Source organism: Perognathus longimembris, chromosome 6 (genome assembly GCF_023159225.1).
Source record: "Perognathus longimembris pacificus isolate PPM17 chromosome 6, ASM2315922v1, whole genome shotgun sequence".
Taxonomy (NCBI): Eukaryota; Metazoa; Chordata; class Mammalia; order Rodentia; family Heteromyidae; genus Perognathus; species Perognathus longimembris.
Window position 1 is genome coordinate 28876181 of NC_063166.1, and position 51483 is coordinate 28927663.

At 42.2% G+C, this 51483-nt stretch overlaps 1 protein-coding gene across 5 annotated transcripts; it reads left to right on the forward strand.

The window, feature by feature from the left end:
• Positions 1-788: 788 nt before the first annotated feature.
• Positions 789-40441, forward strand: Mak (male germ cell associated kinase). Of its 5 annotated transcripts, none has more exons than XM_048347379.1 (14): positions 789-889; positions 4511-4565; positions 5718-5839; positions 6618-6697; positions 10136-10268; positions 11289-11460; positions 20780-20947; positions 22964-23275; positions 25353-25525; positions 27522-27670; positions 30403-30534; positions 32130-32204; positions 35015-35134; positions 40287-40441. In XM_048347379.1, the coding sequence occupies exons 1-14, from the start codon at positions 789-791 to the stop codon at positions 40439-40441; spliced, it is 1947 nt and encodes a 648-aa protein (XP_048203336.1). The 5 variants fall into 5 exon arrangements, with proteins under 5 accessions (XP_048203336.1, XP_048203338.1, XP_048203337.1 ...); XM_048347381.1 differs by lacking the exon at positions 32130-32204 and adding an exon at positions 32645-32647; XM_048347380.1 differs by lacking the exon at positions 32130-32204.
• The last annotated feature ends 11042 nt before the right edge of the window (positions 40442-51483 follow it).

Consider the following 51483-nt stretch of genomic DNA (forward strand, 5'->3'; position numbering starts at 1 on the left):
CTATACATCTATAATCTACATCTATACTACCAAATATGTATGTGTATATATACCTACATATGTATGTGTGCATATATATATGTATGTATGCAAACAGACATTTCTCATTTTTAGTGTGGATAGATAAGGTATGACACTAATTCTTAGGTTTTTCTGTGTTTAATGCAAAATAAATAGAATATGAAGTTCTTTTATAATGCTATTGTCTCCATGTAAAACAAGTTTACTTTACCTAATTAGGGTTTCTGTATCCTATTAGGAATGCTTCTTTTACAAAGAATATAATTTTAAATTTATTATGCTAATTTAAATATGATCTAACATCTTATTTGGAATAATATAGATTACAACCAATAAAAAAATCATACCAATCACTAAACCAGTAGTAAAGAATCACAGGATAATAGCAGGAAACAACATAAGTAATGAATTCCACAAGTGACACTGGGTCCGTCTTGTGTGAACTCCTTGCCACAGGCACGTGTAACTGTCTGATGCCTAGCGTTTCATTATCCATGACTCTGTACTGTAGGTTGTTGGGATGAAAACTCACCTTGCTTTTGTCTTTTTTGCAGGGTGTTCATAAGAATGGAAGCAATGTTTCCTTGGTGGACTCCTTTTACTGTGGCTGATGAACCTGCATAACCTTAAAGGAGACCCTGGATTTAATGATGACAAACCTCTCACCAGTGTAGCAACAGGGGCGAGGGCAAAACCCCACAAAAACAAAGAAGTGTTTGCATTTAGATTCAACAAGGGAGTCATTTCAATCAAGCACTTTGGCCAGAATGAATCGATATACTACCATGAGACAACTGGGGGATGGCACCTATGGGAGCGTGCTAATGGGCAAAAGCAACGAATCTGGGGAGCTGGTGGCTATCAAGAGGTATGTGGAGGGTGAAGGAGGGGAGGGAGGGAGATGGATGTGGCTTCCACGAGTAGAGTAACTCGAGTAACTGAGGTCTTCCTGTAGCTCTGTGCAGACCTCGTGCTAGTTTGACAAAGTAACATGCTAGTCTGAAAAAAAGGGGGAGGGGGAATTACCGAAAAGCAACATCTGATGATCTTTGTTTATATTATTTTAATTTTCCATTTTGTCCAGATACAAATGATAAACAAAAAAATTTTTAAGTACTTTGCCTTTTATGCATAAAACTTTTGGACTGAAACTGAAAGTAATGAAATTCATTTTTCAAAGTTAACATTGAGTCCAAAGTAGAGCCTGTTTTACGACAGTAGGCCTCACACCAAAAAAAACAAAAGAAAAAAAGAAAATGATAAAGTCAAATTGAATGCTGGGTTGCATATAGTATTTTCCTAAGCATATCAATGAAATAAAGTTTATTATTATTTCTTTTTTTATCTACTACATTTATTACTATACAACAAAGCACCCCAAAGCTTAAGACAGATATTTATTCATAGTTTTTGTTGGTCAGGAATGTAGAAGTGACTTAAGTGGGTTGTCCTGGCTTAGGGGGCTCATGAGATGGCTCTTAGATGTCAGCTAGAGTTTCAGAAGTTGAAGGCTTGAGTGGAGCCTGACGGTCTGTGGCCCATTGTTGTAGTTTTCTTAGGGCAGTCCACACATGGAGTACTTTAAACAACAAATGGATTTTCTCACAAGTCCAGAGGCTGTAAGTCTTCCTGAGGCCTCACTTGGTCGATTGTCAGTAGCCATCTTCTGTAGATCTTCAAATGCTCTGTGGGTGTCATAAGCTCCTCTGATAAGGACACCAGTCATTTCAGCTGAGGGCCTTGTGAAGGTGTCATGGAATTTTAATCTCCCCTTAAAATCTCCATCTTCAAACACAGTCATACTTTTGCAAGGCCTGGGGCTTATGACTTTAACATGAGAACTGCAAGGTGGGAGGCAGCACAATTCAGCCCATAATGGGCCTCTACAAACAGAACAGACCGGGTGGCCTAAATAATGATTATGTTTACTTCTTATTCTGGAGCCTCAAGGCCTAAAATCAAGGTGTTGGCAAGGGTGTCTCCTTCAGAAGGCTGGGAGAAAAATGATTCCAAGCTTCTCTTCCTGGCTCTCTTCTCTTTATTTCTTTACATCATCCTCTATAGCCATTTCTGTGTCTCTTTTTGTAAGGACAATAGATTGGATTAGTGACCATCCTAATGACCTTGTTCTATCTTTATTTACTTTGTAAAGACCCCAACCCCCCAAATAGCCACACTGACTTCAACACACCATGTTTGAGGGACATAATTTACTCACTCCCATGGGTGGCAAAGCTGTACTGTTGTTGGCAGCAGGTCTCATTTCCTCTTCACCTGGGCCTCTCCAGAGGTTTGCTCAAGCATCCTCAGGACATGGAAGCTAGCTTTCACCTGGCTGCACTTCAGATCCTGGTTACCATGACTACCAAAGTATGGCAACGTAAAATTTAAATGCTTCAAGTATTGCGAAAGGTAATGGTCTAAAGCATTATATTTATAGGGAGCTAAGTGTAGTGGTGCATACTTGTAATCCAAGCTATTTGGGAGATCAAGATAGGAGGATGACAGTCCAACTAAGGTAGGTAGGTAGGTAGGTAGGTAGGTAGATAGATAGATAGATAGATAGATAGATAGATAGATAGATAGATAGATACAAAATTTTTTAAAATGCTTTTTTGTGTGCCACTCCTAGGATTTGAACTTGGGGCTTAAGGCTCTGCCCCTGAGCCTTTTCCCTCAACTTTAGCATTCTACCACTTGAGCCACAGCTCCACTTCTGACTTTTTGGTGGTTAGTTGAGGATAAAAATCTCAAAGACTTTTCTGCCCAGGCTGGCTTCGAACCATGATCCTCAAGTCTCAGCCTCCTGAATAGCAAGGATTACCAGCAGGAGTGAGCCACCAGCATCTGGCTTTAATTATATATTTTCAATTGTGTCTCAAACTGGTGTATTTTTTAAGTCTTGGCAATAGGCAGTCGGGGATAGTGCCGTCTCATTTCAGCACTGAAAAGTCTCTTTGAGTAAGCCATGAGCCGCAATTTAATCAAACTGCCTCCTGAATTTATAGCACCTGAATGAAATTCTGATGCACTGAGGATCTTTTAGCAGTTTTGTGATTGATGACATGTAACAGGTAAAAGGAAGAGTATTTTGTGTTTCCTGAGTACTGCAGAGAGCATGTTGCAGTAAGCTTCTCCCTGAAGCAATATACTTTATGATCAAAAACTTCGAGGCCCAGAGAAGCTGCCTGGTGACTCTTCTGAGGGTTCACGGCCAGGGAGTGACTGTTGAGTGCCGGACGTGCAGCAGCAGCTGCCAGTTCCCGGTCTCCTTCCTGACCTGGATTCACAGCCTTGGAGGCATCAGATGAGAGTCATTATTGCAATTAATACAGTAATTCTAAGCTTCCTCAGAATTTTTTTAGAATAGCTCACCAGGAGTTATAATAGGAAATGAAAGACTAGTCATATTTGTTTTGTTTTGTTTTTTTACTTTTCACAGCCTTTGAATTCCCATACCTGAAAAAAAAAAACCAGTTTTAAAACACAAGCCTTGTCTTTTTCTCAACTCCTATCATGTGTGGTGACTAAAAATCCATTCATATATAAAACAGAACCTCTATTGAGTATATTCTTTTACTCTCAACTTAAAACACTGGGACAGAAGAAGAAAGTAAAGAACAGAATCCAAGAAAGGCCCAGTCCCCAGATTAAAGAAGTAAGAGAGAGAGGTAGAAGGAGGGAGAGGAGGAAATGGAAGGAGGAATAGGAAGAAGAGGAGAGGGAGAAGAGGAAGAAGAGAAGAGGAAAGGAGCAAAAAGGAGAAACAGAAGAAGGAAGAGGAAAAGAGAAGGAAGAATAGGAGAGGAAGGAGAAAGAAGAGGAAGAGGAAAAAGGAAGAAGAGGAGGAGACAGGACAGGAAGGAAGATGAGGAGAGGGAGGAGAAAGAATAAGAAAAGGAGGATAACAGGAAGAGAGAGATAGAGGGAGAGGAAGAAGGGAGGGATGGAGGTAGAAGAGAGAAGAAGGAGAGGAAGAGGAAGGTGGCAATAGTCATTTCTGGTCACTTCTGAGTTTTTGCTGACTTCAGTCACTTTGCTTTATGAGTTACTTGTCTAAAGCTGAGGTTACGATATAGACATCCTCAGGTCAAGTTGACTAAATCTGCTACTAAAATTCATGATTCTTCCCCAGCCCTTTTCAAAAGTACATATTTCCTATTTTACCTCTTAAGTTCCAGAAAGAGAAGACATGTGAAAAGGACCCCTTGTAGGAAAGCACAGTTGTACTAATTAACCAATGCTAAGCCCTCACTCCGAAGGGAAGCGCAACCGCAGACTGTGAGAGGTTGTAAGGTCAGACATGACCCAGGCACAGCCCTCTTACCAGCAGCTTAAGACGAGGGAGATAATGTGTTCCTAAGACAGAAGAAGTAAGCACTGTCACTTCCCCAAGGTGAACCCCAGTAATAAAGGAAAACAGCCATGATGTCATTTGTATTTTGTAATCCTCAACTCTGGGCACTGAATATTTCCCTGTTTATTTCAGGATGAAGAGAAAGTTCTATTCTTGGGATGAATGTATGAACCTGAGAGAAGTTAAGGTAAAGTTTGGGAAACAAACAGAACTGAAGGCCTAACTCCACCTCGTGCCAGAGACAGTAGCCAAAACATTATTCCCTGGGAATCAGTGGGAAGCATTCCAAAGATAATGGTGTTTACATTTTCCTTCATCTTCCAAAAGTAACTTCTCACCTCTTTCTGCTCTGATGTTAGTGTACAATAGAAAATACAGCCTCCTTTTTGAAAGTTCTCTCTCACCTCTAAATCTTTGAGGACAGCATTTTAAATTCAGACTAGCAAAAGAAAGACAACTTTTTAAATTGCTATATACCACTTCCTGTATTTTATGTCGTATAACTTTAATAGATTTTGGAGATATTTTAATGGCTAAGTCAAAAATAAGATTGCCCTAATTCCTTTCTTCCTTCCCTCCACACACACAAAAAAAAGACAGATTGAACTGATTGGTAGCTATTGTTGGCTACTTGCTTTAGGTATTCTAAATTGTTTAAAATTTTTGTTTTGTTTTGTTTTTTGCCAGTCCTGGGGCTTGAACTCAGGGCCTGCGCACTGTCCCTGGCTTCTTTTTGCTCAAGGCTAGCACTCTACCACTTGAGCCACAGCACCACTTCCAACTTTTTCTATATATGTGGTGCTGAGGAATCGAACCCAGGGCTTCATGTATACAAGGTGAGCACTTTACCACTAGGCCATATTCCCAGCCCCGTTTAAAATTTTTGTAGCTATTAAAATGTAACTCATCAATGAATCTAGAAGCAACAGAAAATTATTTAAGGTCATCACCATAACTACCATTAAATGAGATTTTTGCCAACTTCTGAAAATTTGTTTTAAGAATTTAATGCTTTAGCCAGATGTGATATCTCTGTAATTCCAGGTGATAAGAGGGATTGAAGTTCAAGGCCAACCAGGGCTAAAAGCTATGGTGATCATCTCAACAAATAAGCCAGGGATGGTGTAGGAGGATTGCAGTCCAAACCATCCTGGTGCGAAAGGCAAAACAAAAATGCAAGACCTTATCTGAAAAATAACTTGAGGCAACTGGGACTGGAGGCATGGCTCAAGTGGTAGAGCACCTTCCTAGCAAGTGCGGGGCTCTGAATTCAAACCCCTGTACTAACCAAAAAGAAAAAAGAAGAAGAGGGAGAATTTAATGCTTTGCTATTTTGCAGTCTCTGAAGAAACTTAATCATGCCAATGTGATTAAATTGAAAGAAGTTATCAGAGAAAATGACCATCTTTATTTTATATTTGAATATATGAAAGAAAACCTCTATCAATTAATGAAAGACAGGTAGGTATATGTTTTATGAGAACTGTATTTGTCCTGTTACTTTGTCCACAAACTCCTGGGATCATTTGAATATATCACACTTTATGATCGATAAATATATCATCTCAAGAAGTGGATTTAAATTAGCCTGTTATTGTTGTTGGATGGCAGCATTTAACTCTAGAAAAAGAAGCCACCACTTTTCTGTGATAATTCTTTAAAAGGCAGATAGTTGTTTGAGATAAACACGTCTAACATTTATACTTTAAAAGGTGAAAATCTAGGATGTAGCTCAAGAGGTAGAGAGCTTGCTTAGCAAGCCCAGGCCTTATGTTCATATCCCACTACTCTAAACAAGCTGTAATAAAGCTGGTTTTAGGCAAAACTGAAGACATTTATCCTTGTTGTCAAGCAGCTTAGGAAAAGTTAGTAGAAGAATGGAGAAAGGAGCTCTGTGTTGGTGGCTCACACCTATAATCTAGTTCCTCAGGAGGCTGAGATCTGAAGATCTCAGTTTGAAGCCACAGAGAGAGAGAGGGAGAGAGAGAGGCAGGCAGACAGACAGGCAGACAGACAGACACTCAGCTGCTGAGTATTCGTTCAATACAATCACTTATAGCTGAGCTTTTATAACAAACCAAAACAGACATTTCTGTTTCCGTCCTTTGAATGCACGTACTTTCACACTGTAAGCCTAGAAATAATATCATAGACCATATCCTAAGGCTAACAGAGGCAGGGGAAAATCTTCAGTGTCTGGTTAACAGAATGTCATGACTGTTTAACCCATTTCTTTCAGAAACAAATTATTCCCTGAGTCAGTCATCAGGAACATTATGTATCAAATATTGCAAGGACTAGCGTTTATCCATAAACATGGTAGGTGTCTCCTTGTTTACCTCTATAGTGTCAAGTTCCCACACAGGGAATGTATGCTAGCTGTTAAATAATGTTAGATTGAATACCTGCAAATTTGGAGTATGTTCTTATATACATGCACTTTATTGTTTTTCTAGGCCTGTGTTAAGCAAGATGTCTGTAATCTAGAGCCATCTTTCTCTACAGAAGAGGTTTTTAACAGTTAAGTCTTCAGTTTATTGCCTGGGTCATCATACACTCATTGAAACCTTCTTCTCATAACTATCACAGAAATGTCAAACAGGACAAATCCTTCTCCTTGTAGAGCCTGGAGTTCTTTGATCCACCAAGCCCAGGCCCAAGCATTTGAATAATTAATAGCCCAGTGCTGTGCTGTGGTGTTTTATCATTAACTTTATCATTTGCATTTAGTTGTTCCTGTTCTCTGAAGGAAATTAGAGCAAGTGTTTATTCTTTTCTGTGAATTTATTATTTCTTTAATTGATTAATTTTTTGTGTAGTGTCAAACCCAAAAAGAATTGTTAGTCAAAAAATAGAATGGTTGTGTTTAATGAGTCACTAATGTCAGACATTAGTTAGAAGTGTCATATCGTTGTGTGTTTTGTTTTATTTATTTATTTATTTACTTTATTATTTTTTTTGCCAGTCCTGGGGCTTGGACTCAGGGCCTGAGCACTGTCCCTGGCTTCTTTTTGCTCAAGGCTAGCACTCTGCCACTTGAGCCACAGTGCCACATCTGGCCATTTTCTATATATGTGGTGCTGGGGAATCGAACCCAGGGCTTCATGTATACGAGGTGAGCACTCTACCACTAGGCCATATTCCCAATCCTCATTGTGTGTTTTAACCATGGGCATGAGGCCACCATGCTTCCTTCCTGCCTCTTTCCATGTCACATCCTCTTCTCTCTTTCTCCTGGCTCCTCTAGCTGCTCCAAGAAACAATATGTCTCCAAAAGATGCTGTTTACAATATTCCTAAGTCGCTACTCCTTTTTTTTCCTCATCCTGAGGTTTGAACTCAGCACTCCATGCTTTTCACATAGCTTGCTTGCTCATAGGTGATGCTCTATCACTTGAATCATGCCTCCAATCCAGATTTTTTTCTGGTTAACTGAAGATGGAACCTCAAGGACTTTTCTGCTTAGCCTGGCCATAACCCTTGATTTTCCAGGTTTCAACTTCCTGAGTTGCTAAGATTGCAGGCATGAACCACTTGTCCCCTAACTAACTAGACTTTCCAATTTTTTTAATTTGAGATAAAAGTTATTGGAGGGATAGCAATGTGGATTAATGGTAGAGTGCTTGCTTAGCATGCATGAAGCCCTGGGTTCGATTCCTCAGAACCACATAAACAGAAAAAGCCAGAAGTAGCATTGTGGCTCAAGTGGTAGAGTGCTAGCCTGGAGCAAATGAAGCTCAGGGACAGTGCCCAGACCCTGAGTTGAAGCCCCAGGCCTACCAAAAAAAATTATTGGAGATAAATTACTGGTGTCTTTTTAAGTCAAAAGTCATTTATAATAGGCTAGAAATAATTGGTAAAGGCCAGGAATATATAAAAGTAGGGACCATTGCTCCTCAGTGTATTTTCAACTGCTGGGCACAATGACTTGGCATTTGTCTGGGTTTACTTAATGCTGTAATCATCTTCTAACTGCCATGGCTAAAGGAGGAAATAGGACTTCAAAACTGTGGCTAAAAGTTAACTACATGTGAATAGTAGTGAACAGTGATGATCACTCTTAGGAGAAGCCCCACTTCAGGTCTAAATGTCAGAGGGTGTGCAGGTTTGCCGCCTCTTCTTTCCTCTGGGTTTGCTGCCTCATTTTCTGTGGGTTACCCATTAGCCTTGGTAGCTAACCATCTGGTCTATATATTGAATTGGTAATATAAGCATCATAATGATCAGATTGTTCAATAAAGTAGCCGCTGGTGGGAACTGAAGTGTTTTTTAAAGTAACATATCTGATTTATTTTAAATGTATAATGTACTCAGATATTTGAAGGTTTGCCCTTCTTGTTTTACTCACATCTTACCCAGCCACTATAAAACAGGCCCCAGAGCTGAACTATTAACATAAAGTAAATTCAAATGAAGAAATTAGTTAATCCCAGCTACTTGGGAGAAGGAGATGGGGAGGATTGAAGTTTGAAGCCAGCCAGGACAAATTAGCAATCGATAAGCAAGGCATGGTGGTACAGTGGTACACACCTGTTGTCACAGCTACATGGGAGGCCTTATGTAAGAGCCTCAAGAGCTGAGGCCAGCAACAACAAAGAGACACTACTGAAAATAATAAAAGGGGGAAAAAGATGTGTTGGTAATGGATAGGGTATAGTTCAAATAGTACAACACCTGCCTGGCAAGCATGAGACCATGAGGGTAAATTCCAGTTATTCTAATTTAAAAAAATATATATATATATACATATATATGTGTATGTATGTATGCATATATATATATATATATCAGGCTGGGAATGTGGCTTAGTGGTAGAGTGCTTGTGTAGCGTGCATGAAGCACTGGGTTCGATTCCTCAGCACCACATAAACAGAAAAAGCCAGAAGTGGCTCTGTGGCTCAAGTGGTAGAGTTCTAGCCTTGAGCAAAAGAAGCCAGGGACAGTGTCCAGGACCTGAGTTCAAGGCCCAGGACTGGCAAAAGAGAAAAAAGAAAAAAATATATATGTACTATATATATAGGACCCTACACACTCCATGTTCAATTCTACACTATAGTATATAAAGAGTATGGTGCCTATACTATATACATATATACTATATAAACACATATAGTATACACTATATAATATACTATAGTATATATACTGTATGTTCTATATATACTATATTCATATATAGCATACAACATATGGTATACGTGCTGTATACATATATAATATATACATCTATATAAATGTAATATACATATATGCACGTATAGTACATATACTATATATGTATACTCTGAATAAGTAGAGTGTAGAGTTTTGTCCAATGTCCTTTACAAATAAAGGATTCTGCTCCAGGAATCTTGCATTAAGTTGCAGTATGGCAGAACAGTAGGCTCATCACACTGATGTTAAGCTGATTTGCAAGTGCTCCTTGGCAAAGCCCCTTTTCTCTGGGCCTCAACGCCTGGTCTCCTACATAGTAGTGGTTGTAGGGATTGTGGAGATAGTCATGGTATGCCAGGTTCTGTCCCTGTGATAAACCTGCCTGAGTCACAGTGAAAATGCTCTTGCATGGTATGTGAACTTGCTTGCCAGATCACTGTGAAAGCAGCCCTCTGTCCCATCACTGTCTAGACAATACATGTGCTTTGCTTCTCATAACACTGAGTTTCTATCATAATAGGGAGACTCAGTTATTTTTTGCTTATTAACCAAATAAAACTGTTTGAGCAACATGACTGATTCTGATTGTCACCTGTCTTGCCAGGTTTTTTTCACAGGGACATGAAACCAGAAAACTTGCTCTGCATGGGTCCAGAGCTTGTGAAAATCGCTGATTTTGGACTTGCAAGAGAATTAAGATCACAGCCACCATATACTGATTACGTATCTACCAGATGGTAACGTATGAGCTCCTCTGAGAATTGTGCCTGTGTTGGCGTTTTCCTCCAATGAATTTGTCTTTCTATAGGTTCCATAGTGGACACTTAAAGCAAAATAGAGAAATGAGTTTTGATATTCTTTAGCAAGGAGGGAAGATCTGGTCAGTAACTATTCTGATCAGTAAACTAAGAGACGTAGAAAAGATTTCATCCATGCATACAACTGATATGATTCAATATACTACTATGTGCCATAGATGATTGTAGGCACTGAGTACACAGCTGTAGACAGAAAAGAAAATTTTCTGATTCCTGCTGCTTACCTGACAGCAAACTCACAAATGAACAAGCTAAAAAACTGCCAGTGCCAGTGGCTCATACTTGTAATCTTAGTTACTCAGGAGACTGAAATCTGAGGATAAAGGTTCAAAGCCAGCCAAGGCAGGATGGTCTGTGATACTTATCTCCAATTAATCACCAAAAAAAAAAAAAAAAACCCAAACCTAAAAAGCCAGAAGTGGAACTGTGGTTCAAGTGATAGAGTGCCAAACTTGTATAAAAGAAACTCAGGGACAGCACCCAGGCCCTGAGTTCAAGCCCTCCTAGGACTGGTGCGTGCGTGCACACGCACGCGCGCACGCACATACACACACACACACACACAGAGCCATTATTGTCCACAGAGAGGAGTGGATTAATGGTGTGAACACTTTCAAACTGATAAAAAGGGAAAGCATCCACTACCCTGGGATATTGTGTGTTTGATGTTTGGTACCCATTTTCTTCCTTAATAATCTGAGAATATTTATTTCCCTATCATTCATTTGAACTCCTGTCTCAGGCAGCCTGGACGTCCCATCCACATTTGTAATCTGTTGGTGGTCAGGTGCAGCCTGTTATACAAATGCCTGGTTTACAGAAGGCACTTACTACTATCTGTGCCTTGAGTAAGACCCATGACCAAAGAGGGTAGAGTCCTCGACCCACCCTCCTGAGAAGCACACTCAGAGCAGCTTTTGTTTGGTCTCTGTTCCCCAGGTACCGTGCTCCTGAAGTCTTGCTACGGTCTTCAGTGTACAGCTCCCCCATCGACGTGTGGGCCGTGGGAAGCATAATGGCCGAACTGTATACATTACGACCTCTGTTCCCAGGGACAAGTGAGGTTGATGAAATCTTTAAAATTTGCCAAGTTTTAGGGACTCCTAAGAAAGTAAGTTCTCATGTGCCCCAGTTGCTATCACTTTTATTTCTAAGTTGCCTCTTGGCTTTGTATTTAGGAGCTTTGATGATTTATGACTAATATCTGATATTTGAATTTTCAAATTGCTTTATATTTTAATGGTTTTTATCTTTATTTGGCTATTGAGGAAGGAAAAGGATTTTTTTTTTTGCCAGTCCTGGGGCTTGAACTTTGTGCCTGGGCTCCTTTTGCTCAAGGCTAGTATTCTACCACTTGAGCCACAGAACCAGTTCCAGCTTTTTATGTGATTAATTTATGTGATTAGCCCAGGTTGGCTTCAAACCACGATCCTCGGATCTCAGCCTCTTGAGAAGATAGGATTACAGGCCTGAGCCACCAGCGAAGGAAAAGGTCAAATTGTACCAGACTAAAGAAAAAAGGACCCACCTTTCTTAAGAACTCAAGGGAGCTGGATACTGGTGGCCTATAATTCTAGCTATTCAAGAAGCTGAGATCTGAGGATCATGTTTCAAAGCCAGCGTAGTTAGGTAGAGTAACCCCTTTGTACATCACTTTGACAATTAAAAAAAAAATTAAAAAGAAATGTCCACAAGACTCTTATCTCTAAATAACCAGCAAAAGGGGCTGGGGATATAGCCTAGTGGCAAGAGTGCCTGCCTCGGATACACGAGGCCCTAGGTTCGATTCCCCAGCACCACATATACAGAAAACGGCCAGAAGCAGCGCTGTGGCTCAAGTGGCAGAATGCTAGCCTTGAGCGGGAAGAAGCCAGGGACAGTGCTCAGGCCCTGAGTCCAAGGCCCAGGACTGGCCAAAATAAATAAATAAATAAATAACCAGCAAAAAGCAGGAAGTGGAGCTGCAGCTCAAGTAGACTCCCAGCCTTAAGTGAGCATGAAGCTCTGTGGTTAAGCCCCACTACTGGCACACAATGAAAACAATAAAAAGAATCCACTGAGAATGTCACTTTGCAGTAATGGCCAGCACTGACCACATAGCTCAAAGGCTGCTTATTCTACATATGTCCATTGGCATCAATTCATTAACCTCAGGGGCCTGGACTTTATTACCTCTTGACCCTATGTATGTCCTGCATGGATATTTGGGTTTCTTGTGGTACTAGGAAGGCTATGTACCACTTAAGCCACATGCCCAGCCAATTTTGTTTTAGTTATTTTAGTTTTTTTTTTAGTTATTGTGGTTTTGTCTGGGGCCAGCCTAAGACAGTGTTTTGCCTGTAACATAGATCACAGGTGTGTACCACCACAACTGGTTTACTTGTTGAGTCTCACCAGCTTTTTCCATTGTCAATCCTCCCAATATCCATCTCCTGAGTAAATGATATTATAGTCATGAGCTACCACACCCAGCCAGAAACTTGGTTCCTTGAATTGTGTATTTTTTAATTAATATTAACTTTCAAGCAGATCTTACTTTCTGAAATATGCTTAGTAAGGAGCTTCAACTGTGTATAATTATGTCCTAATTAAAAAGTACGTACCGAGAGACGGAAGACGGCGGAGGAGCGGCTGTGCCCTGCAGAGCTCCCTCCGATACCGTAGTTTTCTCACCTCATAGAAACTGTTTCTCCGAGATAGACAGCCAAAGTAAGTTCTAACAGTACAGGGATTCTCTACAGGAAGGAAAAATCGACTTTGCTGGTCTGAAAACACAGTTTTGAGCTCTGGGCGGCGTCCCGCCGCCGCGCCAGAGCCGGCTCCGGCACAGTGCCGGGCACAGCCCCCAGCACTCCGCGCAGCTAAAGCGAGAAATACTCCAGCCGGCAGCCGAGCACGGAGGACCTGACATCGCAGAGACAGCGGTCAGACCAGACTGGAACTGAAGCGGGCCTGGGGAAAGTGAAGTCAAAAAAGCCATCTTTGAAAAGGGCAGGAAGGGCGGAATCAGTGAGAACCAGCTCCGCCCAGAAGAACACCCCCTGCCCTGGTGGGAGGCGAGTCCGGGGCCTAGCCAGAGAAGCCCCGCCCTGCCCGCCGGAACTTCTAAACTTAAAGCAAAAGCTGCGAGCAGCTACCAGGGGCGCGGAAACAACAGACGGAGGAACAAACAGTTCCGGGGACAGCTAAACGGTCCCGTCACAGAGGAAACTAATTCCCAGCCCAAAACGGAGCTGCATTCCATAGCTACCTATGCCAAGGAGGCCGCCTCCCTCAGGCAAGCAACTCTTAGTGGAGCAAAACAGGCTAGAGGCGCCACACTCTGCTGAGTTCACAGTCTAGTCAAGTCCAGGCATCAAAGGCAGCGGCCCCACAGCAGACAGAGGAGCCACAGTTCCTGTGACTGCCCACGTCCCCATCGACAGAGGACGCCCAAGGCCTGCCTGCAAGCTGTGCGAACCTCAGAGACCCACGATTGCACCAACAGGGGAGAAAGTCAGAACAGAACCACCCCTTGCCAACTGAAATCAAGTCAAACCAGCCAATCAGGAAAATAGACTGCAGTCCATTGCAGGGAAACGAGTGACTGGTTTCTTTTTCTTTTCAAACATTTTTTTTTTTAACTTTTCTTTTAAATTTTCTTTTTAATTTTTTCACACCTGAAACATCATTGGCTGTTTTTTTTTTGTTTTTTTGTTTGTTTGTTTGTTTGTTTTCCATTTTTACTGGTTTGTTTTATCAAGTTTTTTTTGTGTTTGTTTAATTGCTAGGTTTGTTCCTTTTCTGTTATTTTCCTTTTTATTTACTTATACTTCCGTGTTAAATAATTTTTCTCTGTTTTGTGTATCTGTCTTCCAGTTTTTTTACTTCATTTCTCTCGTTGCGTCCTCTTCCTATAAAAATTACTTTCCTATAAATAACACCTACACCCTTTTCTGCTAACTCTCCAGTGTCTGTCATTTTATGAATGTTCTTTCTACTGATTCTACTCTTCTCCACATTTCCACGTCACTGAAACTAAACCAAAATCACCACCCCCCCCCCCCAATACACTTTACTCTATTCTCTTTACTACCTCCAACTTACCCTCCGGACTTACTGCCTGGACCTCCAGGTTCCATTGACTCCTGGTTATTGGATAGAGGATATCCCAGCTTAATACGAGTGAATCAAAGGGGGTTCATAGAGAAAGCCAGTCCTAATAGAACTTAATATAAAAATAAGAATTGCGTATAAGGTTGTAACAGTAAATAAGTAACTACGGAATACAGGGCCCAGGATCAGATGTTATATTGAAATTGTATTCTTTAGGAACACCAAATCTAACTTTATAGACAGGTATACAAGTTATCTGTTTATAATTGTGAAATTGTAAGATTTACACAACAGTGCTTGGTAAGGGCTGCTTTGGGTCTTAAACAGTGCTCACAGGTGCTGGTAGACTGGCATTCCCAATTCAAATGGGCAGAAGAAACACACGAAAGATGGCAAATAATGAAGTCTTATCCCCCACCCAAAACAAGCAGGAAGCAGAGCAGTCAATCAAAAACATAGAAGAAAACTCCCAAAATGCTCTACAAAGTTTACTGATAAACATGATAAATGAAAAGTTTGAATCTCTTCAGTCAATTATGTTAGAGCGTGAGGAGGCAAAGCAAAAATTAATGGAGAATTTCATGGCATCCACAAATAGAAAGATAAGTGAGCTTCAAGAGTCAAATGAAAAGATAGCTACCCAACTTAAAGATTTGAGAGACAACACCCAAAACCAAAGTAATGAAGTTAATGAAGTAAAGAAGTCCATACAGGACCTAAGAAATGACATGGAAAACATCAGGAAAGACCAGTCAGAAGGAAAAGAGATTCGAAATCAAGTAGTTAGCCTACAGTCACGACTAACTGAAGCAGAGGATCGAATCTCAGGAGCTGAAGATTCCTTAGATTCTATGGAGAAAGATCAAAAATCAATACAAATCCAGTCCAAGCAACAAAACAGATCGCTACAGGAGATTCAAGACACAATCAGGAAGCCCAATTTAAGGATAATAGGTATTGAGGAAAACTTGGAGAAAGAGGTTAATGGGATAGGCAACCTATTTAACAGAATATTAGCTGAGAACTTCCCAAATATCCAGAAGGAAAGGCCTATACAGATACAAGAAGCATTTAGAACCCCAAATCGACCAGACCAGAATAGGACTTCCCACCGACACATTGTGATCAAAACAGCTTCAGCAGAGTGCAAGGAAAAAATACTCAAAGCTGTTAGGGCAAAGAAAACAATCACATATAAAGGAAAAGCAATCAGAATTACCCCAGACTTCTCAGCAGAGACCATGAAAGCAAGGAGAGCCTGGAATGAAGTATACCAAACTCTAAATAAAAATAACTACCAACCAAGAATTCTGTACCCCGCCAAACTCTCCTTCATAGCCGAAGGTCAAATAAAAGTCTTCCACAATAAGGAAAAACTGAAACAATATATCTCCACCAAACCAGCTTTACACAAAATCCTTAAAGATGTACTATACAGGGAAAATAATCAGGATCCCAACACAGACAGAGAAATGAACCCTAATTAGTAAACACTAGATCAAGAAATGGGAAGACACAGCTTTAAACAAGACAGTGATAATGAAAGGAACAAACGATCACCTCTCAATCCTAACTGTCAACATTAATGGACTTAATTCTCCAATCAAACGACATAGGCTCATAAGTTGGATCAAAAATCAAGATCCATCTTTCTGCTGCCTCCAAGAGACACATCTATCCAGCAAAAGTAAACATCTTCTAAAAGTGAAAGGCTGGAAACAAATCTATCAAGCAAATGGCCCCCATAAGCAGGCTGGAGTTGCAATCCTAGTATCAGACAAAATTGACTTCAAATTAAAAAAGGTAAGAAGAGACAAAGAAGGTTACTACATACTAGTAAAAGGATCTCTCCAACAGGAAGAAATAACCATCCTAAATATCTACACGCCAAATGCAGGAGCACCCAACTTCATCAAACAAACACTACTGGCTCTAAAAACATTCATAGACCCAAACACAATGATAGTGGGGGACTTTAACACTCCACTATCACCTCTGGACAGATCAACACGCCAAAAACTGAACAAAGAAACCACAGAACTAAACAATTGCATAGACCAACTAGACTTAATCGACATCTACAGAATATTCCACCCAGCAAGGACAGAATACACATTCTTTTCGGCAGCACACGGAACATTCTCCAAAATAGATCACATCTTAGGGCACAAAGAAAAGCTGTACAAATTCAGAAGTATCAAAATCATTCCCTGCATTCTTTCAGACCACAATGGAATAAAATTAGAGCTCAACTCATTCAGCCACCACAGAAAATCCCACAATTCATGGAGACTAAAGAACACACTGCTGAACCATCAGTGGATCATTGAAGAAATTAAAACAGAAATTCAAATGTTTATGGACTTCAACCAAGTTGAGGGCACAAAGTACCAGCTCATTTGGGACACAGCAAAGGCAGTACTCAGAGGAAAATTTATATCTCTGAGTGCATACATCAACAAACTGGAGAAACAGCAACTCAGTAATTTAAGGAAGCACCTTAATTTTCTGGAGAGAGAACAGCAAGCCAAACCCCAAGTCAATAGACGGAAGCAAATAATTAAAATCAAATCAGAATTAAATCAATTAGAGACGAAAAAAACCATCGAAAGAATCAACAAAACAAAGAGTTGGTTCTTTGAAAAACTCAATAAGATAGACAGACCCCTGGCAAACCTGACCAAAGAACGAAGGCAGCACACTCAAATAAACAAGATAAGAGATGAAACAGGTAGCATCACCACAGAAATAACCGAAATTCAGAAAATAATAAGGGACTATTTTGCAAACCTTTATGCCAACAAATTCGAGAACTTGGAAGAAATGGATGATTTCCTAGAAAAAATTGATACCCCCAAACTCAACTATGAAGACTTAAACCTTCTAAACAGACCCATATCCAGTATTGAAATAGAAACAGCAATAAATGATCTCCCATCCAAGAAAAGCCCAGGTCCAGATGGATTCACCGCAGAATTCTACAAGGCCTTCAAAACAGAACTCACTCCAATATTTCTCAAACTCTTCAATGAAATTGAAAGAGAACGTTCACTGCCAGACTCATTTTATGAAGCCAGTATAACCCTCATCCCAAAACCAGGCAGAGACTCATCACGGAAAGAGGACTACAGACCAATCTCCCTGATGAACATAGATGCAAAAATTCTCAACAAAATTCTGGCCAATCGACTTCAACAGGTCATCAAAAAAATCATACACCACGATCAAACTGGATTCATCCCAGGGATGCAAAGCTGGTTTAATATACGCAAGTCAATTAATGTAATCCACCACATCAACCAGAGCAAGGTAAAGAACCACATGGTTTTATCGCTGGATGCGGAAAAAGCGTTCGATAAAATCCAGCACCCATTTATGCTAAAAGCCCTGGAAAAACTGGGATTCCAGGGAACATTCCTGAATATAATCAAGGCAGTTTATGACAAACCAACAGCAAGCATAACTCTAAATGGTGAAAAACTAAAGCCATTCCCTTTAAAATCAGGAACAAGGCAGGGATGTCCACTCTCTCCCCTGCTCTTCAACATAGTACTAGAATTCCTAGCCAGAGCAATTAGGCAAGAAGAGAATATAAAGGGGATCCAAATAGGAAAAGATGAAGTTAAACTTTCTCTCTTCGCAGATGACATGATCCTATACCTAAAGAATCCCATAGACTCTACCCCCAAGCTACTAGAGCTGATACAAAACTTTGGCAAAGTTGCAGGATATAAAATAAACCTTCAAAAATCAACGGCCTTTCTCTATGCTAACAACCCGAAGACCGAGGCTGAAATCAGGAAAGCAACTCCTTTTGCAATAGCCCCCAAAAACATAAAATACCTAGGAATAACCTTAACCAAAGAAGTGAAAGACCTCTTTGAAGAGAACTTTAAAAGCTTGAAAAATGAAATTAAGTCAGAACTAAGAAAATGGAAAAACCTCCCATGCTCCTGGATTGGGAGGATTAATATAATCAAAATGGCAATATTGCCAAAGGCTATCTACAAATTCAATGCAATACCCATTAATATCCCAACACCATTCTTTAATGAAATAGAGGAAGCAATCCAGAAATTCATATGGAATAATAAAAGACCTAGAATAGCAAAAACACTCCTAAGCAGAAAGAACAGTGCTGGAGGAATTACAATACCCAACTTCAAGCTGTATTATAAAGCTATAGTAATAAAAACAGCTTGGTATTGGCACCGGAACAGACCTGAAGACCAATGGAACAGAATTGAAAACCCAGAATTAAACCCACAGAACTATGCCTACTTAATCTTTGATAAAGGAGCTAAAACAATAATATGGAAGAAAGATAGCCTCTTTAACAAGTGGTGCTGGCAAAACTGGCTCAACACATGCAACAAACTAAAACTAGATCCTTATATATCACCCTGCACCAAAATCAATTCCAAATGGATTAAAGACCTTGAAATCAAAACAGGCACCCTGAAGACACTAAAGGAAGGAGTAGGAGAAACTCTTGGGCTCCTTGGCACAGGACAGAACTTCCTTAACAAAGACCCTGAAATGCTACAAATCAAAGAAAGGTTGGACAAATGGGACTGCATCAAACTTCAGAGCTTCTGCACGGCAAAGGACATAGCTCTCAAGATAAACAGAAAGCCCACAGACTGGGAGAAAATCTTTACCGGACATTCAACAGACAAAGGCCTCATCTCTAAAATATATGCAGAACTAAAAAAATTACCTTCTTCCAAAACAAAACTGCAAAGAACAAATAGCCCCCTCATCAAGTGGGCTAAAGACTTACAAAGAAACTTCTCTGATGAGGAAATGAGAATGGCCAATAGACATATGAAAAAATGCTCTACATCACTGGCCATAAAGGAAATGCAAATCAAAACAACATTGAGATTCCATCTCACCCCAGCAAGAATGTCATATATCAAGAAAACTAATAATAACAATTGTTGGAGGGGATGTGGCCAAAAGGGAACCCTACTTCATTGTTGGTGGGAATGTAAACTGGTTCAGCCACTCTGGCAAGCAGTATGGAGATTCCTCAGAAGGCTCAATATAGAACTCCCCTATGACCCAGCAGCCCCACTGTTGGGTATCTATCCAAAAGACCACAAACAAAATCACAGTAATGCCACCAGCACAACAATGTTCATCGCAGCACAGTTTGTCATAGCGAGAAGCTGGAACCAACCCAGATGCCCCTCCATAGATGAATGGATCAGGAAAATGTGGTACATTTACACAATGGAATTTTATGCCTCTATCAGAAAGAATGACATTGTTCCATTTGTAAGGAAATGGAAGGACTTGGAAAAAGTTATACTAAGTGAAGTGAGCCAGACCCAAAGAAACATGGACTCTATGGCCTCCCTTATTGGGAAAAATTAGTACAGGTTTAGGCAAGCCATAGCAGAGCATCACAAGGCCCAATAGCTATACCCTTAGAAACACATAAGATGATGCTAAGTGAAATGAACTCCATGATATGGAAACAAGTGATATATCACAGTTATAACTACTTTCAACGTCCTATGTGTATGTGTAGTTTCTATTATTGATGATGTTTTGTATCACCTTCCTATGTTTGTACCTACACTATCTCTGTAATCTTATCTGAGTATATTGGAAACCGTGTTTGCTGGTATTGGAAGTAGGAAATTCAAAGGGAATACCAAATTCGAGAGACACAGGGTAAAAAAAGAGAAATAACTACAAAAGCAATACTTGTAAAACTGTTGGCTGTAAGTGAACTGAACAACTGGGGGGGGGGAGGGAAAGGGGGGAGGGAGGGGGGCATGAGGGACAAGGCAACAAACAGTACAAGAAATGTATCCAATGCCCAACGTATGACACTGTAACCTCTCTGTACGTCAGTTTGATAATAAAAATTTGAGAAAAAAAAAAAAAAAGATTTCTAATCAAGCCAAAAAAAAAAAATAAAAAAAAATAAAAAGTACGTACCTAGTCTCTAACATTAGACAAGCAAATAGAGATGGTTTAACATAATTATCTCAGCTACAAATAATTTTAACACTGGATTTGGTATATAATATACAATGAGACTGATTTGTTCTTATTTATTCAAAGTCATCATCATCAAAAACAGACAAGAACTTAATACATAAAATTTATTAATGTGCTTTCTTGTGGTATCCCACGTCTTGGTTAAGTTTTCTTCCTATATGGTTTGTGGAACTGGGTAGTACCTAGAGCACAGAATTTTATTTTCATACTTAATATGAATCAACATGAAAAATTCCCCCACCTGAATGGTATCTGTATTATTACTGCATTTCTGAGTTGATGACTAAATCACGTTTCTCCTTGTTCTGCCTACACAGAGCGACTGGCCAGAAGGGTACCAGCTGGCATCCTCCATGAACTTCCGCTTTCCCCAGTGTGCACCCATCAACCTGAAGACCCTCATTCCCAATGCCAGTAATGAAGCCATTCAGCTGATGACGGAAATGTTGAACTGGGATCCAAAGAAGCGGCCGACGGCAAGCCAGGTAGCACATGTTTCCCTGGCATGTGTGGGCTCTTTCAGTGTTCAGGTTTTACAATACAAGAATGTTTTCATTTCCAAAGACAGTATGTGTCCCACCAGGGTTCCCCCCAAGAGGATGAAGTCCTAAAACCCCAAGACATCCATTGTGTGTGATCAGTCGTCTTTTGGTATATCAGAGCTTTGAGAAAATTCCAAGACTGGCTATGGCAATGAGTTTTTGTGCTGCGTCATTCGAATGAGCAATGTTTGCTTAAGATGGGGAGGGCCCTGTCCATCCACAGAGCCATAAAGAAAGGAAAGACAGAAGTAAGAAACGAGGAAAGGAAGGGAAGGAAAGAAGGGGAAAGAGAGAAGGGGGAGGGACAGTCAGAAGGGAGAAGGGAAAGAGAAGGAAAAGAAGTTTTGGCTGAATGGGATCGCTCCCTAATGATGATTCTTGGTGAGGCTTCTTTGAGTCGTCCTTTGTTCACTGTGCCCAGAAGCCTGGACTGAGGAAGTTCCTCCAGCGTCCACAAGAGGGAAACATTGCAGCACCCGCTCTTTGTTGCTTTGTGACTAGAGTTTCTAGGTCTCTACTGGTAGCTCACACCCATAATCCTCAGGCAACTGAGATTTGAGGATCAAGGTTTGAAGCCAGCCTGGACAGGAAAGTCCAGGAGTCTCTTAATCTCCACAAAAGGCTGGAAGTGGAACTTCTGGCTCCAAGTGGTATACCACTTAGCAAAAAAGCTCAGGGACATCTCCTAGGCCCCAAGTTCAAGCCCCAGGACTAGCATAGAAAACAAAAAGAAAAGAGGGAGGGAGGGAGGGAGGGGAGAGAGGGGAGGGAGGGCAGACAGGCAGGCAGACAGGCAGATACCATGCCTTGAGGCTGGAGGCATGGCAGAGCCCCTGCCTACTAAGTGTGAGGTGAGGTTCAAATACCACTTCTTCCAAAAAGAAAAAGAAGAGGAGGATAATAACTTTTATTGTATGTTCATCATTTAAATGTAAATTCCATGGGAAAAAATTACCTTGCTTTTTAAAAGTTTACCTTATGGAAATGTCTCTAAAGGTCATCTGGGGAAAAAAATAGGAAACATTAGTGCAGGAGTATCTGAATAAGTATTTAGTATAGTGAATTTTTTTCTAGTTTTGACCAAAAAAGAATATTTTTTTACAGATACTATGGTTTAAACTTAGGGCTGTAAAGCTGCTCTCCTACCTAAGCCATGCCCTAGCCCATTTTGCTTTAATTGTTTTTCACATGTGTCTCAGGATTTGCTTCAGACTGGCCTTGGTTTTATGATTCTCCTCCCTACAGCCTCCCAAGTCACTAGGTGCCACACCCAGCTTGCTGGTTCACATGGGGTCTTGCGTACTGTTTTGCTCTGGCTGGCCTTGGAACCTCAGTCCTCCCCAGTAGTTGGAATTACAGACATGAGCCACTGCAGTCAGCCCAACAATGAAGTGCTTACAATTTATAGAAAAAAAATCAAATGACAGAGGTTGGGAACGTGGCTTAGTGGTAGAGTGCTTGCCTAGCATGCATGAAGCCCTGGGTTCAATTCCTCAGCACCATATAAACAGAAAAAGCCAGAAGTGGCTCTGTGGCTCAAGTGGTAGAGTGCTGGCCTTGAGCAAAAAGGAACCAGGAACAGTGCTCAGTCTGAGTTTAAGCCCCAGGACTGGAAAAAAAGAAAAGACGAAGAAGGTGTTGCGGGGTGGGGGGGGGGGGGGGGTGGAGGAGGAGGAGGAGGAGGAGGAGGAGGAGGAGGAGGAGGTCAAATGACAGCTAAAAGATATGCGGTATTGGTTTATAGATGGACTTTATCCTGGGAGATGAGTTTTTCTTTTGGCTTCAGGGTTCTTGGGGTGGCCCCTTTCCATTCCCCACCACTTCTTGCAGGGATCCTAATTCCTCCCTGGGGTGGGGGAGTGTCCCCATTGTAATGGCAGGTGATCTGCCCCAAGTGTGAAAGCCTAAGACATGGAGATGCACTAAGCTGTGGTCTCTCACCTCTCCATGCTTTCACAGGCACTGAAGCACCCATACTTTCAAGTCGGTCAGGTGCTAGGCCCCTCCTCTCATCACCTGGAATCCAGGCAGCCGTTAAGCAAGCAGCTGCAGCCATTGGAAACCAAGCCATCTCCAGCAGAAGTAGAGCCTAAGCCTCGGCCAGGTGTAGCTGAGCCCACTGTCGGGCAGCCTCAACCAAAACACAGCCACCAGCCCCTGCAGGCCATCCAGCCGCCACAGAACACAGGGGTCCAGCAGCCCCCGAAGCAGCCCAGCCAGCAGAAACCACCACTGACACTGTTTCCAAGTATCATCCAAAATGTGGCGGCGGTAAGTACCCAGAGCCAAGGTGGGTGAAGGGCTGGGTAGGGACAGGATAGCCTAATAGGGACACCTGCGCCCCACCCTCTCCCAGGTAACCTGCTAACCTACTATGAATCGCTGAGTCTTGAGTTTATGGGTCATCTTCTGGCCCTTTCCTTGAGAAAGCAAACTCCTCATGGTCAGGAATGTTCTCAACATAGCCCTAGCACCCCAAGTGTTAGGTCCTCTCAATACATATTTGCTGAGAGAATAAATAATTGTCCCCATTAGCTTAAAACTACCTCTCAGATAGCTTGGGGAAAGTTCTGAATGGTAGAAAATTCTTCCCTATATTAAGGTGGAATTTTGTTTTCAGTAGCTCTGTGTGTGTGTGTGTGTGTGTGTGTGTGTGTGTGTGTGTGTGTGTGTGTATGAGAGAGAAAAAGAGAGAGATACTAGCATCTGAACTCAGGTCCCCATGTCACTAAGCAGGCAGTCCTACCACACCCCAGATCTTTTTACTTTAGTTATTTTTAGTTTGCGTCTCACTTTTACCTAAGGGCCAGCCTTGGACTATGATCCCCCTACCTGTGCCTCCTTCATAGCTGGGATTATAGGTGTCGTCCACTATGCCCAGCTTTCTTCTTTGTAGCATTTAATAAAAAGCTTTCTAGATATTTGGGAATCGCCTTTATATTACCTAGCCCCTTTCTAGGGGAAAGGCCCCCAGTTTCTGTACATGCTCTATATCATTTGCTATTAGTCCCGTCACTTCCTGCTTCCCGAATGAGGCTACCAGAACTAGAGGCAGGCAGTGTGGGCAGGAGCATAGTAACAGGGTGACCATTACAGTATGCAGAGCCTCGTGTCTGCTCATGCTACCTAGGGTTACATTTCTCCTACCCTCCCTCCTTCCCTTCCTCTCCCCTTTCCTTTCCTTCCTCTTCTCTTCCTTTTCCCTTCCCTTCCTTACCCTACCCTTGCTTTCCCTTCCCCTTCTGTCTACTGAGATTTGAACTCAGGACCTTGTGCTTACTGGCAGATGTTCTAACACTGGAGCCATTCCTCCAGCCCTTCAAATGTACACTTTTTTATTCTGGTCACACTGGGACATAGGGAAGTTTGTTTGGTTATTTTAGTTTAAAACCTCAGGAACTCCACGTAGCCTTGCAAGGGGCAGCCAGCGTCGATGCACAGTAAGGGAAAGGAAGCGACCTAGGACTTGTTGGGTTGCCACTAAGTAGTTGGTGCCAGTGTGCATTCTCTGGGTTTTACAGGACAACTAACCTACACAGGTGCCTATACAGCTCACACTGGGCTAAGGATTCTGTCACTGGACATTTCTGAGTGCCTACTTTTTGTAATTCTCTCAGAGCGACTTCCAGCCCTGTGACCACCCTCCCCCACCCAGTAAATGCCCTAGACACTATACTGTTGCTAATAGTTTAGACAATAGTTACTGTACCTTGTCATTTGTTTTCTTGTTTGTTTTTGTGCCAGTGCCAGGCCCTCTTGTTCTAGCTCAGCTTTTTCCTCTCAAGGCTGGTGCCCTAACACTTGAGCCACACCTCCACTTCTAACTTTTTGCTAGTTAATTGGAAATAAGAGTTTCATGGATTAATCTTCCCAGGATGGCTTCAAATCTCCATCCTCAGACCTCAGCCTCCTGAGAATACAAGTGTAAGCCACTGCCACCTTGCTTGTACCTTGCCTTTTTGTTTTTCTTCCTCATCTTTTTTTGGGGGGAGGGGGGAGGGGGGAGAAGGAGAAGTGATTAAACCAGGGCCACCTGATTTGCACTACTAGATCTCCACCCAGCCCCTTTTCTGTACCTTTTCTCTGTTTGGATGTATTTAGGTACACTCAGGACTCAGTACACTGGCATGTAGCATAGGAGCGACAGGTTCACATAGAACCCTGTGTGGTGGGTAGCAGGCAGGACTGTCTAGGACAATGACATGATCATCTAAGGCTGCCATGTCTCAGAGAATGTCCTTGTTGCCAAGTGTCGCATGAGAACGGGGGCTCTCAGTGTCTGCTAATGTCACCCACCAAAGGCCTCCAGCAAAGGATGAAAGGTGATGATGACTCGTTTCCACTACAGAAGCCACTGGGCACGCTGGGTCATAAAAATGGCAGGCGGCGCTGGGGCCAGACGGTCCTTAAGTCTGGCGATAGCTGGGAAGACCTGGAGGACTGGGACTACGGAGCCTCCCATTCCAAAAAACCAAGCATGACCGTTCTCAAGGAAAAGAGGAGGAAAGATTCTCCATTTCGGTAAGCATTCTCATTCCTTGGGGAAATGTATTTGATCAGGCACCAGCTTTATTTTACTCACTTATAATGAATGTAGACCTTAAAAGTCAGAGAGCTAATATTTTCTTTTTTTAATTTAATTTGTTTATTAATTGAACACAAATTTTTTTGACAAGGTGTTGTGCAAAAAGGGTACATTTACATAGTAGGGCAGTGTGTACATTTCTTGTGATATCTTATGCCCTGTTAATATTTTCTTCTATGAAACCCAAACTTTTTATTAAACGCTACAAAAAGAAAGCTGGGCATAGTGGTTCACACCTATAATCCCAGCTATGAAGGAGGCACAGGTAGGGGGATCATAGTCTAAGGCTGGCCCTTTATTGTGCCAAAACCTTTAGAAATAACTGTGAAAAAGATTAGAATCCTGACTCCCACAGAGAAGGATGAGTAAGGGGATATATGTGTGTAGGCCTATGGAAAGGTTTTCTGTGTCTTATTTATGTTGCTTGTCATTTGTATTTTATTTACTTTTTTAAAAAGATTTACTTTTTAAGACAGAGTCTGGACAGACTCAGTAGCTCAAGCCTGCAATCTTAGCTACTTGAGAATCAGAGACCAATGGATCATAGTTTGAGGCCTGCACAGGCAGAAAAGTCCATCTTGATCAATGGCATGGTGGTGCACTCCTATCTCAGCTATAAAGGAAGCTGTAAAGTGGCTGAGTGATGCCACATGCACCTGTCATCTCTGTGCCTGCCTGGACTGCGATCCTCCTATTTATGCTTCCCCTAGAGCTGGGATGACAGGCACACCCCACTACTCTGTCCAACCACTGGTCAAGATGGTCTTGAAAACTTCTTTAGAAGTGCCCAGTCAGGCCTCAGACCACAACCATCTGATACCTAGCCCCCAAGAAATTACTGTTACAACCCTGAGCAAGTAACAGCATCATAATTATTTTCAATAGGTGAACAAAAACAAGGTATGGATACTTACATTTATGTGTATGTTTATAATCAGTAAACAATTACCAAATAGGTAGTTGGCACTAAGCAGAGATCTAAAACAGTGTGTCTTCAGCTTATCAGATATTCAGCAGTGGGAGCTAGAGTTTCAAATAAATAGCTGTCACATAAGAGTGTGTATCAAGCACCAACAATGAGACAGCTTCAAGGATCCATGCAAGTTCTATTTAGGTTGCAAGGCAAGAGGTAAAGCTCAGCAGTAGAGCATGAGTCCTGGGTTCAATAGTCAGCAACACCAAATGAAGAGTAAGTTAAGGGAGTAATAGCTTCCCTAAGTGATAAAGCTGCAGTGGAGTAAAAAGGGGAAAGAAGCCAGAAATGGTGAGTCTATAGCCAATATGGCAGTGTCCATTTTCAAGGGTGTGGACTTGGTGAGCAGGAATAGATATGGTAGTGTGAATATGCAGGGAGTAACAGTGAACTTTTCCAGGCAGTAGGGGTTGGGTGACAGTCCATCGAGGCCCTTGCAAAGAAAGGATGGTGACAGGGCAGGTGTAAGGGCTCTTCACAATGCATAAAGTATTGAGCAGCAAAACAAACTACAGCCCATCTTCTGATAGAGATGGCTGCCTCACCACTGTTGCATTGTTAAAATGGCCTCGGGAATGAGGCAGAACTAAGCCTGGAAGCTGGAAGTCCTCAGCGACACACAGAACCAAGCTGAGGAAGATGGGTATGAGATGGAGCAGAGCATCCGTCTTCCTGCTAATATCACCCTATACCAAGCCAGGTGCTCCACCTCTCCACACAGCTGTTCTGAATAGTGAGGAGCAGGGCAGCTCAGCTCATTCTGCACCTGTGCAGAATACTGTCTGGTATTAGTAACGATTCTATATCTGGCCTAACAGGGGTATGGGGAGATGTCCTTCAGAATTCCTCTCAGCAAAAGAATCTGATGGCTTCACATTGAGTGGTTTGAAACACCTTAAAGGGTAAGGGGATACTTGCCATTTTAGTGCTATAATTGCTACTTTACATCCTCTCCCAAGGCTTCCAGAGTCTGTACCCTCAGGCTCCAGCTACTTGTCTGGGGAATACAAGAGCAAACCTTCTGCTATTGCCCTAACATCAGATGCTGAATTGTCAACTGCTTCTACAGCGAAACAGTACTATTTGAAGCAATCAAGATACCTTCCAGGTGAGGAGACAGACCAAAATGTTCATAGATGGGCCAGGCTCTGATACAAGCCACCAGTGAGATCTGAAGCAGAACCACGGGCTCTTTGATGGCTGTGCCTGTTGCCAAGGACATTTTGGACTTCTGGCTTCTGCCACTAGAAATCTAAAAAAATACAGAGCATCCAAAAAGTAAAGATGATGAACATCTTTCCCAAAGTATTATCCTCCCCCTTCCCTATGCAGAGCTATGCACATACTAAATGCTACATTTTATGAAAACAAATCTGCACTCCATTACCATTTTTTACAAAAACAAAAACATGTTTTGTAGGGGATTTTGTTGTTGTTACTGCTGCTCTAGGAGTTGTTGTGTTAGTCCTGGGTTTGAACTATGGGCCTGGACTCTGAGCTGTTGTGCTCAACACTAATGCTCCACTTCGAGCTTTATGTGGTTAACCTCACAGAGTATGCTTCCTGGGTTGCCTTTGAACCTTGACCCTCCTGACCCTCCTGACTAGATAGGAATACAGATCCAAGCCACCGGCACCTGGCAAAACTGTTACTTAAAAATAAAGTATTATTTACCTAACAAAGTGATGCATATTACAAGATCATTCTGGCTTCTGGGCAGAGCATGCTAGAGCCTGGGGCAAAGAGCCTTGCTGAGTGATCATTGCATGTGTCCAGATGTGGGAGGGGGTAACACCTCGCTACACGCTGGAGGAAGCAGAGGCGGAAGCCGATACTAACAGCACATACTTTTGGTAGTAGAACCCATAGTGCTTGCTGCAAGGTGAGCCTGTGTGATGGCGCACAGTGGAAAGAGTTCATGTAGGCTTCTGAATTCTTGACATGGCCGTTCCAGGGGTGGGAGAGGACTGAGGTGCGGAGATTCAAAGCTGCATCTGAGCCTATCCAACAGCTGAGGTGCCATATCTAATAGACAACTGAGTGTATGGGCTGGAGTATGAGGGGAAAGATCCATGAAAGAGTTTATGATGTGCCTTCAATAGTGTTTTGTCCTATAAATACAAATAAGAAGTCGTTGAAATCCACTAAATTTAAAGCATTGTGTATCTGTGTGGATATTCTGAGTCCAACGAGGGGAGAGGTAATCTCTTGTGTCAGTACTGATGCACATACCACTTTCTAGATGCCCGGGAAAGGCCACTGGGCATATCTGAAGATGCACCTCTCAGAGGTAGCCAAGCTTCCGGTCTAAGTCACCAGCATGTTTGGGATTTGTGGGTAAGGCAGATGAGACTGGCTGGCCTAGATACAAGTCACTGACGCATAGCATTTTTTCCTGTACACCTTTTAGGCAACTAAGTACATTCAAGCTCTAGGAACCCAGTTGGGGCCCACTCCTGTGAATAAATCATTGGCAAAGATAGAAAAAAAGATGAAACTGTCTGTAGTGATACACATTTGTAATCTCAGCACCCAGGAGGCTGAGGCAGGAGTACAGTGACATTGAGGCCAATCTGTCTTGAAAACATAAGATAAAAATGTTAAAGGCCAGGAAAAAAAAAACCAAACTCCACAACAACAAAAAGTGGAGTTTAAAAGAAAACCAAGGAAAGACGGCTTTGAGAACAAGCCTGACCACAGGAAAGCAGTTAGAACGCTTCTGAAGGCCACCCAGGGAAGAGAGCTTGATGGCTTAGAGGGTGCTGGCTTCTCATCTACTTCAGAAATGGACGTGTGGGTGTAAAATAGGGAGTAAGTGGGATTTCACATCCCAGGGGACTCAAATCCTAGTGGATGGTGAAGTGGTGTACTCAGATGGAATGACAGAGGAACAGGGCTGAGTGGAAGAGGCTGTGCATCTCTTTTGGGGTATTACAATTGATCTCAGGTTAGATGGTGGGTTAGAAGAAATGGGAATGCCTAGTAGAAAGCTGGGCAGGCAGGCTCTGAGTCCACAGGACTAGATTGCTCAGAGGGGCTGCGGGGGACAGTGTGCGTTCCTTTAGAGGCAGACCAGCCCTAGAGGAGGAGCCCAGGAAGGGAAAAGGAGACAGCCAGACAGATGAAAGGGACAGCCAGGAGAGGGTGGTATCCACATACCACATAGGGAGAACTTACTGGAAAGAGCTGTTTACTGCTGAGCAGTTGGAGAAGGGATAGAAATTTCTGGCTCACATTGGCAATAGATAGATCCCTGCTGACCTGCAAGGATTTGACCTGGAATGACTGGAACCAGGACCAGTTAGGAAGGTGGGTTGAACTAGAGCCTGAACATATTTGTGCCCAAGAGACTAGAGATCAATTTAGTGCCTGCTTTTTGATGAGCCCTGCCATCAGCTGGAGCTTTCAGCACCAATCTGGCCTATTCACAGTTCACTTTTTAATCCAAATGTATTTTCTGTGTGAATACCTTAAATAAAACAAGCATCCCATATTCGTGCCAAGTGTCTCCAAGTTGAGGAGGCACTAGGTGTTCTCTGCAAAAAGCATGACAGGAAGTGGCTCCGTAGCTCAAATGGTAGGAGTGATAGCCTTTAGCTAAAGAGCTCAGGGACAGCGCCCAGGCTGAGAGCTCAAGTCCCATGACTGACTGAATAAATAAGCATGACAGTTTTATTTCACTCACTTGCTGTCAGTATATATTGAGCCACAGGCCTAGCGAACCATTAGCAAGACAGACAGGGTTGAAATCCATGTGCAGTGCTTATCTGTATATGAGACATAACAAACCCTACAGTTTGTGATCCTGCTGTAACCTCTGAGATGTCTGTCTGTCCTCAGGTGTAAATCCCAAGAACATGTCCTTCTTAGCCAGTGGAAAGGATCTGAACACATACGCTTGGAACAATCCATTATTCCCTAAGACCCTGGGGCCCTCGGGGACAGGACTCGCCTTCAAAAGGAGTAATGCAGGTAATGTGAGGACACATTTAAAATATAAATCTATGTCATTTGCCTTCCACAAGTGTTAACTTGTAAATATAGTGCAGCTACCTTCTTCCAGTGGAGACAGACAGCCCTGGGAAAGGGCTAGGCTATCCCAGGCAAAGGTTATCCCAGAGACTCCTTGAGCACAGATTGTTGGGTTTTTTTGTTTGTGGGCTTTCAAAAGGACTTGCTCCCAAGTCATAAGAAGGGCTTCCTTTCCCAACACTGATTACAGCATAGAATCTGTCCCTTTGATCAGCATCCCAAACTTTTTGACATTTGGGAGGAAACTGGAAGCACACCATCCTAATTAATGAGAATTCTTATTAGTGAGGCATCTTGCTAATAAAAGCAGATCCACTGAGGAAAGAGCCTAAGTAGAAGATGACCCCCCTCCCAAGTTAGAAAAAAAAAAGAAACAAAAAGGGGGGGTGGGAATGTGGCTTAGCAGTAGAGTGCTTGCCTAGCATGCATGAAGCCCTAGGTTCAATTCCTCAGTTCCACATACACAGAAAAAGCCAGAAGTGGTGCTGTGGCTCAAGTGGTAGAGCGCTAGCCTTGAGCAAAAGAAGCTCAGGGACAGTGCCCAGGTCTTGAGTTGAAGCCCCAGGACTGAAAAGAGAGAGAGAGAGAGAGAGAGAGAGAGAGAGAGAGAGAGAGAGAGAGAGAGAGAGAGAGAGGTGTTCCCAATGTTTAGAAATCAAAGTTATAATAAAGATACTCATCTCTATTAGTTAAATGAGTCACTGTAACTATAATCCAGAAAATAATCTTGATGTTTATAGAAATTTAACTCAAAATTTTATACATATTTTTGAGTGTTCAATTTAGATTTTTTTAATTCTAAAATTATATTGCGATAAAATCTGGAAGCTGAAGTATGAGTGGAAAGCTGTCTTTAGGGGGAGGGGAAATTAATATTGAGATCTCCACATGTAAAATACAAACTTGCACGTGTATTTGACATCAGTGTTGGTGGGTATATAATCACTGTGGGATTTCCATTCCACTGGTTATATTTAAAGGAGAGATTTATCATTGTGTCATTAAGTGTTTATCAGGACAACGTAGCATCCTTTACAACTTGTTAGACTTACAGTGAAAAATGTTCATATCAAAAGTGTAGGGGGAAAGATACAGAGTTCTTTTCCTCGGCGTGGTGGTATTGGATCAAACAAATTTGTTGATCATGGTCATAGCAAGTGAAGAGTCTAGGGAGCTATTCTGATGTGACATCAACATACTTGGACTTTGTACAAGCGTTTCAAAGTCATTGTCCATTTAACAAGGTTGAGATGTCAATACACTGCAGCCCTGTAATTTACTTGTTTGGGATTTCCATTGTTTAAAAATAATACTCACAGAACAAGAGATTGATTCAAATGACAGCAGAACAGCTTTGAGTCTTGGCATTCCATAGTTGTTAGGTGAGGGCTATGACAAGCATGTGGGAATATTTTCTCATTTTAAGAGTTCTTTGCTTCCTGGAACATTTCATGCATCATCTAACTAATTTTTCCCCTCTTTTCCTTTAACATTATCCTTCTGCCATTCATTCTTTCTACCTGCCTTCTCTTTAGAAGAAAGCATAATTAAACCAATTGAAAAACTCTCATGCAATGAAAGTTTTCCTGAAAAGTTAGAGGACCCACAAGGTAATTTCTGGGTATTATGAATGATATCACTTCTCCTTCGACTCCCCTGTCTAGTTTCCTTCTCAATCTTTGCTCCTAATCTCTGAAAACAGCCAAGGTTGTCCTGCTCTTAGAATTCAGATCCGAAATAGCAGAAAGAGAACCATTCCATTGTCATCAAGAACATGATCTTCTTTGCTGAGAATGTTAGACCACACCTGTAGTACCAGGTCTCTAGATGTAGAAGCAAAAGGATCATAGGCTTGAAGCCAGTCTAAGCAACATAGTGAGACTCCCCCCTCAAAAAAAGAAGAGAAAAGAAAATTATGGCAATATATAGAAATAAATAATTCTGTTGAAAATTACAAGAATATTTTCTAAATTTTGCAATCACTATTCCTGGATTTTTTTTCATTCTGAAACTTACTTCTTAGGCATTCACAATTATTTAAAGGTAAAAGCAGGTTAGCGGAGATGGTGGATTTCCCAGGAGTTTGATACCACTGGTTTCAGTGCCAACCATTGATTTCCAGACTGCCAATCTGCAGATCATAAGCTAGAACAATTTAAGAATACTTCATTTTCTGTTCATTTTTTTCTTAGCAGCATCTTTCCTCATCATGTAACTGCTTAGTGCATGGATTTAACATCTGACATGTCCCCATTTTGTTACTTAGTAGGTTTTTTCTTTTTTTTAAATTGTTATTATAAAAGTGATGTACAGAGGAGCTACCATTTGCTCACCAGGTTTTTTTGACAAGGTGTTTAAGCCAATATCCCCTCTTTTAAAAAAGGAACATGGTATTTCCTTAGGCATTATTGCAGAATTAAGTCTAGGAAATTCATCAAGTAAGTAGTAGTGTTTGCTGAGTACTGAGGATGTGAACAAATGGTAGGTTCCGAAGCTGCTAGTAAATGCCACCAAAGCTTTGAGCTTCCTTCCCAAAAGTCTTCTGAATGGAAAGATGCATTATTGATTGAAAACGAGCACTACAGCCTGGTGCCACTGGCACATAATCCTAGCTAGCAATGAGGCTGAGATCTGACAGTTGACAGAAAAGTCCGTGGAGATTCTTTGGTGAACCAACAAAATGTTTGTCTGGAGCTGTGGCTTAAGTAGTAGAGTGCCAACTGAACAAGCAAGCCAGTCGAGAGCACAAGGCCCTGAGTTTGGTACTAGCACACACACAGAAAAGAAAAGAAAAGGAACACTGGTGGTGAGAAGGTACTTGTATGGGGTTGAGTAGGGTTAAAACCACGCAGACTGATGCCATCCGTTCACTGGGTGAAGTCCTGACGGGTCTGCTAGGTAATATTGCTCATTGCCACTTGCTGCTTTAGGAGCTGAGAAAAATATCAGGGACCCAGCAGCAAGCATGCAAGCAGGTGAAGCAATAAATCACCCCATGGGTAAACACCACATTTATATCTGCCAGCTGACTGGTTCTTTGAAACCTCCAGAGTGATCAGAGCTGGGCAAACCTTCTGCTTAGCAGTGAGGCTCCTGGCTTGCTCCCCAGGTTCCGGGCCGTGTGTCCTCAGCCTGCCTTGGGCCACTGAGCGACTCCTGCTGCACCTCTCTATCCCCGGGTAGTGGTGGGACATCACCTCCCTGTCTCCTTTGCCATTCCTTCCTCTTTCACCCTGCTGGCTCTTGCTTCTCCGTACTTGCTCTTCCAACCTTCCAGCTCTCTAGTCTCTCTCCTCCCCCAGGTCCTGTTCCTTCTGTGCCCTTAATGCTTACATCCCGGGGGGATTGCTCTGAATCTCAGCAGTCTACAAACCCTCTGAGCCCATTGCTCCAAGGCTACAGCTTTGATCGCTGTCTCCAAGCCAGCCTCTCCCCTCCTGCTCTGGGAACACCCTCTGGCACCCAATGCCTGAACCCCTCCTGTTCTTAAAAAATCCAGTCACCTAAGCATAAAGTTGGGAGTTGACATTCCTCTTTCCCTTTGAGCCCAGCCCAGCCAGCTCTGAAAACCCACTCAATTCCCTTCTTTATCCCTCTGCAACTGGTTTGGCTCCACGCCCTTCCTCTCTCACTTCATCAAAGCAGGGGCCTCAGGCTGGGAATATGGCCTAGTGGTAAAGTGGTTGGCTTGTATACATGAAGCTCTGGGTTCCATTCCCCAGCACCACATATATAGAAAAAGCCAGAAGTGGTGCTGTGGCTTAAGAACTAGATACTAGCCTTGAGCAAAAAGAAGCCAGGGACAGTGCTCAGGCCCTGAGTTCAAGCCCCAGGACTGGCAAAAAAATAATAATAATAAAAGCAGTGGCCTCTTGCCTTTAAATTCCCCCTCAGCTCCTCCTCAGGCCCATCCATTAGCTAACAGTGATGATGGTGGTAACCAGATAGTAACGGTGATGATGGTGATGATGATGATTGCAAGTATTTTGCCTACATCTCCCTCAGTCCCTATAACAACCCTACAATAATAATAACAACAATAATAATGATGATGATGAAAGTCCACCTGCAGCAGTTCCACAAAATGAGGAAAGCCATAGAGAACACCACCACACATTAACAGCTGGCATCGGGAAACATTGGCCGAGTTCAGGGTGAACTGGAGTTCAAATTCCTGCTCAGTCCCTGCAGAACTGCGGGACCTTAAGCCAGGCCATAGGCCTCACAGAACCATGCATGTGCATAACAACCTGCCTCTGATATGGGGATTCTAGGGACTGAGTAGCAGCACCTGCAACAAGCCCAGCCCAGTGCCTGGAACCTTAGCAGCTACTCAAAATCGTTTTTTAGAAATTACAAGTAGTAGACACTTGTGAAAATATTCACCTTCTGACTGTGGAACTTTATGATACATCACTAGGATATCTTGGAAGTTACACTACTTACAAACAGTCAGCATATACGCCTTCCTTTCTCAAAAAAGAAGTGGGCTCAGCCGGCCAGAGGATCCACTTAGCACCTCTGGGTGCAACGGCTTCAGGTAAGAGCAACTTCAGATTTGGGTTTTGAGCAGAAAGGCAGCTCTTTCCTTTTTAATTTCCCTCACTTTTCCTGAATGAAGACTTTTTCTTTGTTTTTCACCCTAGAGTGGGACTCAAACTCCATATCTGATGCTTTTGCTCACTGGCTGGTGCTCTATCACCTGAGCCATACCTCCAACCCCATGAAGGAAGACCTTTAAATGCCCCACCTTATTAACATAGTTCTACTTGTTGTTGCTTTTGTCAAAACAACCAGATTTCCTTGCAGAACTAATTTTTTGAAAGCCTAACAGTGAGAGGAAGAGCTGCCAGGAGGGAAGGGCTCCCTGGATTGTGAAGCTGGGTCTCGGGACTGCCTTCACAGCGAGGCAGTTGACATCAGGAAGCCTTCTTGCCACCATAGCCAAGGAGCTGCACACTCTATACAATGGGATGGCAGAAGGGGAGGTTTTCTTTGGTTTTTGTTTTTAGATATTTCTGCCCCGTACCTGACACCGAGGAAAAGATTGGTAAAATGTGGATACTTGATTGATGTGTAAGTTAGCCTGTAGCTCCTTTCCAGTTACATTTTGAAGGCCAGGCCTTACTAATGGCCAAGTCCCATTACACATGTGTGGCCTTTGTGTGCAGCAAGCAGTAGGCCATGAGAAGGTTGGTCCCTGTACCTTCTCAGGTGGCAGCTGCCCAAAGTCAGCTTGCCCTGCCCTTGCACAGATGTGGCAGCTACCAGCAGCTATACACTCTTAAAACCTGAGACTGCTAAGCCAGGTGCTGGTGGCTCATGCCTGCAATCCTAGCTACCCAGGAGGCTGAGATCTGAGTATTGCCATTTGAAGCCAGCCTGGATAGGAAAAATCAGTTCGACTCTTATCTCCAATTAACCAATAAAAAGCTGCAAGAGGAGCTGTGGCTCAAATGGTAGAGCCCTAGTAAAAGAAAAATCTCAAAGACAGTGCCCAGGCCTTGAGTTCAAGCCCTAGGATCACATCAAAAAAGAAAACAAAAGATAACTTTTGAGTGCTGATTCTATATCTTATCCTTCCAGATTTGACTATGAATGTTCCCTAAGTTATTTTAAAAAGGTAGCATCCTTATTGATATTTAAATAGCACCAAAAATAATCATTTAAGGCAGAGAGTCAGAAATGTATGGTAAACATACCTGGTCGTTTAATTTACACATTTACCTCTAAGGTAATATTACATTCTGTCCTAACCAGAATGCTCTAGGAGAACTTGGGATTAGAATGGGGAAGCACAGAAATAGTGGGACAAAGGGTGAACCAATTCAGCAATGATACTCAATAGACACTCTGTTGGAAATGAACTACACAACTTGGGGAGTATGAGAACAAGAGGAAAACAACTGGGAGAAAATGAGGGAGGAGGTGACACTGTTCCAAAAGAAATATACTCAATACCCGATATGTAACTGTAACCTCTGTATATCACCTTTACAATAAAAAAAAGAATGGCAAGTCTTTGAAGTATATAATATGACAGCATTATAAGCAAGCAAGCACTGGACAAGTGTAATATTTTTTATGACAGGAAACTATAAGCAGTATTTATTGATCTTATTAGTAAAGGCTGCTGCACACTCTACTGAAATCAATTCTGCCCTTTGAAGCCAACCATTTTGTATGCAGCAGTGATTTGATAAGGCCCTAACAGTCCTAGGCAGCCCTGTGAGTCCAGATCCATGACTTTACAGCAATTCATTTAATATAAAAGCAAGGGGGAAATCATGTTTTCAAGTATTGTTATGTTGGTTCCTGCTTAGAAATGGAGGTCTTTCTGTAAGCTATCAAACGCCTGGATGTATTAATTATTCTGCTGACTTAGCATGCCTATTCCTGTTTACTTTTTTTTTAAGTAAATGCTTTCTCATAACTTTTCATCTCTTCATTTACTCTGCTTGTCAGATTTTCCTGCCTTCGGTGACAGGCGGAAAGGTAAAAAAAAGAAGTAACTATTGACTCACTCTCAAGTGGTCCATGCAAATCAGCTTTTAGGAAAATCCTGTTGTGTAAGAGATGTGTTCAGCTGCCAGGCCTCCTACTTGGGTGACAGTTTCCCACAAGAAATAAAACCAGGTCATTACCTCATTTACTCAATTATTTCCTCTCCACTTGTAGTATCCCTCTCTGATCTTCTCCTCGCCCTCATGTTATGAGAAGAAGAAAAAAAATCAAACTAATATCTTCTTCCTTTCCCATGAAATCTTGCCTCCCACACTCCCTAGCCCTCCTTATCCTCTGCTTTAGATGTAACAGAGAGGAAGAGTGAACAGGAGATTCCTTTGTATACAGCCCCTAGAGAAGCCCCAGGCCTGGCCTCGGCCCCTAGCCAGTGCCCTCTCCTTTAATCCTTCCTGAGGATCTATGGCCAAAGATATCCTGGTGGTCCTCGGTGTACTCAAGTTTTATATCCCAGTGGCATTGATAAAATCCATACCTCGTTTGCCATACATTTTCTATATGCAGTCAAATGTCCTTGATAGGACATAGGTTTTTACAGCAGGTACACAGCAAGCATTATGGGCTGCCTGCCTGCTCTCAGAGCCATGAGGGGCCTCACATGGTCCAGCCAAGGCACAAAGGCCAAGAGGTCTGAGCCCCCTTGTCAGCTACTAAATTCTCCCCCAGAGATGCTCACATCCTAAAATCCCATTAGTGATAGGAGAGGAATCCTGAATCTCATCAGGCCCACTTTCTTGGTAAAGTAAATCCTTCTAAGAAGTTCTTAACAGTACCGGCCTTCAATGCAGTTTGGAGCTGACTTAGGCTCTGTCGTGACCCAGAAACATACTTGCCTTTTTGCTACTCCCCATTTCTCACTCCAAGAGCCTCAGCCATCCGCCTGTGACCTCACTCCCCTTTTCCCTCCCTGGACTTATCTGCCTTCCCTCCCTCCCCCTGCTCTGGCCCTCCGGAGCTCTCTGCCTCCCCACTATGCCGTCTGACCTGTCGCCATCTTGGGAGCTGGCTAACTGAACACCCTGGTGCATCTCCTGTCTAAGGATTACAACTGAAGGCTTGTCCTGGAGATGAGGTGTCTTCTCTGGCCCTTCTAGCCCACTGCTCACCCTCTACTTTCCCACAGTGGCGTTAGCCTTGAGAACTTTCAGGCTAGTAGCGTGGCATAGAATGTCCGGATTGACCATTAAAGAGAGAGCGCTTGGCCTCCCAGTTCCACGCAGCCAGAGCAGTGGTCTGACCTTTGCACTTCAGCTTTGCTCAGGATGAGCTGAGGTCGACAGTGTGTCAGGACAGCTGGCTGGCAGAGACACAGTGACAGCAGGAGAGGCATGCCAGTGTGCACTGGGCAGCTCCCATAGGAATACAAATGTAGTACAAATGTCAGAATGACAGTAGTCATTCCTGCACAACGTGAGAGGAGATGGAAACCCCAACCCAAACATGAGACAGGATCGCAGTGGCACCCTGCAGAGAAGGAACTAGGATTCCCTGTAAAATGGTTTACAGCTTTGTCTTTTGAGAGGTATAAGCAATTTTAGCTTATCAGTAGTTCAGGTAATGATTGTTTAACAGATTGGAGAGCACAACATTTTAAGCAGTCAGATTAAGGGTCCTTAGGAATAAGTTACTTAGAAGTAACTTACCTTAAGGGAGTTAGTTATTTTAGTGCTAAAATAACTTAACTAAAATTTTCTCAATAAAACAACAAAGTTTCTAGAACAAGTACAACTTGGGTAGACTGCAGGGCCTAGCATGTGTGAGACAATGGGTTCCATCTTCAGCACTGAAAATGAGAGGGAGAGGAGGGGGAGAGAGAGGGATACAGCGAGAGATGGAGAGAGATTTCTTACATATAGAAACCATGAAATCGTATTTTCACTATTAAATGTTACAGGACCTTGTATGACTGAGTGCCAGCATTTTACAAAACTCACAATTCAAACACATTTCCTGTAGCAATACCATGTTTGAATATTCTTTAAATGTGACCACACTAAGACACTGCAAAGCCCAATTGCCATGAGTTGCTCATTGACTATGAACCAAGAATATGTCTTGGTTATCTTATTCTATGTTATCTATCTAAATGAGCATAGGAAGAATTCTATTCAGGGAACCATATGTTGTGCAGTAAAATAGACCTTAAGTCAGATATAAAACCAGTCATGAGAAAATAGAAAAGCCACATCTTGAAAGTTTGAATTTTGGAGTCTTTATTGGGATGCTAGCGGTCTGCAGGGTGGCCAATTACAAAAAGCCTGCAGCCCTGAACAGAGCTTGCACCAAACTTTAAAGACAAGTCACTTGTTGAGTGGAGACCAAGCCTCAGCAAAGCATTCTCTATAAACACAGCACTGGGAGTAGAGCTCTCCTGGGGCCAAACAACAAAATATCTACATATTCCCCAAAGCAGGGACCCCCTAACTCTACCCATTAAGCCAGCCATCTGCAATTCAAAGGATGGCTTGTCTCACCTCTAGGCCTTGGAGCTGGGTGGATAGCCAGCCCCCCCATCTCCGGGCTAGACTCCATGATGTCTGTGAAACCAACAGCTCCCAACACCTGGCCAGGCACTGGGATGGCTGTGACTCAGTTGTCTCATTACATGGCAACATAATACTCCTCTAGAATTTATGCTTTTAAATTAAAAGAAAAAAAAAGCTTTAGCCAGGCAGTGGGCTAAGTGGAGGAGGGAATGCTCATTATCAACACTCAGAAGCTGAGGCAGAAGGATCATGTGCTCAGGGCCAACCTGGGATACATAGCAAGGGGCTGACCACGAATCAAAAATAAAAATAGAGCACTGGTGACTCAGGCCTATAATCCTAGTTACTCAGGAGGCTGAGATGTGAAAATCATGGTTCAATACTAGCCCGGCAGGAAAGTCTAAGACTCTTAGTTCCAGTTAATCACCAAAAAACCAGAAATGGAGCTGTGACTAGTGGCAGAATGCTAGCCTCGAGCAAAAAAGCTCAGGGATAGCTGCCAGGCCCTGAGTTAAAGTTCCAGGACCACATCAAAATAAACAAGCACAACAACAGTAACAAAAAAACCCGAGACACTATTGTATTAAGATAAATCCAAACTTTCACCATAAAGTAAGGATGAATTGCTTTGAGTTCGACAGTGGGATGAACAAGATTCTAATTTCTGGTTCCGATTTCTTTCAGAATATACCTGGAACACAAAACCTGGTCGAAGCCAGTTTTCAGGAGCCACTTACAATCCTCCAGCAAAAAACCTAAACCTGGTGAGCCGCACGCAGCCTGTGCCCTCGGTGCACGGGAGGACAGACTGGGTGGCCAAGTACGGAGGCCACCGCTAGCCCCTGTGCCGCGAAGCCCCGCATTGCCCCAGAGTACGCACAAGTCCCCGGACCCTGGGAATCCTCTACAGATGTCTATTTCTACTGAGTTCTGGAAGAAAGGTGCACTCGTGGGCACTTCCAAGAGCAAACATCCAAACACAATGCATCCTCTCAGCATCCACACCACAGTGCTCAGATATGGGTAGGACTTTACAAAGTATTGAATAAAATATTTGCCAAAGTACCAAGTATTTGATATACAAATTAATAGATCTTAAGGGGTTTTTTTAATGCCTCTAGAAAACAAGTATGTATAGTGTTTTGTCTTCATTGGTTGTGCATTGGCCTGAACCATTCATTGTCTTGTCGCTGTGCAGATTAGCAGAGATGGTTTGGGTTTGCACATTCATAGCAGTGAGGCAGCTCTGTGGGCTGGCAGTTATGGGTCTTACCCAGCACTTACCTCTCTCTTAGAAAGATCATAGTTAACAATTGTTTTTCTGCTGTGAAACTGTGAGATCTACGGCAATTCCATTCTTGAGCAGAATGTCTCAGGAATAAATTTACATGTAGAGAGAATACCCAAATTATGCCACCTGGTTTAGCCGAGAAGATGTTGTTTGAACTTGACACTGTGAATGCATAGTGACTGTCAAAGCCAATAGCTTGATGACTTACTTACCTTCCACGTGAACTATGTCCACCTGTCTACCCCCTGTGAAGAAAGTTCTAGATGTTATGATTGTTCATCTCACTTTCCAAAGACTTCACTTCGTGTTCCCAGCAGACACTGTGCCAGTCAGGGCCTGAGCTGCCTCCTGCTGCTGCGGCTCACAACCTTGCTCTGACCTTCTTTCGCTCCACAGGGGCATATAGCTCATTATTTTTTCTTAGTTTGATTCCTAAATTGATATTTAAAGTAGACATCTTCAACTCAGGACTACTGTATTTAAACCTGCCATTCTACGGACTGGATGTTAGTACTGTATATTTTTTTAAGGGATAATTAATGTTAACCACTGCAGAAATCTTGATGTTATGGCTTAACAAATGCTAATGTAACTGGTACGACCATGTGGGCATTACCCAATGTCACCTTATATAACTAGAATAATAGGATATTTTTTGTATAGAAGGTTCTGCTGTTCAGATTCCTCGTGTTGGAAACTGCTCAAATGTAAAGAGTGGTCTAGCAGTGATGTAATGTGTACTTGTACAGTTCCAAAGCTAATAAAAGAAAAAACTCTCAAAACTGAGTATTTAAATAACATGGCTAACTCGTGTGCTTTCTTTATATTTTGATTTTGGTGTTTTGATTAGGAACTGGGGAAGGCCAGTTCTAGGTTTACAAAAATCTCTGTCCAAAGGTGCTGAGGTCCTATATGACTCAACCTCCCTTGGCAGTGATCACCATTCCAACATCACACATTACTGGACGACATTGGTGGTGACTGACATGGTGTCAATGCAGTATAACCCACATTAGGGTCCACTCTGTCTTGTACATTCTTACAGGTTTTAGATAGCTTATAATAACTTGTACCACATGCCAGTACCATGGAGACGTTCCACTGCCTCCCAATTCTTCCCTTCTGACATCCCCAGACCCTCCACCAACCACTCATCTTTTTACCTTATTATTTACTTACTTATGTCTGTCAGTCATGGGGCTTCAGCTTAGGGCCTGGGCACTGTCCCTGAGGTTTTTGGCTCAAGGCTAGCCCTCTGGCACTTGAGCCACAGCTCCACTTCCAGTTTTTCAGGTGGTTAATTGGAGGTAAGAGTCTCACACTTTCCTGCTCAGGCTGGCTTCAAACCATGATCCTCAGATCTCAGCCTTCTGAGTAGCTAGAATTGTAGGCATGAGCCACCAACACTGGCTGTCTATATTTTACTAACTTGTTTCTAGAATGTCATGTCGTTGGAGTCATAAGATGTATAATGTGTCTTCTTTCTCTTGGCAGTGTGCAGAGTTCCTTCCTATTGGTCTCAGCTTCATAGCTCATTTCTGTGTGTAACTGAATGATACTTTGTTGTACAGATGTGCAGGGTTTATCACTAAGCTACTGAAGAACAGTATCATTGATTCCAAATTTGGGCATTTTGTTGTTTTGTTTATTATTTATTATTTTTTGTATTGTTTATTATTTTTGTGCTAGTTGGGGCTTGAACTCAGGGCCTCATGCTCTCACTTGGCTTTTTAGCTTAAGACTGGCACTGTACCACCCAAGCCACATCTTTACTCATGGCTTTTTGCTGTTTAATTGGCGATAAGATTCTCTCAGGTTCACCTGCCAGGGCTGGACTTACAGACAAAAATCCAGAGATTTCAGCCTTCTATGTAGCTGGGATTATAGGAGTGAAGCACTGGCCCTTTGCTGTTGGCTTTCTGAGATGAGGTCTTGCTATGTTTCCCAGGCTGACCTTATAATTTCTTAAGTGCTATGATTATAGGTATATACTGTTTATCATACATGGCTTCAAACTTGGGCAGTTTTTAATAAATTAGCTATAAATAATTACTTACATATTATTGTGTGGACATCACTTTGGGCTCATTTTAGGAAATAACCAAGATGCATGATGGCTAGATTATACAGTGAGAGTATGCTTCATTTTTGTAAGACACTGGGCAACCAGCCTCCAAAGTAGCTATGATATTTGCATTCCCATCAGCAATGAAGGAGAGTACTCATGCTCACCAGCATCAGGTGGTGTCAGTTCTTGGTTTTGGCCATGCTAGTAGGTACATAATGGTATTGCATTGTTACCTAACTTTGCATTGTTTCATATATTTACTTGTAATTTGCATATCGCCCTTGGTGAAGTATCTATTCAGATGCTTTGTCTCTTTAATTGTTCATTTTCTGATTGCTTTTTAACACTTATGTATATTTTGATTAATAGTCCTTTATCAGAAACATCTTTTACAAACCTTTATTTTTCTAAGTCTGTAGTGTGTTTTGGACTTACTTGTCACCTGAAGTTTTCTGCTCTCATGGAGTTCACCTTCATTTTTTCCTTTCATGGTACTTTTGATATATTTAAAAAGTCATCAGCAAACCCAAGGTCATTTATGGTATTCTGTCATCTTCTAAGATTTATATTTTTAAAAGTCTTGGGGCTGGGGATATGGCCTAGTGGCAAGAGTGCTTGCCTTGTATACATGAAGCCCTGGGCTCAATTCCCCAGCACCACATATACGGAAAACAGCTAGAAGTGGCGCTGTGGCTCAAGTGGCAGAGTGCTAGCCTTGAGCAAAAAGAACAGGGACAGTGAGTCCAAGCCCTAGGATTGGCAAAAAAAAAAAAAAAAGAGTCTTAGCTATCCCCACTTTATGTGATGGATACATTCTATCTATCCTCATATTTTTTCCCATGTAGATGTGTACTTGTCCCAACACCATTTGTTGGAATGACTTTTCTCTTCTGGATTGCCTTTGTTCCTAGGCCAGTTAGGAAACTGTCTGTGACCTCCTTTGCTTATCTGTTCTCTCACCAACACCACCAGTGAGCAAGATGGTTACTATAGTGACCATCCTAACTACTGTCACTTTCTAGAAGTTCTGAAGCTGGGTAGTGTCAGTCCTCCAATGTTGTTGTCTCCTTCAATATTGTGGCTGTTATGGGTCTTTGACTTCTCCATATAAATTCAAGAATCAGTTTGTCAATATCCATAAAATAACTGCTCTGAGATTTGGATTTGAATTTATTGTTATTACTTTGGATCTAGATCCAGCCGGGACAACTGACCTCTAGACATTATGTACATCCCTATCTGTGTACATGGAATTGCTCTCTATTTTAAGTCTTCTTGGACTTTTTTGTTTTTGGTCAGTTGTAGGGTACCAGAGCCAGCCGGCAATGAAAGGGAATCTTGATTGAGGGGGCGAGGATAAAAGATAAAGAAAAATACAAGACAAGAGAAAAAGACAAGAGACAAAAGATGGGGTTTGGGAGGTCTGCAGCTCAAGTTTGTAGCTCAAGACTGCAGCACCGTTTATTCTTAACTTCCAGCTTATATGCAGTTTGGGAACCAGGGAATGGCATAGGGTTACTAAAGTTTAAGAAAATAAGAAAGCTTTTAAGTTGGTAAATAACAAGAGGCAGTAAAACAAGACAAGGCTCAATGGTTAACATAAACCAGGCTCCTATGGACACAGTAAAACATCTTAGTAAGTGCTGGCTATCAATTAAGCCAAATCTTAACACATTCCTTGAGATAACAACACAGCCAGAGGTCAGGATGAGATTAGCTGCTGGCTCAGCTCCCAACAACTCCCCCGTCTTTGTTTAAAGAAGCAAACCTGCCTGTCTTAGGTCAGGTGGGTTGCCTTGCCTGCCTTACCCGTCATGGGGAACTTCTTCAGAGCAAAGCTGAAGGCCCTGTCTTAGGTCAGGCCCGACACCCCCTTTTACCCGTCTCTGGCTGCAGTTCCTCTCAGGAGAAATTCATTTACTTGGAGCTTGATTTTATGTAACTGGCTGGCTAAAATCATAAAAGAATGTTGCAGTATATGTACAATGCAAGGAAGGCATAGGAAAACCATCAGCAAAAGTATCCCAGGGCCAAGCAATGTCATTAATAACCCCTTAACATTAGTCAAAGAAGGGATATAGTGTTCAAATTGTTCAAACAGTTCTTTTGCAGTATTTGCCACTTAAAAGTCCAAAGGTGGAGCTTGTTCTAGTCCAGCTATTTGCCTGTGGAGTTGAAAAAGATCTAAAGACAAATTATTATGGTGCCAAATACCATTAAGATGTGCTACAACTTGTTTCCATGGATAGCTTGACCCATTATATTTATGGAGGCTTACACAAATAAAGTCAAACCCAGCATGGCAGCGCACCCGTTGCAAGGTTTGTAAAGCACGAATTTGTTCTCCCAGAGACAACACAGATTCATACAATGCTTCTAATTTTTGTTCTACCTTATCATCAATCCTGCCTTGAAAATGTAGGGCTTGCATAGTATTATGAGCAAGCTGATTAACGTAGAGAACTATCCGCACACTTTGTGTTAAAGCCACAGTAGCTGCTGCAGCAGAGGCAGCCAATGAAATAAAGGCTACAATGCTTGCTATCAATAATCTTATAAATCGTCGAGGGCACATGAGATCTTTTGGATGTTTTAACACTTGAATACCTGTTTCTTCAGCTATGTTCATGGGAAGCATAACAAATGGAGGCTGCTTAATAACAATTACAGAATCAGTAAGACCACTCTACAAGCAATTTGTAAAAGAACAGTTAGTACAAGTAACATTGAAATACATGGCTCCTATAGAAATATTAAAAGTTCCATACATAATTGCATAAGGAGGTGTTATACAACTCATAATATTTTTTTTTAAAAGGAAGAGGGCCAGAAGATATTATTTAGGGCAGCCATTAACATCCAGACATGACATTGAGGGTGCCCATTCATCCACCACAGACCTGGATTGTACTTGCTGGTGAGATTGGCTCCCGACCAGTCCAATTGAGAATTAGTTTCTGAAATATTGGTTATAAAAGGATGTTCATGTCTACACTTTTTGGGGTGCAGTTCTCCCATGGATTCTAAAATTTGAGAAGAACTGATGCAGCGAGGTATCATGAAGGACGATGTAGAATTAGCATGTACAGGGAACCCAGTAGGCAATAAAGTCATTCATATATTATACACTTGACTATTGTCAGGAATCCAAATTCGATGATTTATGGATTCCATTATAGTGCAGCCTGGAATATAGCTGTTGGAGTCAGTTGTAAAACATAAAGGGGTTCCAATGCCAGAAGCTGCAAAGTCTCCCATTTTAATGTGCTGAACAAAAGGATTTGGAGCCATACCATAAGCTGATCTGTTGACATGGATGAACACCTCAGCTCCTTCTCATGTTGCAGGGTGCACTATCAGTGGATCTGGCATGTAAGCCTAGTGAGTCAGTGCTTGTGCTATTCTGATGAGCTTACACAATCCTAATGCAAAGCTCAGGTAGCCAGCGGGTGTCATTTTCATCCTGTGAAAAAACACAGACATGTCCTCGACCCCATGTCAATATTGGATCAGGTTCATGCCAAGCACCTGTTAAAGGATCTTTCTACTTAACTTGGGCAAAAGGTCTTTGCTCTCTCTTTTCCAAGAACTGCTGTGCTTCAGAAAGGCCATTACAGTCCAAATTTTAAAAATTTAGTACAAATAAAGTGTGAGAAAGAATATTAACATGAGAGAAGGGGTATAATTCCCCCCCTTTTAATTTAGAAATTTGATGTTTTAACAAACTGTTGGCCTGCTCAACAATTCCTTGACCTTGAGGCTTATAGGGAATTCCTGTAGTATGAACAATCTGGTAAGATTTACAAAAAGTTTGAAAAGCTCATCCGACATATCCAGGACCATTATCAGTTTTAATATATTTAGGAAGTCCCATAGTGGCAAAGCAGCGTAGGGCATGGGAAATACAATGTTTGCTAGCCTCCCCGGCAAGAGGAGTAGCCATAATAAAATTAGAGTAGGTATCTATGGTAACATGGACAAAGAGAAGCCATCCAAAAGAGGGAATGTGGGTAACATCCATCTGCCAAACATGGTTGGCTACTAAACCTTGAGGGTTAATGCCATTGGAGGGCACAGATAGGAAACTAGTACAGTTGGGACAAGTTTTTACAATTTGACGAGCTGCCTCACATGTGATATGAAAATGCTGACGTTAGGCACGACTGTTTTGATGGTGGGCAGCATGTGATTGCTTTGCTAAGTCAATCTGAGTGAGAAAAACCTGAGTAGCCTCATCCGTAAAAGCATTGCCCTTACTTAACGGTCCAGGAAGCTTAGTATGAGCACGTATAAATCCAAAAAAGCATGGACAGGTGCGAGAGCGAAGAAGTTGTATCTGGAGAAAAAGAGTTTGGATAGTGCAATTAACTGTTCCAAGAAAGGGGACAGTTTCAATAACCTGAAGGGCTTGAATAACATAATGACTATCAGAATATAAACTAAAAGCTTTAGTAGGTAAAAGTGTAAGGGCCTGTAAAACTGCTTGAAGTTCAACTTCCTGGGCTGAAAAAGATCAGTGTCCCAAGATTTAGTATCACCATCAACAGTAAGAGCAGCCATTCCGTTAGAAGATCCATCTGTAAACACCAAGGCAGCCATAGAGAGAGGTGATAGAGATACAACCCGAGGAAATATAAAAGTGTAAGAAGAGGCAAAGTGAAGTAATTTGTTGGAGGGATAATGATGTGAAATTGTGCCCATAAAATTGGCCCAAGCAATGGCCCAGGAATCACAATGAATACAAAGCCATTCTTGCTGTTGTAATTTATAGGGGATATAAATTACATGTGGATCTCATCCAAGATACAAGATTCCACACAGCACATATGGACTAAAGTGGCCACCAATTCATAATAGGGAGTTAACACTTTTGAGGGAGTTACAGGCAAGGAGAGCTATAATAAAAGAGGTCCCTTCTGCCAGAGGACCGCCGTTGGAGAATGAGGTGTAGTTAAAATATATGCTTCCCAAGGGGCCGAGTAATCAATATAGTTTACATGTTGGGAAGAGATAGCAGAATTTACTATGCTTAAAGCTTCAGCTGCTTCAGCTGTCAATTGTCTGGGAGATGTAGGGTCAGTGTCCCCCTTTAATAAATCAAATAAGGGTTTTAATTTAGCTGTGGATAATTTAAGATAAAGGCGAAGTCAATTAATGTCTTCCAGAAATTTTTGAAAATCATGTAAAGTACGCAAATGAAAAGTTTTAATTTGTAATTTTTGACTAGTAAAATAATAAGGACCTAAATTATGACCAACAAATACTTGCCAGAGTTTTGTTGTAACACTTAGAGAACAGCAGACTGAATGAGATCCATGTGCCATTAAATCAAATCATATTATTTAACCTTACTTTACCAGCAGGAGGAAGAGAACACAAATGAATAACAATTGAGAGAGCAAAGGGTCAGGACAATGTAAAAGTCTCAGCTTCAGTGGAACCGAAGTGGCTTATGTCTTACATCCCGAATCAGTAGGCCAGCAGGAGAGATGGATTGGATCTGGGAAAGGCTGTAGTGGCATCTCTTGGAGTCCCCTGGAGAGATTGTCACACCTCTTGCTGGGTCGCCTGCAAATTTCTACACAGACTGGTTAAAGACATTTGAAACCTCCCAGTATTCCTTGGTTGCTTACTCTGAGTACTCTGGCTTTTGTAGGCTGGTGCCCTACTGGTTTAAGCAGGGTGACAACTTTAAAGGATTTTAGAAGGCTTGGGCCTTTAACCATCTTCTTAGTCACAAAATCCACAAAGACCAAAGGCCAACAAAGTCTGCTCTCTGCAGCAGCCACGACAGTTTCTGAAACATGGAGAGGGAAGACACCAATGCTACCCCAATGCAACCCTGTGGCCACCAAACATAACTCGGATGTTTTAACCTTGGAGTAAGTCTCGGTTGCAACTCTGTCATGATAGGCCTGCTATAAACCCAAGTCTAATCTTGGTTCAGGCAGAACCAGGGCAGTAGCACTCTGCACCTGTCAAAATCCTCACAGGACTCCTAGATTTCCTGAGCAGTTTCCCATGCAAGAGAGAGAGAATAAGGAATCATTAGTAGTGAAACCAGGCAGTTTGGGAGCAGACTGTGGAGGCAGCTTCCTGTAGCCACAGACTGCCACGGTCCACGCAGCTAGCACACATGTCGACCTGCATCCTATAAAGCAAAATATTAATCCTGGGTCAGAAAAATCTAGGTTAGCAGCCACATTTGCACACTCATTCCAAAATGATTCTGATCCCTTGATCTTAAGTTTATGAGGGCACAGGAAAAAAATGGAGAAGAAAAATCTTAATCTATACCAAAGAATTGTCAGGATTAGAGGTACACTTGACTTTTAGCATAGATAGACATAAAGAATAACACACTGGTTTTACATCATTGTACTTATATCACGTGCTGTATATTAGAACCTTTTGGAGTTTTTCTTAGACACATTTGCTTGCACCCAAACATGGGTTTAAAACCTGTGGGTTTTTTTTTTTGTTTTGTTTTGGTTTTTTAGTTTTACCAACAGACAGACATACAGACAGTTGTGCACAAGCTTTGGGGCGTGCTTAGAATTGTTCTTTAATTGGCTATGTAAGTTTTCTGGAATTCCAGTGGCAAAATGATATTATTTTACCCATATTTTAGAACCACATGGTTAGAAAACAAAAAACTTTTTCAGCAAACGAAAATTTTCACAGATTATCTGAGAAACCACATTTTGAGAAACCAGTTTAGCTCCATTGGGGAGCTGAAGTGGGATGCTATGACCAGAGAAGGTCCAGGAGATGGGAGACAGGACATGAACAGAACACAGACATGTGGCAAGGCATAATGGCGGAGGAGCTAGTCAGAGCCTTAGCAGGCTCACAGCAAGACACCTTTACCGTCCAGCATTTGAATTGCAAGGTACCTTTGAATTGCAAGGCCACAGTTACAGAGAGTTACCAGGAGCTGGAATCTCCACATCCCTGCCCAACCTCCAGGAATTTGGCATGCCCATCACCTGGGATGGGTGGGCTTCCACCTCCAACCAATTCTATTGTCGACCATGTGCTCAATGCTAGAGAAAACTTAGGATTTAGCCAACCAAGCAGAATTTAACTCACTCTCCAAACTTAACAAACCTCAATAACAAGAATAGAAAACCTTTCTTTGTGTCTTTCAAAGCAGATGTTAAACAAACATTGGTACCTTTGGAATCTAGCAGGCAGGCAGGCAGGCAGAGTTTAGAAAGAGGCAGAAAAAGAGAGAGACAGAGAGAACTTCGTCTGCCCGAGCACTCATAGAAGTTATGTAAGTCCTATAAAATATTCCAAATTTGTAAGATTGGGCTCAAACTTGAGCACCTTTTAGATTGTGCCTCTCCCATTGTAGAGCACTCGGTCAGGAGAAGTTACCTCAATGGTGTTAGCATTTCCCTAGCCTCAGGTCTCTCCCCTCTGTGAGCAGCCTGCACCTAGGAGAGCTGTAAGTCTGCCAGGACTGACGGTGGGGGCTCACCAGTATCTACCTTTAAAGGAGTTTGTTGTTCTGGATGAAGCTGTGACAACAGGGCTATAACTGATTCCACCATATTCTCAACATGGGACAATCTATCTTTAGTAGGTTCATTGTATATTTTTTCCTCAGTGTCTGCGCCATCTGGGTCTCCTTATTAACTAGCCCAGTGGGTTCAGATGTTATTAATTCAGCTCTTCGCGGGCAGCTACATAAGCTCCCGGAGCTGGGTGACGCTCATCAGGCCCCTGTCTAGTTTCTCTGATCGACTGATTGAATTTAATCTGTTCATGTCTAGGATCCAAACAGTCTCAGACCAGATTCCAAAGAGTAATAGCGTCCACTGGGGTTTTTCTCAGGGCCATTTGCATCATAATGTTCCTGAATCCTTTTTCCAATTTTTTGCCAAACTTCTAAGTTAATGGTCCCTTCCTCCGGGAACCAGGGGCATGCTTCCTCAATGCCAACTTTCACTCCCTGGACATGAAGCATCCCTTTGGGGGCATGCACGTATAGTGTGCGGCTGTCACCTTGTCCCATAATATTTTACTCCTGATGATATTTTTCTGTACTCTCTCCCTACTCTCTCCTGCTCTCCTTCCCAAGTGATCGGATGTCCTCTTACCTCAGCGGGGTCTATTGCCTTAGTCCCAGGAGTTCAGGTCCCTGTTCGGGCGCCACTTGCCGGAGCCAGCCGGCAACAAAAGGGAATCCTGATTGAGGGGGCGAGGACAAAAGAAAAGGAAAAATACAAGACGAGAAAAAGACAAGAGACAAAAGATGGGGTTCGGGAGGTCTGCAGCTCAAGTTTGTAGCTCAAGACTGCAGCGCTGTTTATTCTTAACTTCCAGCTTATATGTAGTTTGGGAACCAGGGAATGGCATAGGGTTACTAAAGTTTAAGAAAATAAGAAAGCTTTTAAGTCAGTAAATAACTTCCCGTTTTCTCATGGTTAATTGGAGATGAGTCTCACAGCCTTTCCTGCCCAGTCTAGCCTTGAACCACAATCCTCAGATCTCAGCCTCCTGAGTTGCTAGAA

Coding starts and splice junctions, on each gene's coding strand:
- Mak (XM_048347379.1), top strand. CDS start 789: ATGAATCGATATACTACCATGAGACAACTGGGGGATGGCACCTATGGG. Junction 32,205..35,014: donor AAAGTTAGAGGACCCACAAG/GTAATTTCTGGG, acceptor ATACATCACTAG/GATATCTTGGAAGTTACACT. Junction 35,135..40,286: donor TCTGGGTGCAACGGCTTCAG/GTAAGAGCAACT, acceptor GATTTCTTTCAG/AATATACCTGGAACACAAAA.